At 32.7% G+C, this 72,089-nt stretch overlaps 2 protein-coding genes across 3 annotated transcripts; both read right to left on the reverse strand.

Moving 5' to 3' along the window:
• Nucleotides 1–5,295: 5,295 nt before the first annotated feature.
• LOC112720152 (uncharacterized) lies at nt 5,296–8,413 on the reverse strand. 2 transcript variants are annotated; one of them, XM_025770992.3, is made up of 3 exons: nt 7,778–8,413; nt 6,885–7,256; nt 5,296–6,269 (listed from the first exon to the last, which is right to left on the reverse strand). In XM_025770992.3, the coding sequence occupies exons 2-3, from the start codon at nt 7,208–7,210 to the stop codon at nt 5,417–5,419; spliced, it is 1,179 nt and encodes a 392-aa protein (XP_025626777.1). In that variant the 5' UTR covers nt 7,211–7,256; nt 7,778–8,413; the 3' UTR covers nt 5,296–5,416. The 2 variants fall into 2 exon arrangements, with proteins under 2 accessions (XP_025626777.1, XP_025626778.1); XM_025770993.3 differs by having other exon boundaries at nt 6,885–7,252; nt 7,778–8,361.
• A 40,298-nt stretch (nt 8,414–48,711) lies between these two features.
• LOC112720153 (uncharacterized) lies at nt 48,712–51,484 on the reverse strand. The gene is made up of 2 exons (XM_025770995.3): nt 51,065–51,484; nt 48,712–49,708 (listed from the first exon to the last, which is right to left on the reverse strand). The coding sequence occupies exons 1-2, from the start codon at nt 51,355–51,357 to the stop codon at nt 48,859–48,861; spliced, it is 1,143 nt and encodes a 380-aa protein (XP_025626780.1). The 5' UTR covers nt 51,358–51,484; the 3' UTR covers nt 48,712–48,858.
• Between the last annotated feature and the right edge of the window lie 20,605 nt (nt 51,485–72,089).

Genomic DNA, 72,089 nt, shown 5'->3' on the forward strand with positions numbered 1-72,089 from the left:
AATTGGTAGGCAATCATAGAAGACATGATGTAATTGAGAGAAGAAAATTGAATTAAAGCTATCTAATCCACACAATCATCAACAATCAAGCAATTGAATGAAGCTACACAATTCATTAATCCAAAATCAAGGTAACAAAGTCAAACAAATCTAGATCTAAGAGATTGAATCAAAAGAGCATCAATTAAGAGTAGAGGAGGAGTAGATCTACAACTTGTATCAAAGCAAAAGTGAATTAGCAATGGATCTCACCAAGAAATCAAAGAAGAATTGCAATGGAGGAAGTGAAATCCTAGAGAGAAGTGGGAGTTTCTCTCTCTAAAAACAAAATGTAACTAACTCCCTAAAATATCTAGAATTATGACTAATTGTCCTAACACACCTAACTTTTGGTCTTCTTAAGCTTTTCCCTCCAAAATTATGCTCCAAAATAGGGCCCAGGACTCCTTGAAATCGCTGGTCACGTATTTTGATTAAAAAAATCACGTGCGTCCATTGACGCGTACGCGCACAGCACGCGTACGCGCCCCTAGGGTCTTTTGCGATCTGTGCGCAGACGCACGGTGCGCGCGAGCGTCACAGGAGATATGGCCCAGCCATATAAGCACGCTGGCTCCTCGCTCGGCTCCACTGCGCTGGATCTGGGTGTACGAATCCACACGTACGCGTAAGGTGCGCGTGCGCGTGCATGTCCAAACTTCAAATCTTTAATTTATTTCATGCTCCCTCCATTCATGCATGCTTCCTTCACTCCTCTTAGCCATTTTTGCCCTGTAACTTCTGAAATCACTTAACAAACGGATCAAGGCATCGAATGGTAATAGAGGGGGATTACAATATATCAATTTTGATGCAAAAGAAGCATATTTTCATCTATGAGGCAAAATGGGAAAGGGAACACAAAATCACGCAGTTTTATATGAATAAGTGTAGAGGATCAATGATAAAATTCTTAAATCTATACATGATAAACCCTAAAAATGGAGTTTATCAACACCCCGACGTCCAAATTAAAATGGATCTAAGAGATATAAGTGAGAGTTAGAATGTGTGTCATACTTGAACGAGCCCTTAACTCCTTTTTATAGTAGGAGTTTGTTTATTATATTTTATCTTATAAGATAAGAGGGATATTTGACTTTAAATATTGGTTAAGGATTTGATTGTCGGGCTGATTTAGATCGAAAAAAAGACCCAAATCCAAACAACCGGATCAGAGACTGCTCTGATGAAAAATCCGAAAATCAGGTCCGGAATAATTGGAAACTTCCAAATGGGATAAAAATTAAGGAGGTTCGACATGATTGAAGAATTTGGAGTGACTAGCTACAAAAGGAAATGATGTATACTTGATTCCCATCACTTATCGTTTTTCATGTTAAGATATATATATATATATATATATATTGGTAGTTATTTGTATAAAAATATCTTTATTTAATTGAATACGTTTGATTGAGCTTTTGAAATGGACACTTGCCATAAAAGTACTTTCGGATTGTTTCGTGGTGACCACTCAAATAAAGTCGCCTATTTCATCTTTTGCTAAAGATGTTTTTATATTGTGTTTTAATTGGTTTCTGTATAAATTATCCGGTGTTTCTCATCACATATTATTAAATTTCTCAAAAGATTTTCTTTCCAAAAACAATAAAAAATATTTAATTTGGACTAAAACCAAAAAGATAATAGATTAACTATTAGATTTTTTTTAAATTATTTATATAAAAAAATATATCACATTCATCAAAATATATATATATATATATATATATATATATATATATATATATATATATATATATATATATATATATATATAACAAGCTCAAGCCTCTTAAAATTTTTACAAATAAAAAAACAATTAATTTATATTCGTACAATACATAAACCAATTACTATATATTATTATTATATTATAGATTAAGATCACTAATTTAAATTTTTTTTTCATTTTTAATATAAGCATTAGAAATAAATAAAATTTTTATAACTAAATGTAGTGTAACAAAATATATAATATTAATTAGTTCTTAAAAAATTTTAAAAAAATAGTTTCTTTCATTTTAGTAAAATTACTATTTATTAAAGTAGACAAATTAATTATTTTCTTCTCATATACAGTTTTTTTAAGACATAAAAGTAATTAATTAGGTCATTATTTAAGATAATTAAAGTCACTATTTCATTAAATTTTTAATTTTAAAAAAAAATCCTAGCAAATTTTGGTATAGAAATTTCGAATTTGAAAACATTGATAAAAATTATGTTGAATTTTGATTTATTTGATTCTCATTTAAATTAATCACTATATAAGTTAAAGTTCTGTTTTGAAGTTATATTCGAGCTTTAATCTGATTTTTAAAGTTTCAATTTACTTAATTTGATTTTTTAACTTAGGTATTCGTGACTCATATTGGGGTTTTAAGTGTTTAGTTAAAAAAAAAGTTAAGGTAAAAAAAAATTCAATTGTCACATCAAATAGTCGCTAGAATGTATAATGTAGCAGTCGTTAGTCTATCTCAGCATGTTGTTAACGATTTTGTGAAACAGTGACAAAAATAAGATCAGGAACCAATGTGAGTCATAACTATTAAGTTGGGAGACTAAATTGAATAAATCAAAATTTTTGAAATTAGATTGAAATACGAACATAATTTCAGAGACCAATAAGTATTATCTCTTTATTGACAATTATGTTGTTTTAATGGTAATTAAGATCTAATAATGGTTTATAATAAAAGAAGCCTTCTTTTGCAACAATGAACCTATAGTAGTAGTTAGAGGTGTTCTTAGATTATATCATATTCATAAATCCACAGTATTTATCTGTATCTGATCTGTAATTTATGGATATGATCTGATCTGTAAGATGATCAGATTTGATCGAATCGGATCCACACTCTAATCAGATAGAAGTAAATATGTTTAAAAAAGTAAATAAAAAAATTATTGACTTTTTTTATAAAAATAAAATTTTTTAATATTTTTTATTTTATGGATATATTTGATATTTGATCCAAACATATAAAGTGCGAATATCAAATTTGATCTAATGAGTTTAGTGCGGATTGGATCGAAATTTCAGCCATATCCCATCTGTAAATACCCCTAACAATAATAACTAAAAAATTATAATGATTATATTTTTAACTAAGAGGAAGTGCCAAAAAAAAAGTACTAAATACAAGAACATTTAATCAAATATTAAAAAAAAATTTTACTTTAAAACAGTTGGACTTTTTTTGCTCTTATATATATATATATATATATAATAATAATAATAATAATAATAATTGTTTTATATATCACACAAATATAAACGTTTTTTCTATGATCTTAAGAAAGGTTTTGTAAGTTCCTAACCTTGTTATTGATTTTTGTATTGTTAGTCCTCATATTATCGATCTTATTCATATATAATTCGGATGATAAATTATTATACTTGTTTATTATTATTATTATTATTATTATTATTTTGTACATTAAAAAGTAACAGGCCAAATTATTGCCATAACATAATAGAAGTATGAAAGTTTATCATTCTTCTCTAATGGAGGAAACAAAATTCTTTTCAATAGTTTATTTAACGTTTAATAGAATAAAAAATAAATTTTATTAGAATAAATTTTAGTACGAGTTTAATATTTTTATTCATCATAAAATATTTATAGAACTACTCGTAGATAAATTTTAGAAAAAAGAAAAAAAAAGCATAATTTTTAATTTTATTTTTAAATAAACTTTATTTTTAATTTAAAAATAAATTTTATTTTTATTTTTTAATAATATTAATTTTTTACCGTATATAATTATTCAATTTTTTTAATCATATAAAAATAAATTACTCTTAATAAGACTTTTTTGTGTTATTCAATTATCTTTTTTAAAAAATAATTAATTATTAAAATAATTAAACTTTTCACAACAAAAATAATAAAAAAGTTATGAACGAAAAAAATTAACCATCATGATAATTTTTTGTATTTGTATTCATATTTAAATTATAAACATAAATATAATTTGATTATATTATTTATGAAATGTGACTATAGATGATAAAATTTAGTTATATTACTTATATATAGTTTTATTGTATTGTATTGCTTATAAAGTTAGATTATAATTATGACAATAAAATTGTTCTAGTACTTTTATATGTGTGACTAATTAGTGGTGTTAAAACATTACTCTTAATTATAAATAAGGTTTATGTTACGGATCCGGCCCACAAATTCTACACCCAGAACGGTCCCCGAACCCGGTTACTAGAGTCCGACCCCCTTCGCCCTTCCAGAAGGCCCGGAACCAGCCCACTAGAGTTCCTAACCAACTTTCGAATTCAAACGTCTCCCTTATCTTAGCCAAATAAGATAAGATAAAGATAAGATAATTCAAACGTCTCTTATCTTAGCCAAATAAGATAAGATAAGATATTCACCATCACCTATAAATAGAGGACCCAAGTCCCTCCAGGTATTCATTCATTCCTCACACCTTCTACCTCTTAGATCCATTCTGACTTGAACGTCGGAGTGTCTTTGCAGGTACCACCCCATTGCTCCAGGCAAGTGATCCGGCATCTGCCTCAACCCGCAAGTTCTCGATCCATCTCTCAACCCGTACCAGAGACATCTTGTACAGTTTATAATTTAAAAAATTAAAGACTCAATTAAAAAGATACAAAAAAATAATGTTAAAATATTCTAACTCTTTAAAAAAAATATTCGAAATTCAATAAAAAATTATTTAAAATTTAAACTCAATAAAAATTTATATTCAATGTGTTTTGTATTAAATATATTTAATAACCTATTATATTATATTGGTTGAAATTAGCTTTTATAATGTTAATTTTCTAATAACACTTTATTATAAAAAAAAAAACATTTTTTCAAAATTTTTTAAAAACTAATTAATATTATATATATTTTGTTACACTATATCTTGTTATAAAAAATTTATTTATTTTTAATGCTTATATTAAAAATAAAAACAAAATTTAAATTAATAAATTTTAATCTATAATATAATAATAATATAATAATTATTTTATATATTATACGAATATAAATTAATTATTTTTTTATTTCTAAAAATTTTAAGAGCTTGTTTTATATATATATATATTTTGATGAATGTAATACATTTTTTTATATAAATAATTTAAAAAAAATCTAATAGTTAATCTATTACATTTTTTATTTTAGTCCAAATTAAATATTTTTATTATTTTTGGAAAGAACATCTTTAGCAAAAAATAAAATAGGAGTCTTTATCTCAGTGGTCACCTTATTTCATAGCACTAAAAGCATATATCTTTCAGTTCTTTTTTTTTTCTTTTGTTTTCTTGAATTTTATATCCAAATAGTTTCCAAACTAGTATGTACATAAGAAACGAATAACAACGTGGTCATCACTCCCATTTACACATAATTTGATTGGTGTGTCTGAAACCACAAGTTAACACAAAGCTTCCATCCATTCTCTTCAAAACAAAGCTTTCCACAAGCACATAACACCCAAAATTTTCCCATTTAATTCCCCCTTCAAATTTCTCATCTCTAATTATCCTCTCTTGCCTCTTATTCCTACCCAACCAACCACCTCTTTCTTGCTCCCATTTCATTCTCTCGACAATAACCAAATTCAATCCAACACTGACCTCTCTTCCCACACTAAACCAAACCACTCCATCATCACCATTTCCTTCACCCCAATCAGCTTCCTTTCCACCACCCACCATAGCAAATTCTGTTTCAACAACAACATCCACTAACACCCCATCATTACCTTTACTACCATAAACACTATTATTCTTCATTGACAAAATCTTCTCCCATCTTTGCTCAAGTGTCAATGTGTAAAACACAGATCTTTTCATTTGGTCCTTGAGTTCCATTCCTTCCTTTACAAACATAAATGGACAGTACCAATTCCCAATGACCACAGAACCAGAACTATCATTAGACAATGGGAAATCGAATGCCGGTAATTGACCGCGCAACAATTGATTTAGGCCAAGAGCTTCTTCCAACTTGTAATTCTTGGGTGTAGAAGCTTCAACAGTCCAACCTTTCCTCCTTAAGAATAAAGGAGGGAACCCATCAGGAGCAACAGACTTTGCATGGAATCCAGAACTCTTCTTGATTATCTCGAATTGTTGCTGTTCGTTAAAGGGGTCCAAAGGTCTTGGTTTAACATCTTTCACAAAATTGAAGCATAAACAAGTTCTCATATCCTCTTCCTTTGAACTTGTACATGCCTTCCTGCTCGTCAACATAACAAAACAGTTTGTAGAATAATAATAGTACTATAGAAGGGTAAACTAAAAAAATAATGATAAAAAAAATCCATTTTAAAAATTGATAAAAGTAACTCATTGCCAAATAGCTTTCTTATTGTTGGAAAAAAAAAAACACTAATGTGCCAAAAGCAAATATTTATGTGGAAATCTTAGATAGTAGTATAGTACCGCGTCAACTTTTTTTTATCAACAGAAATTGAACTACTTGATTATTCGTTATTTTTTGTCAATTTTTTAAAATCTTTTGAACTTAATGCTAATACATTTTAGAGAAAATAAGACATCTTTGGAATTTTTTTTTCTTTTTGGTAGGTGCTTCAATCTTTAAAAATATAGTTTTTGTGGTTTAAAAAGATTTATGACACCATAAATCACATATGCATATACGACAGTATGAACACTTTTCTCTAATTCAAAATTCGTATATTCTTATGTGCTTCTATTGAGTAGAGAACATGATAGCCAGTTTCAAATTGACAAGATAAATTCATGGATATCCATAAAACATATCAATTCCAAAGCAAGATTAATTATTTTGTGGATTCAAGCATGGAGGGAGAAAGATTAGCATACATACCCTTGATGCTTTCCTTTCCTCCATATAACATAGTAGCGGTTGGAAGACAAGGGCTGATTAAGAACTGGAATGAACATAACGTCGTCGTAATCCGTTGTGGACCCATTTCCTCCTCTATTAACAGTATAACTGACGGTCAGATTCTCGCTCTGAGGAAAAGGGAAATGGCTGATGTTTCTGTTTTTCAACAAACCAAAGAACCAATAGCTTTGTGCTGCTTCATCTTGGAGAACAAGAAAACCTGAATTTGGACCCTCTGAAGAAGGTGCCTCAGAAAGGGCATTAACGTCTTTCTTTAACAATGAACGAGGCCATGTTGAATACATTCTTGATTCTTCTTAATTTCTTTCTCTTCTTATTCTTTACGCCTAGCTTTGGCAAAACAATAAAAAAAATACTCAATAACAAACAAATTAAAATAAAAACAATCAAAATAAAAAATCAAGCACCATAATCAGACCGCTAACGATTTCAATTGCATAAGCCACCCCTTTTGATCTAGGGCACCTTATTGGATAACCGCATTCATATCAGACTTTATTTTTCATGTCCCCATGTTATTTATAAAAGAATAAAAGTTCACATCTCTTTTCATGCTTTCCATATAGCAGAGCAAAATTTAATCAGTCACAAACAAGATATACAAGACCAAAATTCAACTAAATTAATTCAGATTCAATAATCATTTTAGATTTTAATAATTCAACATTCAGCAGAATCATCAATCTTACTTTCATAAATCATAAGAACAGAATAAATAAAAAACAACATAACAGAAGTACAAATACAAGTGTACCTCAAATTCATTGAACAATATTGAAGTACTTACTAGAGAAAATAGAGGAAGGAGGAGACTGAAGTCACACAACAGAAGGAGAAGGAGGAGGTCTTACCTGAACTGGACAGTCACGTTGAAAATTTTAGATTGAAAGAATAGGATTTGGGGGATTTATTGCTAGGTTTTCATGGCCTTGAACTCAGATTGGGCCTTTGGATTGGATTGGGTTTCAATCAGGGCCAAGGAAACGTCTTTTTCAATCTGGAATGCAGCATCGTGGCAAAAGAGCGATTTCATCGGCGATTCTGCGGGTAGCAGTTTCCGCAACTCGAACTGCATAAACGGCACGAAGGGGAGTGGCAGTAAATTCACGAAGCTACAAGTTAGTTACATGTGGTCCTGAATTCTAAAATGAATTGTTTGATTTGCTTATTTGCTGTTTTCTTTTTCTTGGAATTAAAGCTGAAACTACTGGGATGCTGGATGCTGGATGCTCTAATTGATATTTTAGAAGGAATAAAGAGAGCAGGGGACTTCATGATGAGCTTGGAAGTTGGAATATATAAATTTTAAAAACTAGTGCCCATCAAGCTGCATTTTTTCTATAGAGATGTATGTATATTATAGCGAATGCTACGGTGATGAACGCCGATGAAATGACGTGGAAGGCACAATTAAGTCACACGTGTCCCTTATTCCCTGAGAAGAAAAGATAACTTCTGAAGTGGTGCAGGAGTTTGTCTTATGTCATGTCTCTCTTTTGTGGGATTAGATGAAGTTAATGACATTAATTTTTTTTTAAGTTAATGACGACATTGTTATTATTTTAGTTAATCTTTTGGGTCTTTTTGGTGGATTGGCCAATATTTTTGTTGTGATTTGGATATTGGGTATTATGGTTAATATTTTTAATCACTAGAAAAATTATGATTTTGGTGTCACAAATTTAAGATTGGAACCCATTATGACCAAAAAGAAAGAGATTGAATTCTTGGACCAACTGAAATCATAAAAATAACAACAATGATAATAAAATAGAAGAGAATGCTTACTATGATGGTTTTGAATTTAAAAAATTGAAATAAATAAATTAATAAAAACAAAAAATATAAATTAAATGATAAAAACTAATTTTAAAGTTTTGTAATTCTACCATTTGTATATTATTTATATTATTTTATTTTTCAACTTATGTTGATCCATTATTGTTATTATTCTTTAATATCTATCTATCATTTATGATTTTTTTATTAAAATCAATATTCTAAAAAAAATTAATTTGTTTAATTTTTGGTTAATAAAAATTTGATTGGTATTTAAAAATGATCATTATTATTTTATATTTTCATTAAATAATAGAGGAATCCATACTAATATTTTGTAATTAAAATTAATATTTTAATATAAATTTTTTAATATTATAAATTTTATATTTTACTTCTTCTCGAAATTTTTTGGTCACACTTATTTCTATAGATCGATGCTCAAACTCTTCACATTACACAAGGTACACCCTAATGATTATAAGTATATATATATATATATATATATATATATATATATATATATATATATATATATATATATATATATATATATATATTTTATGATTGTTATTATTCTCACACCAAAATCTTAATTTTTTATGATTGTTATTATTTTCACACCAAAATTCTTGCTTTTTTATTTTTTTATTTTTTGGACATGGATAAAATTCAAAACCCAAATCTACTCTTATACTTTCCGTCTTAAACTCATTCATTCTTCACTTTCTATTACACATGCAGCATCCTTCCTCTACTGTTTTCATTAGCAAAATCAAATTAGGTTGTATTGGAACCGGTGTTTTGTGCAACCTCGCCGTCGTTTAGAAAGCTTGCTGACTTTAGATGCCTCTTTATTGCCGATGTTTTCTTTTTCCATGAGAGGTTAATTTTGGGTGAAAGAGGATGCTGCATGTGTAGTAGAGAGGGAGGAATGAATGAGTTTAGGATGAAAAGTTTAAGAGGAGATTTGAATTTTGGATTTTATTCATGTCCAAAAAAAATTAAAAAAAAAAAATAAGAATTTTGGTGTGAGAATAATAACAATCCTAAAAAAACTAAGATTTTGGTGTGAAAATAATAACAATCATATAAAATTAAAAAAATATACTTGTGATTATCAGGGTGTGCTTTGTGTAATGTGAAGAGTTCTAGGGCATCAATCTGTAAATAGGTGGAGTTAAGTCTCAAAGTAGTCCTTGAACTTACACTCAAGCCTCAAAGTAATTCCTGAAGTTAATAATTACTCAAATTCATTCGTAAACTTGTATTTCAGGACTCATAGTAGTCCCTGAAATATTTTCTATTTATCAAAACCTTAAAACGACGTCGTTTTGAGGAAAAAAACAAAAAAAGAAAAAGACAAAATAAAGTAGCGTAGAATCCCCCAATTTTATAAAAGAAAAAAGAAAGAAGCACAGCGTAGAACCCAACCCCTCCCAATTTCCAAGCTGTTTCCTTCTCTATCCCCATCTTCAACCCCTTTTCCTCCCTCAACCTTTACCTTTTCCTTCTCCATCCCCAATCCGACCTCTTTTTCTCCTCCAACCCTTCCCCTTCTACTTCCCCAACTTGATATCATTCCTCTTTCTCTTCTTCTTTTTAATTTGATGCCCTCCTTCTCCTCCTTTCCAACTATAATCTCACACTCACAAGAGCTCTCCTCAACCTTTGCTGTTGCCGCCTTTCGTGGGCCTCCGTTTCGCTGCTGCCGTGTTCGCCTGCCTCCATTTTCGCTCAGTTTTTCTCTTCTCTCCTCTGGCACGGTTCTCTCTCTCAACCATGGTATTTTTTTCTTTAATTTTTTTAGTTATTCAATCATTGTTCTTTAATGTTTTGGGTGATTATTACTGCTGATCCTGTTTTAATATAACAACAATGGTTAATTTTAGGGCAAAACACTATAATAAGCCAACATCAATCCAAATTTACCTATATGAGCCAAAATGAAAATCGATACAGCAATGAGCCAGATCATATTTTTATGTAATTCGAACCAGGGTAGTTCGAACTTCATCCTCAAATAATTCGAACCAGACCAGTTCGAATTTCGACGAAAAAATTGAATGTAAATCGAACCAGACTGGTTCGAACTACCTATGCAAGTAATTCGAACCACTCCAGTTCGAATTAGGGGGAAATGTGTTCTTCATGTAATTCGAACCACCCTGGTTCGAATTACGCTTAAGCAAGGTTGTTAGTAATTCGAACCACCCTGGTTCGAATTACTAGGGAATGGGCTATATAAGGAGTTCGAATCAGCCTCATTCGAACCATTCTCACCTTCCCCTGCCCCACCAAATCTCAGAGAAAACGACCCAGATTCTCTCCGCGAAAGACCTGAACGCAATATTCTGCTCATGGGAGACAATCCGGCGCGGTTATATCGCTTGGACGGAGTCGCCCATATAGCTGGGGTCATCAACGAAGAGGTTAGTACGGAAATAACTTTGTTTTACCGGTACATGTGAGTTTGTGGTTTGGCATGCGAGTAAGATATTGGTTTAGTTGGTGGTTTATTTTAGTGGTTTATGTTAGTGATTTCTGTAAATGGTTTATGTTAGTGGTTTTTGTAAGTGATTTATGTTGGAGGTTTATGTTAGTGGTTTATCTTAGTGGTTTATGTTAGTGGTTTATCTTAGTGGTTTAGGTATGTGGTTTATATAAGCGGTTTACGTTAACGGTTTACGTTTGTGGTTTTTGTTAGTGGTTTATGTTGGTGGTTTATGTTAGTGGTTTATGTTAGTGGTTTATGTTAGTGGTTTATGTTAGTGGTTTATGTATGTGGTTTATTTATGTGGTTTATGTAAGCGGTTTACGTTAACGGTTTACGTTAGTGGTTTTTGTTAGTGGTTTATGTTGGTGGTTTATCTTAGTGGTTTATGTTAGTGGATTATGTTACTGGTTTATGTATGTGGTTTATGTAAGCGGTTTACGTTAACGGTTTACGTTAGTGGTTTCTAGTAGTGGTTTATGTAGGCGGTTTAGTTGTGGTTTTATAATGTTAGATCTTTCATGTCAGTAGCCTATGGGGGTTTCTAATTTAAGTTTCTTATGCAAATGGTTCTCGTTCTTGGTATTTTTAAGCGGCTATACATAGTAAGATTTTTTGGTTTATCAATTATCGTGTTGATTATGTTTGTCACCGGTAATTAAGCTGGTTCTAAGAATGCGGTTCATTTCTTCCACAGCCTCAGCGATGCATCAGGAGCATGCGGCGGCAGCAGGGCATGGTCCTGGATGACAGATACGTTCCGTACCTGCAGATGGCTGGTCTTTACCATCTTGCAAGGTTGAACGATAGATGGTTCCGGTTGGACGAGGCCCTTGTGAGTGCTTTTGTTGAGCGATGGCGTCCGGAGACTCACACGTTTCATATGCCGTTCGGAGAGTGCACTATCACACTGCAGGACGTGGCATACCAGCTGGGTTTGCCAGTGGACGGGCGTTACGTCAGCGGCTGCCTATCAGAGTTCCATATATACATCGAGGGTGGCCGTCCAGCCTGGGTTTGGTTTGAGGAGTTGTTTGGAGTGGTACCTCCTCCTAGCCAGGTTCAGAAGTACGCGGTCAACTGCAGCTGGTTTCAGGAGACGTTTGGTGAGTGCCCGGAGGGAGCTGATGAGGATACTGTGCGTCGTTATGCCCGTGCGTACATCATGATGTTGTTGGGCACGCAGCTTTTTGCGGACAAGTCGGGTAACCGCGTTCACATCAGATGGCTTCCGTTTGTAGCTAGGCTGGAGGAGATGGGGACCTACAGCTGGGGTTCTGCAGCACTGGCATGGTTGTACCGGTGCATGTGCCGTGTGGCGAACAGAAATGTTATCAAGCTAGCGGGCCCACTTCAGCTACTTCAGTCATGGATTTTCTGACGATTTCCTCGGTTTAGGCCTGCAGGATTTGAGACGTTCAGCTGGCCACTGGCCTCGAGGTACTTCCCTAATCTTTGTCTATTTCAATTTACTATTGGATACCCTAAGCACACATATAAGTAGCGGTAACACATGTGCATGTTGCAGGTGGTCAGGTTACATCTCTTCCAGTAGCGAGAAGGGTCCTAGAGTTCAGACGTGGAGGCTATGGATAGACCGGTTGCAGGATAGAGAGGTCAGTATGTAACTTAATAAGTTTTTTTATTTAACCACAATTTACGAGTTGGCATCACGAGTTGCCCTGACATTGTATCGTTCTGCGTGCAGTTTATCTGGATGCCGTACAGTAGCCCTGACGTACTTCAGGTCGTGCATCCCGAGGTTTTGGAGCCTCGGCATATGGTGCTGTGGCGGTCTGTTACATCGCTTATCTACTTTGCCGTCATAGAGTGGCATCAGGTAGACAGAGTTCTTCCGCAGTTTGGAGGGGTGCAGCCCCGTCCACAGGCCGCCCTGAACATCGACTTTCTGATGTCGAAGGACGGCAGAGGCGGCGATCGATGGTTCCCGTCCCATTTGCAGAAGTGGCATCAGTATTGGGAGGACCGTACGGAGAGCGTGCTGAGATTCGATGTTGTTGCTGACCCCGGTCCGTCGCATCTGTTCTTGGATTGGTGGAGTCAGCACGGGAAGAGGTTTTTGTCTCCGGATCCGCAGTTGGGCGATCCGAGAGCCACTGCTATTCCTGTTGAGGCCTCACAGCGGGGAGCTGGGCAAGTACCTGAGATGGATCGGCCTGACGACGTGCCGGATAGGAGGCGGGTTGATAGGAGAGCTCGCGTGGGCACACGTCGTAGCCAGCGTGACTGGGGTTGGCTTGAGCGTACTATGGAGGCTGGCGACGAGGCCGGACCCGCTAGGGGTCGACGACGACATCATCCTGGCAGAGGTAGAGGGCGTGCTGCGGTTCATGCCGCTGCACCTGACCCTCAGGACGATGACGATGATCAGCATGGGCCTGAGGGCGGGGATGGTGCAGGGGCGGCCTCAGTTGCTGGTGGTAGTACCCAAGATGGGGTTCACGGAGGTGAGTGGTATGGCTCCGGGATGGGTGACGGGGCTGAGCCTAGTGACGCTGGACTTGGGTCCGGTCCTTTTGGACATTACTTTGTTGGAGTACCCACCGACGACCAGCCTCGGCAGGACGGTACTCCATGGGTTATTCCCGGATCACAGTGGCAGGACTTCCTTGGGGCAGATACGCTCGATCCGGACTTCGGCAGTCCACGGTTTCTGGCGGAGATTTCGGCTATCATGCAGGAGGACGAGCCGGGCAGGAGGCGTCCTCAGACCCCTGCCACGCAGGCACCCTTAGATGTTGATCTGAACGAGCCTGCTACGACTCCTGTTGGTGACCAGTTTGCTTTGGGAGGTACCCCACATTCCGCTTACACCGCTGCATCACAGTCTGTCGCCGGGCCGTCTGCCGCACCATTCCATTTTACGCCACCCGCACAGCCTACCCCACATGAGGACGCAGATGAGATAGAGGATGAGGAGCCGTTCATCCGCAGAGGTCAGAGGCCACGGGTTCCCCGTCGTTGTGGGACAGGCTCCCACTTGTTTAGATGATTTACATTTCATGTATTTTGGACGTTAGGGTTCACTCATGTATTTTAGATGATTTACTTTAGAGCTATTTTTCCTTGTTGTATGCTCATTTTATTGTACTTAAAAATCTGTTATTTACCTAGTGGATTAGTGACTATGTATTATCATTGAATCATATGACACTGTAGTTATCAACTTTTGCAGTCATGGGATTTCTAAACAAATTCAAATTCAGATGCAACTTTTTCATTACTAGAAGGTAAAAGGATAAACAGATAACACAAATCATCTTCAATAACAAGTTACAGGAAAAATAAAATCAATGAACACTAACAATAACAAGATCGCTACTACTGGCCCCCCGTGTGAGACGGTCCTCCAAGCTGTGGGCAACTCCTGCAGGTGTGTCCGGGTTGGCGACAAAGACCACACCTCTTTGGCCGATTCGGATCTGCCTCGTCCATGTTCGTCTGTATCCTAGTGGATCTCGGACGACCCTCTCTTGCCCGCCTCTTGGCAGGGTCCGGGATCACGGTTGGCCCGTCGTAAGGTGGCCAGAATCCCTCCGGTATCGGCGGTGTGAATCCCATCTGGTACACACGGAACACTGAACTAATCTGATACACGCTGTGAACATAAGAGGACCAGGTAACCCGTGAGTAGGCGCAGCATGCAAGTGCGTGCTGGCACGGGAAATGAAGTGCCTGGAAGTACCCGCAGTCACAGGTCCTGGATGCAAGCGATACTCTGTAGGTACCTAATGAGAAAGAGCCCGTCGGGGTGGTCTCGGCTACGGTGAACTCGGAGTTATCCCGGTCATACAAAGTCACCGTGAAGCACCTCGAATTCTTCAAGTTGGCCTCTATACATTTCACCAAGTACTGACTGAATTGCTGTCCGGTTCCCATCTGGGCCTCAGCCTCTCTACCCTTGCGAACAAAGAGTTCCGCAAGCCTTCCATATGTTGCCTTCACCAAAGAGCAAACAGGGAGGTTTCTGACACCCTTTAGGATTGAGTTCACACACTCCGAGATATTCGTCGTCATGTGACCGAATCTCCGTCCCTCGTCACGATGCTGAGTCCATAAGGAATAATCAATCCGGTTCGCCCACTCACACATCGCCGGGTCTTCAGACCGAAGAATATCAAACCAGTAATCAAACTCAACCTCGGTCTTGGCATATGCGGCATTCACTAGAAGCCTACGTGCATCCTTGCCCTTGAAGGTAAGGGCAAAATTAGCCGCTACGTGTCGAATGCAGAATGCACGGTATGCAGATGGAGGTAACCAACCCCTGTCCGGAGCCTCAAGCGCAGCCTTTATGCCGTTATGCCTGTCCGATATAACCAGAAGACCGGGCTGCGGTGTCACGTGCTGTCTAAGGTGGGAGAGAAAGAATGACCAAGACTCTGCATTCTCACCTTCTACTAGTGCGAATGCAACGGGTAGAATGTTGGAGTTCCCGTCCTGTGCAATCGCGATGAGCAAAGTACCCCCGTACTTCCCATACAGATGGGTCCCATCAATGCTAACTAAAGGCTTGCAATGGTGAAATGCCTGGATGAGCGGTGGAAACGTCCAGAAAAGTCTGTGAAAAAAGGCTTGAGACTCGTCTACTTGTCCACTAACTCGAACGGGGCTCGTCCGTAGGATTGCAACAGTACCCGGCATCGTCAATTGGACTCCCAAAACCCACCTGGGGAGCTCGTTGTATGACTCATCCCAGTCACCATATACGAGGGCAATTGCCTTCTGCTTCGCCATCCAGACCCTCCTGTAAGTCGGCCTAAACCCGAAGTGTGCTGCCGTGGCATTTAGGAGCACCTTGATGCTGACGGATGCATCGGCCCTAACCATTGGCATAACGAACGCGGAAATCACATGATAATCCAAGCTCCTGTGGTCACTCGAGATGGAGGTCGCAAGACAAGTGTGAGGTCCATTGTACCGCTTGACCTCCCAAATGCCCTTGCGCTTCCGCAGACTCAGTCGAATCAACCATGTGCACCCATTCCCAAACTCAGAACACTTGCCCACATAACGGCGATGATCAGACTCCACAACCTTGTACTGTACCCCTCGCCGGATGCTGTAAGTCTTCACACTTAACAGGGCCTCGTCTTTATCCTGAAATTGCTGACCAACCTGAAACTCTGTCAAACCAGCAGTCCCTTCAGCATCTCTAGCTCCGAATCCAACAGAGTGCCCTGAAACACCCTCTTGCCTCATGGCATCTAGGTCCAAAGAGGAAAAAAGTGGTGGATACTGCTGTGTGCCAGAACTAGAACCACCGACTACCAAAGCAGGCTCAGTCGCTCCAACCTCGTCGCCGCTGTCATCCTCAATCATATCCGGCTCGACGTCGTCCTCCTCTACATCACCCAACACTCCGTCACCGACGCCAACCGGTGGAACTCCCTGTAAAGCGTTCGGCAGAATATCAACTGATCCTACCACGTCGCCTACTCCATCATTCAGATCAACAGCAAAAGACGGGGAGGCGACTGGTTCGACCGCTGGCTCGTACACAGGGACGGACGAAGAAGCAACGGCAGGCCTTGAACTCGAACCGGCTGCCGCTGCTTCAGTGGTGGCATTCCGGTTCGAACCCCCTGAGCTGGATACCACATCAACCAACTTTGCCAACAACTCTGGTGTCCTAACCTCGGGAAACTGCCTCCGACATAGAAACATGACTTGCAGGTCCTCATCACTACCAATCGTGAAGCAATCATACTTCACCGTATCCTGCAAGACAGTGATTGGAATGCGATAGAAAAACTTCTTCACTCGCTTCGCACCTTCCAGACCGAGTTTCATCAGCACAGATCTAACAAGATCATCATAGCTCGTCGTTGGTTTCACGACGATACAGAGAGGATCCTTATCTGTGAACTTCACACCGGAGCGAGTTTTTCTCTTAATGGATCCTCTATGGTGAACCAAAACCCCAAAACTTTCCTCACTAGCCATATTACACCCTCTATGAGAGCAACTCACGTTTAGAACCATATATATACTGCACTGTCTACCACTAATTCGAACCGGACTGGTTCGAATTCAATTTGTGTAATTCGAACCAGCCTGGTTCGAATTACTTGATGCAGCTTCTCCCTATATAATTCGAACCAGTGTGGTTCGAATTATGTGATACGTTTTCCTCCCAAATAATTCGAACCACCCTGGTTCGATTTACTTGAATGAATTTTCCTCTTCATAATTCGAACCACTCTGGTTCGAATTACTAACGAATTGAGTTCGAACCACACTGGTTCGAATTATATAAATATAGGATTTGGCTCATTGCAGAAACGAATTTCAGTTTGGCTTATTTAAGTAATTTTCAACTTCCCTTGGTTTATTCTGGTTTTTTGCCCTTAATTTTAGTTATTTTCTATTTTGTAATTATTTATTTTTTTGTGGTTGCTGTTTAGATTGATTGATGCTTGCTATTTAAGTTGATTGATCTTTTCTAATTAATGGTAATTTTTTGTGATATTTTGTGTTGTTGGTTTTTATTTTTGTGATCTGTTGAAGAAGAAGAGAAGAACAGAGTTGAAGAAGAAGAAGAAGAAGAAGGGGGTTGTTGTGTTTTTTTTAATATAAAACGACGAACGTTTTTCTATGCTTCTTTTTTTTTTGTTCAAAACGACGTTGTTTCAAATTTCTGATGAACGGAAAATATTTCAGAGCGGAGTACAAGTTCAGGGACGAATTTGAGTAATTATTAACTTCAGGGATTACTTTTAGACTCGAAGGTAAGTTCAGGGATTACTTTGAGACTTAACTTGAAATAGGCGTGATCGAAAACTTTTGAAAAGAAACAAAATATAAAATTTATAATATTAAAAAATTTATATTAAAATATTAATTTTAATTACAAAATATTAGTATGCACTCCTCTATCTTTTAATGAAAATATAAAATAATAATGATAATTTTTAAATACCAATCAAATTCTTTTTCTTTTTTTTTAATCAAAAATAAGGAAACTCAAACCTACAACCTCTTAGCTGAGTATGGAGAGACTATGTCATTTGAGGTATAGCTCATTACTAATTAAATTCTTATTAACCAAAAATTTAACTAATTAAATTTTTTTAGAATATTTATTTTAATAAAAAAATCATAAATGATAGATAGATATTAAAGAATGATAACAATAATGGACCAACACAAGTTGAAAAATAAAATAATATAAATAATTAATAATATACGAATGGTAGAATTACAAAATTTTAAAATTAGTTTTTATCATTTAATTTATATTTTTTGTTTTTATTAATTTATTAATTTTAATTTTTTAAATTCAAAACCATCATAGTTAGTGACAGACACAGAAAATTTTAATAATGGGGACAAAAATATCTATACTAAAATAAATGTTATTGAGCATTATTAATTATACTAAAAATATAATGAAAATATAAAAATTAAAGTGTTAATAAATATTTTCATTCTTAAAATACTATTCATTATATATAATTTATAAAAAAAAAATATTTTTTTTTTATTTTTAAAACCTGAACTTAAAACATCTTAATTAAATTATAAATAACTTGTCATCCTAACTAATTTTACTTTTATTTACTTTATACACATTTAATAATAAAAAGAGTAAATTAATTGGCACGTTAGCGCTTATTGATCCAGTAATATTTTTAAATTGAAACTAGAATTATATATAAATATAAAAAAAAAACTGAACCTGTATATAAAAAGTATGTTTATATAAAATAATAGAAATTTAATTTATAATTATTTTTATCTCTTTCTTTTTAAAGTAATTAAATTTTTATATATTTTTTAATTTAATTTTAATACACTATCAGATTAAAAATTTTATACATCTATTTAATTATGTATTATAATTAAAAAATAACTTTTTACATTTATCACATAAATAGTTATCTAAAAGAAAAAATATAATTGAATAACTATGTAAAAAAATATACATATTTTAACATATCAAAATTAACTCCTATACTTTTAAATAATTATTCTACTACTCATGATAATTTTCAAATATTAATTAGCATCCATTGAATTAGAAAGTTTATTTGTTATAATATTTATGACATAAAATACTTTTTAATCCAAAATAGTTATTACAAACAAAATTATTTAAGAGATAAAGCTAAAAAGTATTATATAACGTAAAATAAAAAATATTAATTAATAGATAAATACGATTTTTTCTTATTTCAACTAATTTTTAAAGACAAAAAAAGATATTAATAATTTTACTTATATTTAAAAAATTGAGATTTAGTTTGATAATTAACTAATTAATTAATTTTAAAAATTATATTAATACTGTTCATTAATTTTTTATTGAGTTAATTTATTTACTTATTTTAATTTTTATATTAAATCAAATTTAATAAAATAAATATTGTTACATATTAAATTTAATAAAAAATATTTTTAACATAAATCTCAAGACAAAATTTTATAAATTTTTGTAAAGATAAAAATATAATTATATTAGGATATATATATATATATATATATATATATATATATATGTAGAATTTTTTTTTTAAAAATTTAGTGGGGACAAGTGCCCCTTCTAATACACCTGGGTCCGTCCCTGATCATAGTAAGCATTGTCTTCTATTTTATTATCATTGTTATTATTTTTATGATTTCAGTTGGTCCAAGAATTCAATCTCTTTCTTTTTGGTCATAATGGGTTCCAATCTTAAATTTGTGACACCAAAATCCTAATTTTTCTAGTGATTAAAATTATTAGCCATAATATCCAATGTCCAAATCACAACAAAAAAACTGGCCAATCCACTAAAAAGACCCAAAAGATTAACTAAAATAATAACAATGTCGTCATTAACTTAAAAAAAATTAATGTCATTAACTTCATCTAATCCCACAAATGGGAGACATGACATAAGACAGACTCTTATAAATTTTTTAAGTTTAACTCCAACTTGTTTATATTTATTCTTATTTCTATTCTTTTTATTATAAGGTCATCGATTTCGATCTGAAGATTATTTAATTCCCTTTTATACTCCTTTATTTTACTTTTTAATTTTTTGCCCTTTTTCTTTTTATTTTATTTTTTGGTCTTTCAATCTTCGTATGCTTCATTATTTATTTTAGAATTTCTGCAAATTCTATCATCGCTTCATCACTATTTTCTAGAGATTCTATTAATTTTTCTAGCTCTTCAACTTCTCTTTTTAACTTGTCATAAATTATTTTTAGAGCTGCAAATGCTCTTTGATTTATTTCAGAAAACTGCAAATAATTCAAACGATTTTCTCTTTCAAAGAGCTCTTGTTTCTTATCTTGATAAGTTACATATATTTCTTCTTTATTTATTGTCATAATTTAGTATTTAGGGTTTCATTTAATTTTTCGACCTTTTTTGTTAATTCTTTTATTTCAGAATTTTCTTCTTTATTCTTTAACGTAGATAAACTTAAAGGGCTATTAATTTTAGATTCTCTTATTTAAAAATTTGATGAAACCAATTTTCCTGATGGTTCTTTTAATAATAGAACTGAGTTTTCAATAGCTTTATATTTTGGTATTTCTGTTTTTATAATTTTCTGAAATAATTCATCGACATAAATTCTTTCTCTGTTTTTAAATATTATACTATGATGGCTATTTGTTAAAGCATAATTTATTGCATATGTAATTGAAAATGGTTCATCATCTTGTTCCATTAGATTCTTTCTATGAAATTTATAAGCCAAACTTATAGATCTTCCAAGATTTTCAGTTGATAAAGGTATAGCATATCCAAGATGGGCATTAAATTTAACATTTACGTTTGCCAAATTTCCATGAACAATTCCAATTATTTGATCTATCGGGTCATCAGTAATTCTTTTGTCACAGATTGCTAAACTTATTGGTGAATTAATTCCTTTCATATATGTAGATTTGATTAAGACTTGTATAGTACTAATATGAATCCATCCAATTTTAGATCTTTTTTGTTGATCCTTAATTTTCTCAATCTGTTTACTCAATTCTTCATTATTTATCAAAGCTATTTCAAGTTCTCCATTGGCAGATTTTATCTTTATAGGAGCTTCAAGTTGAATTTTTCCATAGTATATTATATTTTTTCTATTAAAAACTTCTTTTAAAAGATTTTGTTTATTAAAATTTTCATTTGATTTGAGATTTAATTCTGTTTTTAGAACAGCCTGTTTTTCATTATCTAATAAAGCAGTTAATCTATAATAATCAGATTCTTCTGTTAATTCTAAACTTTCTAAATAATTCATAATTAAAAGACTAGAATGAAGATGTACCTTTCTAAATATTTTACATAAGGTGTTTTTATCTCCAGAGGGGAGATTGTAGATACTAACTCCAGAGGAGAGTTTAGAACTATTTTTCCCTAAGGGAATTCTTCTTCAGACTATAGAATCGCCTTGGCAGCTTCCTCCTTGCTCTCCTAGCATATGAGTACTCTTAGCCTCCTGCTTTCTATTGTCTGATGCCTTCTACAATTGCCTAAGCAACCTATTTATAATAGTTGGGTTTGATGGACAATTCCCATCTTTACCCTTCTTATGACGTCATTGCTTACGTCATTGTTTTGTTATCTTGCACCAGCTACATTGTTGGTGCTTTATTACCTAAATGCTTACGTCACTATGCAATAATGTTGAGAGATGCTTCAGATGTACCGTCCTCCTCTTTTATCATGTGACCCTCAGATGCATTGTCTCCTTCCTTCATCATGTGAGTTGATTCCGTTTTATTATTGCTTTCTTCAGATATTTCTGAGGCACATAGCTGGCACTTGTGGTCTTCTCTGTCTTTTATCAAATAGCAGAGATTCCTCTTTATCCCTTCGGGGAGCTTTTCTAAAAGTCCAGATAAGTTGTAGAATGCTGATTCAAATTCCACCAAGAGTCTCATCTCTCTTTCTTCAATTTCATTTCTTTTACTGGACACAAGTAGAGTATTTCTACTTTTATAATTAATCCTTGTGTGAGATTCCTTTGTTATTTTTTGAGTTCTTTCAAAGATCCTTGCTAATGTGCTGGCTAACCTTCCTTCATGACTGTAAATCGTTAAATCTTGAATCTGATCAATTGGTTGAAAATTTCCTGAGAAGACGGACATGAATATTACTTGGTGTGCTGGAACCAAGCATTCTTCTTCTTCATTAAAAATAGGTTGACTGTTTGTAAATTTTAGGGATATATCCCTTGGATTTACATTGTCAATCATATTTTTAAATCTCTTTACTGTATCAATGAATCCTGCAGAAAACTCACTAATAATTTTTAGATCATTAAAAATTAAAATTGTATCAATTAATCCATATTGGAAAAACTGATAGGTGTCAGATGGGGAAGCATCTGGGAATATAACAAGCTTTGTTAGCTGTTCTTTGGCAATAGGATAATATCCCAAAATTGCCCTTTTTTCTTCAGTCCAATTTAGGACTATGTTAAGGGTTTCTCTGAGATTTGATCTACAGACCCTTTTCTTTTCCTTGATTTCAGCCCTTGTAGGAATGTTTCTTATTATCCCTGTTCTCTGGGTTTGAATTGGAGCTTTATCTGCTCTCTTTAAGGTTTGCTCTGGATGGAGAGCTTCATATTCCCTGAAGGATTCCTTTGCCTCTTCCAGTGTTAGAAACCCTCCTTTATGAATTATCCTTGATTGATGTGTGAATGGTGCTGCTTTTTCCCAGGCATCATATACTCCTTTCATGGGGCCATTATAAATTACATAATATTTTTTTATCTTGGGTGGATTTTTTAATGATTTCAGCAATTGTTTTATTTTCTGAAATTTTTCCTTCACCTGATTTGTCCACCACGCTTAGCTGGCTGAACTCTGATGGTTTTGCTTGTTGTGTTGATTTCATTGCTTCGATGGCCTTCTTGAGAGATTGGATTTGTGTCCTTATTTGCTGACAGTACTTGCATTTTTCGAGTTCTTGCTCATATTTTTGAATTTCTTGATCTAATGCGTTGTAGACAAACTCCATTCTCTTGTTAATGTATCTGCAATAATATTTTTGTCACCCTTAATATATTCAATTTTTATTGGATATTGTAACAAAAATAATTGCCATCTTACCAATCGTCCATGATTATAATCAACTTTTAAATTATATCGTATGAAACCTGTTAGGTAACTTGAATCTGTCCTTAATGTAAATTCTCTGGGTAGTAAATCAATTTTCCATTTCTTAAGAGATTTAATTGCTGCTAGAGTTTCCTTTTCATGGGTGGTATATCTCTGTTCTGTTGGAGTAAAAGTCCCTGAAATATACCTGCAAAGTAATTCCATTGGGGAATCTTTAGAATCTAGTGATTCTTTTTCTTGTTCCAAACTTTTTATAGCTTTCTTAGCTTTTAGACATCCTGACCAGGTTATGTTTGAAGCATCTGTTTCTACTATTAAGTAGTCGTTTTCTTCTGGAATATAAAGTTCTGGAAGTTTTTCACATAATTCTTTAATCCTTTGAATTTGCATACTATCTTTTTCATCCCATTTCCATTCTTTTTTAGTACTTATTTTTGGAAATAAGCTTTTAGTGTATTCTGTTATATTCTTTAAAAATCCTTGATCAGAAATATAATTTATACACCCTAAAAATCTTTGTAATTGTTTTTTATCTTCTATTTTATTAGGAAATAAATTTACCTTTTCTAGGACATTTGGCTGAAGTTTTAGCTTTCCTTGAGTGGATAGAATTAATCCAAGAAACTCCATTTCTTGTTTTGCTATTCTTGCTTTCTTTTTGCTAAGAACTAATCATTTTTCTTTACATCTTTCTAAAACTATTAATAATTTTTGAAGATGATCTTCTCTATCCTGTTTTGTAAAAATTAGTATATCATCAATGTACACTAAAATAAATTCATTTAACTCTTTTAGATTTTCTTCCATAAATCTTTGATAAATAACTGGGGCTTGTTTTAATCCGAATGGTAATACATTCCATTCATAGAGCAACACACTTGTTGATTCTTTTGTTGGGCAAGTAAAAGCAGTTAATTTCTTTGTTTCTTCGTCTAAACGAAGTTGCCAATATCCTGATTTTACATCAAGAGATGAAAACTAAGTTGCTCCTTTGATTTTTTCTAAAATAGAATCTTTTCTTGGAAATTTATGAGCATCACCAATAGTTGCTTCATTCATCTTCTTATAGTTAATAACCATTCTTCGTTTTCCCCTTTTAATTTCATTATTGTTTTTGACATAAAAGGCTGGAGCCGCATGAGGACTTTTACTTAATCTTATAATTTCTTTTTCCAAAAGATCTCTACATTCTAGTGAAAACTCTTCTCTATCTCTTGCGGAATAAGAAATTTTATTTGGAACATTTATCTCTTTTGTAGGATCTTTTAATTTAATACTTACTAATTCGTTATTTGTATTTTTAATATCTAAAGGATTTTCAGCACAAATTTCATTCAAAAGTTCTTCTATCTTTATTTCAAGATTATTTTTTGGGATATTTATCTGAAAATATAAATTTAAATAACATGTCTCTAATATAAAAAATATTTTAAATTTTAAGATCTTATCTATAGTAGTAGTCGGTATTTTTATACGTTTTGATTTTTGATTTATTGAAGAATCGTGTGGAGCTTTTAAAACTACATATGTTAATTCTTGAATGAATGGATGATATAGCTTTAAAAAATTATTTCCTATGATAAAATCCATTTCAGAATCTAACATATATATAGATGGAACAATGAACCTATAATTTTGAATAAAAATTTCAACCATCTCTGCTTTTTGGTCAATTTTATGTATTGATTTGTCAGCTATTCTAACTCTTAATGGTTTCTTTAATTTTTTCCAATCAAGTTTTATATTTGAACTAGCAAAGCATTGTGTTGCTCCAGAATCTATGAAAGCATTTATAAACTTTTCTGTTATTTTTATAGTAATAAATGTAGCATTATTACTCAGTCTCTGAGTCTGTTTCCGAGACATATTAAAAAATATAGTCTAAGTTATCATCAGATTCCTCTAAAGGTTCCATGAAACAAGACTTAGCAATTTCTATTTGTTTAGTAAGATCCTTTTTATCCTTCTTTTTCGGACATTCATTTGCATAGTGTCCTTCTTCTTGGCAATACCAACATTTACAATCTTCTTTTTTATTTGGGCAATAGTTATTTCTTTGTCTTTTGTTTTTATTATTATTTTCCTTTCTAAAATATCTCTTTTTTCTCTAGTTTGGATAGTATTTTCTTTTTCTAAATTGATATTTTCTTTTTCTTTGAAAATTTTTATTAAGACCATATTTTTGAGGTATCTCTTCATTATCTTGACAGCAAATTCTAATTATATTTGCAAATCTTTTTTGAGTTGCTTCTTGCATACAACGTTCTTTTATTTCCTCTCTTATTGCAGAGGTTGCTTCACCAAAGTTATTTTCAATTGTTCCTCTATTTATTTCTCTTATAAATCTTCCCATTATAAATTCATTAGCAGGATATGGAAGTTTTGTTATATACATACTAAGATAATGATTTTTATCTTCTTCTTTTAATTTGTAATAATGTATTCTATATTCACATATATAAGACTCAACATTACATAAATCATATATCTGAATATTAGCTAAATGATTTTTTGCTTCTTGATATTCTTTATTATAAACTTCTTGTCTATGATCTATAATATTTTTTCCAAAAAATTCTTTATATAGAATCATCATTATATATAATATCTTATCATAAGCTGTAGTTTTTGTTGCTAATTCTTCTATTATTTGGTTTTCTATTGATGTCATATAATCTCTTATAGTTCCTTTAGTATGAAACCCTATGTAATTCCAAATATCTCTTCCAGACAATTCACTAAGTTTTGGATTAGTAAAGGCTTCTAATAAAAAGGAATTCAACCAATTTTTGAAAATTTCTTTTTCGTTCTTTTTACAGTCTAAATCGAGCATTCTTTCTCCTTCCATTTCCTGAGTTTTAGGAACATATTTTGATGGTATTTTTGTATATTTTAAATCTTTATTTGTAAACCCTTTTTTAAAAAGCATAATTATCAAAACCTGTTTCCCATTTAAATTGAGATTGATTATCCTTAGATGTTCCAGCTTCATTTTTTACTTGTATTGGAATTGCTGGTTCCTCGTCACTTGAATAATCTAGGATGTGTTCTTCATTTTCTATATTTTCAGAATTTACTAATTCTTCTTCTATTTGAAATCCCTGTTCCATAATATTATTTTCTTGAGCCATTTTTAATTGTTTAAAAAGCATTGTAACTTCTTCTAATTTTTCTTCAATATTCATAATTTTAGTGGGGGTTTTACTTTTAAATCTGTTATTTTGATTATATTTTGAAAATTTTCTTCTTTGGGATTCTCTTTTTCCTTATTTCTTTGAAATTTTATGGATACTAATATTTCTTCAAGCATATCTACTATAGAATTTAATTGTGGGTTAAAAGTATGATAAAGATGTGGGGAATCATTTCCATGGTAACATTTTTTAGAAATTCCGTGTGAAAAATAAGCTTTTTCAGGTTTTTGAAGTCCTTCAATAAAACTTATAGTAAAATAAAGATTTTGAGAAAAATCATTTTGTATTGATTTTAAGAATTCGGTGTCATTATAGTTAACATTAGTTAAAATTATTAATTTTTGATCTATTAATTTTGATAACTTAATTATTTCTTCTCTTAAATCTTCTAATTTACTTTTTTCCATTAGGTGACGCTTTTCTTTGTGAAGAGCTACGGTTTTAAGTGAAAAGTGTAGCTTTAGAAAGTGTGGTTTAAGTAAGCAAATCTTTAAATCTATACAGATTTAAATCTGTACCATATAATTTTCTACTCTTGAAACACTTCAGAAACTATCTTTTCTTCTCAGGAAATAAAGGACATGCGTGACTTAATTGTGCCTTCCAAGTAATTTCATCAGCTGATGAAAAATATGTTCTTCATCACCGTAGGATTCCCTATTATAGGGTCCATCTAGTGTACAGATGTATTTTGGTACAGATTTACAGATTTTTGTTTTTATTTGGTTGTTTATTGATTTAAAAGCGTATCATTAAAAGTGTTGCTTAAAGAAAAAGTGTTACCCTTAATCGTTAACTTAACTCTTATACCAATTTTTAAAGTCGACTTTTCTTTTAATTTCTTTTTCGAAATTTCTATTAACTCTTCATATTTTACTTTGAATAAGTTTATAGTTTGTATGGATTCAATTGGTGAATTCATAATCAAAAGTGTTGACCATTTCTACTATTACTAGGTATTTATAATTCTGATTTCAATTTTATATTTTTTCAATCTTGTTTTAGTTTATAATATTCCTTTTTGCATAGATTATTGTATATAAAATCTTTTATCTGTTTGTCTTTTTCTTTAATATAATTTTTCAAATCTTCAAAAACTTCTTTTATTTCTACACTTTCTGTTGTTTCTAAATATCTTTTTAGTTTTTCAACTTCATTCTCCATTTTTTCTTTTAACAGCTTTAATTCTTTTAAGTCATAATATGATTTTCCAGGCATTTATAAATTTTTTAAGTTTAACTCCAACTTGTTTATATTTATTCTTATTTCTATCCTTTTTATTATAAGGTCATCAATTTCGATCTGAAGATTATTTAATTCCCTTTTATACTCCTTTATTTTTCTTTTTAATTTTTTCGTCCTTTCTCTTTTTATTTTATTTTTTAGTCTTTCAATCTTTGTATGCTTCATTATTTATTTTAGAATTTCTGCAAATTCTATCATCGATTCATCACTATTTTCTAGAGATTCTATTAATTTTTCTAGCTCTTCAACTTCTCTTTTCAACTTGTCATAGATTATTTTTAGAGGTTCAAATGCTCTTTGATTTATTTCAGAAAACTGTAAATAATTCAACCGATTTTCTCTTTCAAATAGCTCTTGTTTCTTGTCTTGATAAGTTACATATATTTTTTCTTTATTTATTGTCATAATTTAGTGTTTAGGGTTTCATTTAATTTTTCGACCTTTTTTGTTAATTCTTTTATTTCAGAATTTTCTTCTTTAATCTTTAACTTAGATAAACTTAAAGGGCTATTAATTTTAGATTCTCTTATTTGAAAATTCGATGAAACTAATTTTTCTGATGGTTCTTTTAATAATAGAACTGGTTTTCAATAATTTTATATTTTGGTATTTCTGTTTTTACAATTTTCTGAAATAATTCATCGACATAAATTCTTTCTCTGTTTTTAAATATTATACTATGATGGCTATTTGTTAAAGCATAATTTATTGCATATGTAATTGAAAATGGTTCATCGTCTTGTTCCATTAGATTCTTTCTGTGGAATTTATAAGCCAAACTTATAGATCTTCCAAGATTTTCAGTTGATAAAGGTATAGCATATCCAAGATGGACATTAAATTTAACATTTACGTTTGCCAAGTTTCCATGAACAATTCCAATTATTTGATCTATTGGGTCATCAATAATTCTTTTGTCACAGATTGCTAAGCTTATTGGTGAATTAATTCCTTTCATATATGTAGATTTGATTAAGACTTGTATAGTACTAATATGAATCCATCCAATTTTAGATCTTTTTTGTTGATCCTTAATTTTCTCAATCTGTTTATTCAATTCTTCATCATTTATCAAAGCTATTTCAAGTTCTCCATTGGCGGATTTTATCTTTATAGGGGCTTCTAGTTGAATTTTTTCATAGTATATTATATTTTTTCTATTAAAAACTTCTTTTAAAATATTTTGTTTATTAAAATTTTTATTTGATTTGAGATTTAATTCTGTTTTTAGAACAGCCTGTTTTTCATTATCTAATAAAGCAGTTAATCTATAATAATCAGATTCTTCTGTTAATTTTAAACTTTCTAAATAATTCATAATTGAAAGACTAGAATGAAGATGTACCTTTCTGGAGAAAAACTTCCTTTATTTAGTATATTTTACATAAAATGTTTTTATCTCCAGAGGGGAGATTGTAGATACTAACTCCAGAGGGGAGTTTAGAATTATTTTTCCCTAAGGGAATTCTTTCTCAGACTATAGAATCGCCTCAGCAGCTTCCTCCTTGCTCTCCTAGCATATGAGTACTCTTAGCCTCCTGCTTTCTATTGTCTGATGCCTCTTACAATTGCCTAAGCAATCTATTTATAATGGTTGGGTCTGATGGACAATTCCCATCCTTACCCTTCTTATGACGTCATTGCTTACGTTATTGTTTATTACCTTGCACCAGCTACATTGTTGGTGCCTTATGACCTAAGCGCTTACGTCATTATACAATAATATTGAGGGATGCTTCAGATGCACTGTCCTCTTCTTTTATCATGTGGGCTTCAGATGCATTGTCATCTTCTTTTATCATGTGGGTTGATTCCGTTTCATTATTGCTTTCTTCAGATATTTCTGAGGCACATAGCTGGCACTTGTGGTCTTCTCTGTCTTTTATCAAATAGCAGAGATTCCTCTTTATCCCTTCAGGGAGATTTTCTAAAAGTCCAGATAAGTTGTAGAATGCTGATTCAAATTCCACCAAGAGTCTCATCTCTCTTTCTTCAATTTCATTTTTTTTATTGGACACAAGCAGAGTATTTCTACTTTTATAATTAATCCTTGTGTGAGATTCCTTCGTTATTTTTTGAGTTCTTTCAAAGACCCTTGCTAATGTGCTGGCTAGCCTTCCTTCATGACTGTAAATTGTTAAATCTTGAATCTGATCAATTGGTTGAAAATTTTCTGGGAAGACAGACATGAATATTACTTGGTGTGCTGGAACCAAGCATTCTTCTTCTTCATTAAAAATAGGTTGACTGTTTGTAAATTTTAGGGATATATCCCTTGGATTTACATTGTCAATCATATTTTTAAATCTCTTTACTGCATCAACGAATCCTGCAGGAAACTCACTAATAATTTTTAGATCATTAAAAATTAAAATTGTATCAATTAATCCATACTGAAAAAACTGATAGGTGTCAGATGGAGAAGCATCTTAAAATATAACCAGCTTTGTTAGCTGTTCTTTGGCAATAGGATAATATCTCAAAATTGCCCTTTTTTCTTCAGTCCAATTCAGGACTATGTTAAGGGTTTCTCTGAGATTAGATCTACAGACCCTTTTCTTTTCCTTGATTTCAGCCCTTGTAGGAATGTTTCTTATTATCCCTGTTCTCTGGGTTTGAATTGGAGCTTTATCTGCTCTTTTTAGGGTTTGCTCTGGATGGAGAGCTTCATATTCCCTGAAGGATTCCTTTGCCTCTTCCAGTGTTAGAAACCCTCCTTTATGAATTATCCTTGATTGATGTGTGAATGGTGCTGCTTTTTCCCAGGCATCATATACTCCTTTCATGGGGCCATTATAAATTACATAATATTTTTTATCTTGGGTGGATTTTTTAATGATTTCAGCAATTGTTTTATTTTCTGAAATTTTTTCTTCACCTGATTTGTCCACCATGCTTAGCTGACTGAACTCTGATGGTTTTGCTTGTTGTGTTGATTTCATTGCTTCAATGGCCTTCTTGAGGGATTGGATCTGTGTCCTTATTTGATGATAATGCTTGCATTTTTCGAGTTCTTGCTCATATTTTTGAATTTCTTGATCTAATGCGTTGTAGGCGAACTCCATTCTCTTGTTAATGTATCTGCAATAACATTTTTGTCACCCTTAATATATTCAATTTTTATTGGATATTGTAACAAAAATAATTGCCATCTTACCAATCGTCCATGATTATAATCAACTTTTAAATTATATCGTATGAAACCTGTTAGGTAACTTGAATCTGTCCTTAATGTAAATTCTCTGGGTAGTAAATCAATTTTCCATTTCTTAAGAGATTTAATTGCTGCTAGAGTTTCCTTTTCATGGGTGGTATATCTCTGTTCTGTTGGAGTAAAAGTCCCTGAAATATACCTGCAAAGTAATTCCATTGGGGAATCTTTAGAATCTAGTGATTCTTTTTCTTGTTCCAAACTTTTTATAGCTTTCTTAGCTTTTAGACATCCTGACCAGGTTATGTTTGAAGCATCTGTTTCTACTATTAAGTAGTCGTTTTCTTCTGGAATATAAAGTTCTGGAAGTTTTTCACATAATTCTTTAATCCTTTGAATTTGCATACTATCTTTTTCATCCCATTTCCATTCTTTTTTAGTACTTATTTTTGGAAATAAGCTTTTAGTGTATTCTGTTATATTCTTTAAAAATCCTTGATCAGAAATATAATTTATACACCCTAAAAATCTTTGTAATTGTTTTCTATCTTCTATTTTATTAGGAAATACATTTACCTTTTCTAAAACATTTGGTTGAAGTTTTAGCTTTCCTTGAGTAGATAGAATTAATCCAAGAAACTCTATTTCTTGTTTTGCTATTCTTGCTTTCTTTTTGCTAAGAACTAATCCTTTTTCTTTACATCTTTCTAAAACTATTAATAATTTTTGAAGATGATCTTCTTTATCTTGTTTTGTAAAAATTAGTATATCATCAATGTACACTAAAACAAATTCATTTAACTCTTTTAGATTTTCTTCCATAAATCTTTGATAAATACCTGGGGCTTGTTTTAATCCGAATGGTAATACATTCCATTCATAGAGCAACACACTTGTTGATTCTTTTGTTGGGCAAGTAAAAGCAGTTAATTTCTTTGTTTCTTCGTCTAAACGAAGTTGCCAATATCCTGATTTTGCATCAAGAGATGAAAACCAAGTTGCTCCTTTGATTTTTTCTAAAATAGAATCTTTTCTTGGAAGTTTATGAGCATCACCAATAGTTGCTTCATTCATCTTCTTATAGTTAATAACCATTCTTCGCTTTCCCCTTTTAATTTCATTATTGTTTTCGACATAAAAAGCTGGAGCTGCATGAGGACTTTTACTTAATCTTATAATTCCTTTTTCCAAAAGATCTTTACATTCTAATGAGAACTCTTCTCTATCTCTTGCGGAATAAGGAATTTTATTTGGAACATTTATCTCTTTTGTAGAATCTTTTAATTTAATGCTTACTAATTGGTTATTTGTATTTTTAATATCTAAAGGATTTTCAGCACAAATTTCATCCAAAAGTTCTCCTATCTTTATTTCAAGATTATTTTTTGGAATATTTATCTGAAAGTATAAATTTAAATAACATGTTTCTAATATAGAAAATATTTTAAATTTTAAGATCTTATTTATAGTAGTAGTTAGTATTTTTATACCTTTTGATTTTTGATTTATTGAAGAATCGTGTGGAGCTTTTAAAACTATATATGTTAATTCTTGAATGAATGGATGATATAGATTTAAAAAGTTATTGCCTATGATAAAATTCATTCCAGAATCTAACATATATATAGATGGAACAATGAACCTATAATTTTGAATAAAATCTTCAGCCATCTCTGCTTTTTGGTCAATTTTATGTATTGATTTGTCAGCTATTCTAACTCTTAATGGTTTCTTTAATTTTTTCCAATCAAGTTTTATATTTGTACTAGCAAAGTATTGTGTTGCTCCAGTATCTATGAAAGCATTTATGAACTTTTCTGATATTTTTATGGCAATAAATGTGGCATTATTACTCAGTCTCTGAGTCTGTTTCTGAGACATATTCAAAAATATAGTCAAAGTTATCATCAGATTCTTCTAATGGTTCCATGAAACAAGACTTAGCAATTTCTATTTATTTGGTAAGATCCTTTTTATCCTTCTTTTTTGGACATTCATTTGCATATTGTCCTTCTTCTTGGCAATACCAACACTTACAATTTTCTTTTTTATTTGTGCAATAGTCATTTTTTTGTCTTTTATTTTTATTGTTATTTTTCTTTCTAAAATACCTCTTTTTTCTCCAATTTGGATAGTATTTTCTTTTTCTAAATTGATATTTTCTTTTTCTTTGAAAATTTTTATTAAGACCATATTTTTGAGGTATCTCTTCATTATCCTGACAGCAAATTCTAATTATATTTGCAAATCTTTTTTGAGTTGCTTCTTGCATACAACGTTCTTTTATTTCCTCTCTTATTGCAGAGGTTGCTCCACCAAAATTATTTTCAATTGTCCCTCTATTTATTTCTCTTATAAATCTTCCCATTATAAATTCATTAGCAGGATATGGAAGTTTTGTTATATACATACTAAGATAATGATTTTTATCTTCTTCTTTTAATTTGTAATAATGTATTCTATATTCACATATATAAGACTCCACATTACATAAATCATATATCTGAATGTTAGCTAAATGGTTTTTTGCTTCTTGATATTCTTTATTATAGACTTCTTGTTTATGATCTATAATATTTTTTCCAAAAAATTCTTTATATAGAATCATCATTATATATAATATCTTATCATAAGCTGTTGTTTTTGTTGCTAATTCTTCTATTATTTGGTTTTCTATTGATGTCATATAATCTCTTATAGCTCCTTTAGTATGAAACCCTATGTAATTCCAAATGTCTCTTCCAGACAATTCACTAAGTTTTGGATTATTAAAGGCTTCTAATAAGAAGGAATTCAACAAGTTTTCGAAAATTTCTTTTTCATTCTTTTTACAGTCTAAATCGAGCATTCTTTCTCCTTCCATTTCCTGGATTTTAGGAACGTATTTTGATGGTATTTTTGTATATTTTGAATCTTTATTTATAAACCCTTTTTTAAAAGCATAATTATCAAAACCTGTTTCCCATTTAAATTGAGATTGCCTATCCTTAGATGTTCCAGCTTCATTTTTTACTTGTATTGGAATTGCTGGTTCTTCGTCACTTGAATAATCTAGGATGTGTTCTTTATTTTCTATATTTTCAGAATTTACTAATTCTTCTTCTATTTGAAATCCTTGTTCCATAATATTATTTTCTTGAGCCATTTTTAATTGTTTAAAAAGCATTGTAACTTCTTCTAATTTTTCTTCAATATTCATAATTTTAGTGGTGGTTTTTCTTTTAAATCTGTTATGTTGATTATATTTTGAAATTTTTCTTCTTTGGATTCTCTTTTTCCTTATTTCTTTGAAATTTTATGGATACTAATATTTCTTCAAGCATATCTACTATAGAATTTAATTGTGGGTTAAAAGTATGATAAAGATGTGGGGAATCATTTTCATGGTAACATTTCTTAGAAATTCCGTGTGAAAAATAAGTTTTTTCAGGTTTTTGAAGTCCTTCAATAAAACTTATAGTAAAATAAAGATTTTGAGAAAAATTATTTTGTATTGATTTTAAGAATTCGTTGTCATTACAGTTAACATTAGTTAAAATCATTAATTTTTGATCTATTAATTTTGATAATTTAATTATTTCTTCTCTTAAATCTTCTAATTTACTTTTTTCCATTAGGTGACACTTTTCTTTGTGAAGAGTTATGGTTTAAAGTGAAAAGTGTGGCTTTTAGAAAGTGTGGTGTAAGCAAATCTTTAAATCTGTATGACTTTTTGATCTGTATACTAAAATTCACCAAATTATAGTTATCTATGTCAGTATTTATTTTTTAAAAAATATTATATTATTATAGTATGAAACACATAAATAAAAGGATAATTTACTTAAATAAAATAAATAAAAAATATTTATGAAGAGGAGATATATGGGTTAATATTCAAATTCGTCCCTGAAAGATCACGCGATCTTCATTTTCGTCCCTGAATGATTTTTTTAATCAAATTAGTCCCTGAAAGATAAACTGTTAGTCAAATTAGTCCTTCCGTCAATTGGATAATGATGTGTCACGTTAAGTGCCACGTGGCATGCCACGTGTCACTTGACATATAAAAATTTTTTTTATTAGTCAAAATAGTTCTTGAAAGTTCAGACATAAGTCATTTTCATCCCTCAAATTTTAAAAATTAGTCAAACTAGTCCTTATATAATTTTTTATAATATTAAATTTATAATATTTTTTATACTACTAATTTTAATATTATTTTTTAAACCTTAATAAACAAAATTTTCTTTACATAAAATAATAAAAATAATTAAATTTTTATAAAGTTATTTTGTCATTTGTATTTTAAAATTTTACATTTTCAAATTGTAATTTTTTATGTGAATTTTTTTTATTTAAATGAGTTTATCACATTATTGTTGATTATATATTTAAAAATTTAATATTTTAAATTTTACTAAATAATATAGTAATTATTTTAAATTTTAAATCTTTTAATTTTTTTAAAATTATAACTTTTATTATTATTTAATTTATATAGTAAAATTCAATAATTGAAAAACTGGTTTATAGAATTACTTTTTGAATCTTAATATTCTAATATAATTTTTTAAATATTTCATTTAAAACAAAAGAAATTTTATTTTAATACGAAGCATATCTATTTATATAATGTACTAGTGCAGAGTAGCCTGTGTTATGCATAGGTATAATATTTTCTATTTTATTTTATCTCATTGATTTGTGAAATTAAAAAAAAAATTATATAATCTATCTCAAACATATGAAACACACAAAAATTTATTATGATGTTTGCACGTATTACGCTTAAGAAGCAATTCGTTTATAATAATAATAATAATAATAATAATAATAATAATAATAATAATAATAATTAACCAACAAATTTTCAATATTTTGTAAAGTTTGGAATTGAAGCAAAATTTGTGAATCTTCTTGAATTTTGACTCTAAGTATCACTACCATTACATCCTATATATAAGTAATATCGTAATGAAAAAAAAAAGATGTAGTAGAAAAAAATAGTGGAATAACTTTGTTTAGGTTAACATACATAAATTTTGATTTTGAGCATATAACTTTGTTTAGGTTAATAAATACATACATTTCAATTTTGAGTATATATATATATTCTAGCAAAATGTAGTAATGTAAGAAAAATGTTTTAGAATAGAAAAGAATAAGAGAGATTTTGAGAAGAATTAAAGGAGAGAGATAATTTTATGAAGAAAAATAAAAAAAAATTATATAAGGACTAGTTTGACTAATTTTTAAAATTTGAGGGATGAAAAATGACTTACGTCTGGACTTTCAAGGACTATTTTGACTAATAAAAAACTTTTTTATATGTCAAGTGACACGTGGCATGCCACGTGTCACTGACCTGTCACGTGGCACTTAACGTGACACGTCATTATCCAATTGACGGAAGGACTAATTTGACTAACAGTTTATCTTTCATGGACTAATTTGATTAAAAAAATCATTCGGGGACAAAAATAAAGATCGCGTGATCTTTCAGGGACGAATTTGAACATTAACCTAAAGATATATATACATAAATCGTAGTGTATAATTGAATTAATGTTATATTTGTTTGATTTTTATTTTTTTATTTCATTCAATTTAATTTAAATAATTTTAAATTTTAAATTATAAAAATATTTAATTTAAAATTTAAATAATTATAATTTAAATTAATAATTTAATTTAATTCAATAAAAATAAATATACTTGTATTATTACACTAATTGTTTATGAGTACTTTAAAAATTATTGACTCTATTATATGTATAATATTAAAAATTATTAGAACCTAAATACCCACAAGTTCTCTCTCTTTCTCTTTTGATGCTCCAAAAATTTTTGTTTTTAATGGATATAATTTCTCAACTATAAGAACAAGTTAAACAAATAATGTCATCTTTCTAAAATGAATTTTGCAATACTCATAAATAATTAGTACAACAATATAAATATATTTATTTTTATTGAATTAAATTAAATTAATAATTTAAATTATAATCATCTAAATTTTAATAAATATTTTTATAATTTTAAAATTTAAAATTATTTGAATTAAATTGAATGAAATAAAAAAATAAAAATCAAATAAACATAGTATCAATTCAATTATACACACATCAGTGAAACTTCAATTGAAATTTTGTGCAGGTCTTGGATACCACGGTTTATGTATGCATATCTCCTCTTTATAAATCGTGGAAGGATTTCACTGCTCTCTTCATAAACCGTAGAAGAGTGTCACGGTTTATGTGTATAATACTAAAACGTGGAAGGATTCCACTGATTACATAAAATAGTAATAGAACATGAAGGTAAATAATTCTCAATTGTTGTAACAATTTTCTCTATTTATTTCATTTAAGTAAATTATCCTAAATAAAACAAATGAAATAAATAACGTTTCATAGTTGTGCTGTCTGTATTTATATGTAAATCAAATCTATTAATTTCAATTTACAACTTTTCAAGATAGATAGAATCAATATGATTCGAATTAGTATAGAAAGTTATAAAACAAAATAACCAACTTCGAAAAGTTTTTACTTTTCAAAAGTAGCTTATAAAAGTTAAATTAAAAAAAAATAACTTTTTAAAATTATAATATTTGTGTTTGGTAAATCAAATTAAAAATAACTTTAAATAAACACAACAACAACAATTGCATTTAGTAAAATAACTTTTAAAATTTAAAAATACTATAATAGACATAAATACAAACATTAAATTTGAAAATTAATTAATATATGAGGTTATATTAGACTTTTAAATTTTAAAAAGTACAAGCCAACTTTAAAAAGCTCTATCTTACGTGCTTTTAAAAGTATCCCGATCTTTTAAAAGCTACAAGGAGAAGCACATGGTCTTTTTTATTTATCAAACACAAAATGAAGAGTTTGAGCTTTTAAAAAGTATAAACACCTCTTCAAAAAGTTTTACCAAACCAAGCTTTAGTAGGGTTAAGATGTTGAATGTGGCTGGTCCATAATAAATCAAAACAAGCAACTTCAATTTAGGCCCACAGAAAATCAAAACAATGGGCTTCGATTTATAAGAAACGTGCACCCAAGGTAAATCGAATGAAGTAGATTTGATTTACAATATATATAAATTCGAATTCATTCATTTTGAATTACATTTCACTATTTCTTCCATCCCCAAAATGTAACCTAGAGAAAAAAGTTAGGCAATAATACCACAAGATTCAAAACTGCAAACATAGAGGACGACCCAAATCGTATCTATTGATTGAATGAAGTTGTCTATATTGTGAAAGAAAAGAGTTTAGAAAACAAATAATTATGGCAACCCTGCACTGTATCTTGAAATTTTTTTTTAAGATAGATCAGAAATGTTAGTAATATTAAATCGCTTAGAGTATTTGTTTATAAGCGTTAGTTAGAAATTAGAATTTCTAAATTATAAATGATAGTTAGAGTAGTGATTTAGTAGTTTGTTAGAATTTTGAAATTATAAATGCTGCTTAGAGTTGTGATTGTACAAATTGAAGAGACGCACGCACTGGTGGGATATTCTCGAAAAGGAGACACAAAAGAAAAGAGAGCTAAAGCAAAAGCCGAGGCTAGAATAGGGCTTGGAAAACTATATGACCCTACTCATTCATCAGAACTAGTTCAGTCAGGAGAGAGCGGCGGGGACATATATCCCTTGTCAGGCTGAGCTACGTCCTGAATTTAGACTAACCTTGCCCGGGGATCTTTCACCTTCTTATTAGATGTAATTTTATCCACCCTGGACTTGACTTTGGCCAGGGTGAAAATTACCCCACTTCCTCAGATGTGGATATAAAAACCGTTTCAGTGACTCATAAGGCTTCCGCTCAGTTCTTGAGAATGGTCGCCACCTCTCCCAGGACCGGAATGATTATCCCTGCCCGATGGGTCTACATCCATCCCTGAATGTCGTCGGGTACTGTTCACTTCTATAATTACTGTAACTGTAATAGAATTATTACAAATTCGAAATGATAATAAATAAAAGAAATGAAATATATATTTTTTTTTCTAATTTTATTTTAATATTCTATTTGTAAAAATTGAATTATGACATATTCATTACGTTCGGAATAGCAAATTCCAAACTGTTAATAACTAAGATCCTATTAGTTTTCCAGACAGAAAGATTCCCCTTAGTCATACGGGGTGAGTTTTCCCTAAGGAATGAAAGGCTGATCGCTTGAGTCTATAGGCTACCTCTCCTATCCGCTTCTCTACAAGGTCTAAAAATATCAAGGTCTGAGATGACCCAGAAAGCACTATCAATTTAAGAAAGCCTACTTGGGTATTGAGCATTTACAAATAAGAAATGAGTTTTTCACAATAGATAGTTGTGTAACTCCGTAAAACAGAATCGAGTCCATTTTCTTACATATAAACTTTTCTATAGGTATACTCGGTTCGTTTGATTGATGCTCGAGCCGGATGAAACTATTAGTGAGAGTAGTGATTAAAGGTTCTGTTAGAGTTTGTAAGTTTTAAATATTAGATTAACTAATGACTAAAAGTTTAGTTAGAATTTAATTTAAATTAAAAGTGTCAGTGATAATAGTGATTTATAATTTTACATTAAAGTTTTTTTTTAAAAATTAGAATGCTCAAGTGAATTTAGATCTAGATTATATTTGATTTTTTTTAATTTGTTGGGGATATGGGTATTGTAAAATTATTTGTTTGGGGTTTAGAGTATTTTTTCAAAAGGGCATGCATTATTTAATGGTTGTTTAGTGAATTATTTTGTTAATTGTTATAATTCTTAGAAAATATTTTTTTTATCATCATGCAGCCCACTCAATATATCACTAGTATGAGGAGGCAACATGGTATGTCTCTAGACGATAGGATCATATCGTACTTGCAAATAGTCGGCTTATACCATTTTGTGAGACTCAACGACCATTAGTTTTGATTGGATGAGCCGTTAGTCAGTGTATTTATCGAAAGGTAACGTTCGGAGACGCATACCTTTCATATGCCATTTGAGGGAGTGCACGACTACCCTATAGGATGTGGTTTACTAGTTAGTCCTCTTGATCGACAGTAAGTGCGTTAGTGGATGTCTGACGGACTTTGAGAGGTACGTTGAGGGTGACCGACCTCCATAGACTTGGTTCAAAATGTGCCTCTGTCAACTTTTGCATTACCTTTATCGACACAGCAGCATTGGTTCTTATCATAGGTAGTATAAAAGCAGATATAACATGATAATCAAGTATCCTGTGATCATTAGATATTGATGTAGCCAGACATATATGAGATCCATTATACCGTCTTACCTCCCAAGTACTCTTCTGCTGGCAACGACTGATCCGAATCAACCATGTGCAACCATTGCCAAACTCCTTACACTTTTCATAGTACTTGACATGATCAAATTCTAGCACTCTGTACTCAATCTCACGGTGGATACTATAAGTCTTCACGCTTAAGACGGCTTCCTCTTAATTTGAAACTGATCACCAACTTGAAACTCAGCTAGACCTCCGATATCCTGTGTATCTTTGGCCTCAAATTCAGATGCTACATCTGATAACCCATGTTGTCTTATGGCTTCCAAGTCTAAAGTCAAAAAGTACGAGGGGTATTGCTGAGTTCACGAGCTAGATGCTCCCCCACCCCCAACTAGAATACTCCTCCCTAGATCATTATCAATATCCTCATCAATTATGGCGGACTTCATATCATCATCATCCTACAATACATCTTTGAAACCATCTGGTTCTCCACCCTACCTAGAAACCGAAATCATAACACGAGTACCAGCTATCGCAATAGCAAACTAACCGAAAGGTCGATTATCACCTATTTCTCTATCACCGATGCGATTTAGATCAGTTACGAATGACGGAGATGCCACCAAAACTCCTCAGGTGCAATGACAGGCATAGATGAAAGGCACCAACAGGTATTGAACTAGAGGCTCTTGGTATTGCTAAAGATTGAAGATTTCGGTTCGATCCTTCAGAACTACAAACAATATCTCCAAACTTGGCCAATAGCTCATAGGTTCTCGCCTTGGGAAACTAACGACAACAATGAAACAAAACTTGTAAATCTGCGTCACTGTCTATCACAAAGGAATCATACTTCACACCATCTCGTACAACAGAAGTAGAAATTCTTTAAATTCATACCATGTAGTCCCAGTTTTTGGATTATAGTATTCTGAAACTCAACAAAATTTATAGAAGGTTTGATAAAGACACTCAACAGATCCTTATCAGTAACTTTTATTCCCTCTCACGTTTTTTTCTTAATCGTTCCTCATAGTACACAAGAACTAAAAAATAATTTTCACTAGCCATTGTGAGTCACATTTTAATGAGGATTTAATTTTCTACTCATATTTATAAAGACAAACCTCATAGATATTTGAATTTATTTAATTCGATTTATAGCATTGACCCATATATATAAATCGAATTTATTAGTTTCGATTTACTACCATTGCCCCGCGCGCGCGTGTGTATATATATTGAATTCATTAACTTCGATTTATATCATGTTGTGTCTTATATAGTAAATCAAACCCATTTACTTCGATTTATATAATGCAACATACACTCCTATTAAATTGAATCTATCTATTTTGATTTACCACTGGTATGGCTAAATCGAATCCATTTCATTCAATTTATATATAAGAAGGGTAAATCGAGTTTATTAGATTCTATTTATATAGTTTCATTGACAAAACCGGACATGCATATAATGTTTCTTTTAGGACAATAATGTAAATTTGAATGTTATTTCATGTCATTTACCCTATTATTATATATACAAAAATACACTCATAAATCATTATAAAAAATAAATATATTTTTATAATTATTTTTGTTAAATGACTACATAATTATTTTTATTTATGTAATAAAAATATCCTTTTTCAATAACAATTAAAAATATCCCTTTTCAATGACGGGACGAAATTTTTGGAGAGGTGGGGGTGGTACCTGCAAAGACATCCTGACGTCCAAGTCAAAATAGATCTAAGAGGTATATGTGAGAGTTAGAAATGTGTGTCGTACTTGAGCGAGGCCTTGACTCCTTTTTATAGTAGAAGTTTGTTTATTGTATTTTATCTTATAAGATAAGAGGAATATTCGATTTTGAATATTGGTTAGGAGTTTGATTGCCGGGTTGATTTGAACCAAGAAGAAGGCCTAAATCCAAACACCGGTTCAGATGATAAAGAATCCGAGAATCAAGTCCGGAATAATTGAAAACTGTCAAATGGGATAAAAATTAAGGGGATTGGACATGATTAAAGAATTTGGAGTGACTAGCTACAAAAAGAAATGATGTATACTTAATTCCCGTCACTTATCATTTTTCATGTTAAGATCACTATGATATATATATATATATATATATATATATATATATATATATATATATATATATATATATATTTTGATAGTTACTTCTATAAAAATATCTTTATTTGATTGAATATGTTAGATTGAATTATTTAACGATTCATAATATTATTTCATGTCTTTATATAATAACCATATTATATATTAGATAATAAAGCGATGAGAGAGCGAGAAAGAGCGTAGGTGGGAAACACGGGAGGGAATAGGGCTAGGGAACATGGTAAGGATCCAAGGCTTTGGAACCGAGAAGAGTATCGGCGGCTGGAGCATGAATCTTTCTCCATTTTCGTCAGTAATCTACCTGAAGACACATCGAAGAAAGAATTGTTCCAATTATTCAACTGGACGGGACGCATCAATGATATATATTTATCCCGGAAACAAAAACGGGGGACCATATACATGTTTGTCATTATTCGGTACACAACCAAAGGAGGGGCGTTGAAAGCTATTGCAGAAATGAATCGACTGAGGCTGAGAGGAAAAGTGGTATTTGTGGGAGAAGCTAAGTACAGAAGAATGTCAGGGGCAACGAACATTACCGGACGACATGGAGATACGGTCACACAAAAACTCAATACTCGAGAACCACGTATGGAAGCAGTGCAACATGATCTGGTGTCATCTGGACACGAACTAAGACTCAAGGAGGTTGTAAAGGACCTGCATGGAAAAGGATGGACAAAGAAGGTTGAGGTAGCGGTGGCCACAGAAAATTTGGTATGGCTGCAGTGAAGTCTTGTAGGAGGCACGACGAAGGCTATTAATTTTGATTCTTTGAAGGAATTGGTTGCAAGGAATATCCCAAATGTCGTACAGGTTCGGGAAATGGGAGCATACAAAGCGCTTTTAACATTTGATAGCATCATACATGCTGAGAAAACATACATGTTTAATATGAATAGTCTTTTACAGTTGTTCCACAGTGTATGGAGGTGGGAGGAATCGGACCATAGTGAAACTCGTAGAGTGTGGCTGGAATGTTATGGGATTCCACTGCATGTATGGTCAGTCAACACGTTCAAAACAATAGGGGGCCAATGGGGTGAAGTGGTTGGATGTAATCGAGAGACAGAATTATATAATTCTTTCACGGTAGGACGTGTGCAGATTGATACTTGTGTAATGGATGTTATTCAAGAATGGATCCATATTACAATTGGCTCAGAAGGTTTTGATATTCTGGTGAAGGAAGTTGGTCATGAGACGTGTAATCTACAATGCATAGGGAACAGTAGAGGTGAAGGAAAGGGAGTAGCAGGGAATCACGACACCACTAATAAGATTTCAGAACTGGTCATAAGGCAGAGGCAGGGGACGAATTCTTTGCAAGGAGGAAGCCAGGACGAAGCGGTGGTAACGAAGGTAGCACGGGAGGGGGAAGAAGACAGGGGCAGAGTCGTAATTTCAGAGGCAATTTTGAATGAGTGGATTAATGGGAGTAATTATCTAAAGCGCGGAGAATCCGTACCAAATCAATCAGTTAGCGACGAGAATCAAGGAATGCATGATTTGGGGGGAGAGAACGTTACAAGCTATGAGGTAGATTCTGAAAAAACTTTGACATGTGAGGCTATTGGGCTGGGCAGGGGGTCCAGTACAGAGAAACAAAAAAATGTTGGCCAAAATAAACATTGGGCCTTAGGAAACCAGCAGATGAAGGAGGGAAAGGGAGCACGGTTGGGCCTAAAACAAAGAGGTCCTGAGGAGACAGCCATAAGGCCCATCCTGATGGAACCAGGTAGGGCGCTGATGCAACCGGATTGGGTACCCAGCCATCTTTCTGGGCGCAGGTCTAGTGGAAGGAAGGAGCGTGGATCGGAGGGTGGAGTCCTGGTCCAAGGAGAGAACGACCTGCACGATCGGGGCACCAACAGCGGGACTTGGCCGGTTGTTGACCCACACCGCCGGCTGGCTCGCGGAGGAGAGGAAGAACCCAGAACCGGTGAGGGAGAGAGCGCCGCGCACGATCGGGACAGCCACAGCGGGACTCGGCCGGTTGTTGACCCACACCGCCGGCTGACTCGCGGAGGAGAGGAAGTACCCAGAACCGGTGAAGGAGAGAACGACGAGCACGACCGGGACAGCCACAGCGGGTCTCGGCCGGTTATTGACCCACACCGCCGGCTGACTCGCAGAGGGGAGGCAGAGCCCAGAACCCTTGAAGAGGCGGCTTTGGACGACGTTGGGATGCATGGCGGAGGAGAGTTTGCAGCAAACAGGGATGCGGTTGGCGGTGATACCATAGCGGAGCAGCAGCGGGTGAAAGTGGCGGGTAATGGAGGGGAAGCTGTGTTCCTTGAGGATAGAGGTGTGACATTGAATGATGGTTACAAGGACCAGCATCTGGTTCAACATGAAAGAAGGGTGGTGGTCAGCCATGGTCATGATGACAATGTGGAGGATGAAGCTGGGGATGAAGAAACTAAAGTTGAAGCGAAAAATAGCGGTAGTCAGAGTTCAATACTGAAGGAACAATTACTGGAGAACGAGAGGACCTGGGAGCTGGCCAGAGAGTCGGGTGCTATGCTATACAATGAGGAGGACGATATTATGGCGATTCTCCAGGCACAGAATGAAGAAATAGCACGAAAACGGAAGGTGACTAAGCAGAAGGAGAAAATGAGACGATGCAGGCCCAAACATAAAAACCAGGTGTGTAAGAGAATATTTTAATGATTATTAGTGCTTGGAATGTTAGGGGGCTAAGGGGGGACGGAAAGTTTAGAATGGTGAAAGATTTGAAGAAAAAATATAGTTTGAATCTATTAAGATTGATTGAGACTAAACGCCAGGTTGTGACAAAATTTGATGTTACACGAATTTGGAGGCATGATGGTTCAGGTTGGGAATTTGTAGGCTCTGATGGCGCTTCTGGTGGACTGTTGGTAATATGGGATGAATGTGTTTTTAAAATGAATAATTGCTATAAGGGGGAGAGATGGTTGTGTGTTGAAGGAGTAATGTTGAAGAATAGTTTCAATTGTGCTTTTGTCTTGGTATATGGTGCACATAGTAGGGATGAGAAGACTCATGTTTGGGAAGAGCTGAGCTATATAGCCGGACTTTGTCAGGTCCCTTGTTGTTTTCTGGGGGACTTTAATGAAATTTTACAGGTGGAGGAAAGGAAAGATGCAACTAGCTTACCGCGGTCTGCGGAGGAATTCAAAGTGTGGGTACAAGATATGCACTTAGTGGATCTATCGCTCACTGATCATAAGTTTACATGGTTTTGAGGACGATCTTGCAGTCGTATAGATAGAGCTCTAGTAAATGTGGAGTGGTTAGAAGAGTTCCCAGAGACTCGGCTACGAGGTGGGCCTAGGGGATTGTCAGACCATTGCCCTATAATAGTGGAGGACAAAAAGATGAGGGGTGGGCCAAGGCCGTTCCGGAGCCTTGATTCGTGGTTTACACATGACGGGTTCCTTAGTATGGTCAAGGAGGAGTGGAGAGGATTGGGGGACGTACAGTTCACAGATAAACTGAAGGCGCTGACAATTCCGTTAGGAAGGTGGCATAAGGCTAACTTTAGTGAGATGGATAACAAAATTACAAGATTTGAGGAAGAAATCAAGAAGGTTGACGATCTGGTGAGCAATGGAGTATATGATGAAATGATGGAGGCTAGAAGAAAGGCATTGGTTACTTGTTGTGAGAGATGGTATGTAAGGAAGGAAGTACATTGGAAACAGATGTCTCGGTCTCGGCATGCGAAGGAGATGGACAAAAATACTAGGTACTTCCACAATATAGCTTCAGCAAGGAGGCGGAATAATAGGATTGATGTTCTGATAGTAAATGGCAGACAAGTCAGGAATCAAGCGAGAATCAAGATAGCTATAAGAGACTTCTACAAGAATTTATATCATCAAGAAGCTTCTCTTTTGATGGGGTTTAGAGATGGCTTGGTACGCAAGATAGAGGACGAAGATGCTATGAATTTAGAAAGGATGCCGACAACAGACGAGATCAGAGAGGCTGTGTGGGATTGCGAGTCGTCCAAAGCGCCGGGGTGTGATGGTTACAACATGAATTTCATCAAGAAGTGATGGGGTGAGATTGGGGCTGAATTCACGGCAACAGTGATGGGATTCTTTCAAACTTGCAACTTACCAGTGGATACCAACATCACCTGGGTGGCGCTAGCACCAAAGTTTGTAGGTGCGAAGGAGATCAAAGATCTACGACCCATTAGTATGGTGGGATGTGTTTATAAGGTTATCTCGAAGGTGCTAGTTAGGAGGATGAGGGCAGTGATGCCGGGGTTAGTGGGGGAGACTCAGAGTGCGTTTGTTAAGGGAAGAAAAATACATGATGGAGCACTTATTGCGTCTGAAACAGTAAACTGGCTGAAATTGAGGAAAAAGGAGGCAGCAATAATAAAGCTAGATTTTCAGAAGGCATACGATATGGTCAAATGGAGTTTTGTGGACACTGTACTACAAAAGATGGGTTTTGGGCATAAATGGAGAGCATGGGTTATGGAGTGCGTGACAACTGCATTTATGTCGGTTCTGATAAATGGGTCGCCATCTAAGCCATTTAAGATTGAAAGAGGTTTGAGGCAAGGTGACCCGCTTTCTCCCTTCTTATTTGTTCTGGTTGTTGATGTGCTACATCGTATGATTGGAGAGGCAATCAGAAATGGACGTATATTACCGCTATTGGTCGGAAGAGATGGTATAGAACTGTCGCACCTGCAGTTTGCGGATGATACTATCCTATTCTGTCCACCTGTGGAGGAGACTATTAAGAACTACAAGCGACTTTTGCGATGTTTTGAGTTGATGTCAGGGCTCAGGATTAATTTTGATAAGTCCAGTTTGATTCCTATTAATTGTGATGAGCAGTGGGTACAGCGTATGTGCAACTTACTGGGTTGTAAGGGAGGCACCCTTCCAGTAAAATACCTGGGGATCTCGTTAGGAGCAAACCCGAGATTAGTGAAGACCTGGAAGCCTATACTAGACAAAGTGGAGGAGAAACTCAACCTATGGAAAGCTAAGGTGCTGAACAAAGCTGGGAAGGTAGTACTCATTAAATCAGTCTTAAATAGTCTGCCAATATATTATTTGAGCTTGTTCAAAATGCCTAAGGCTGTTGCGGAGAAATTGATCTCATTGCAACGAAGATTCCTATGGAGCAAGGAGGATGGTAGAAATGGTATAGCATTAGTAAGATGGGAAGTAGTGCAGGCCCCTAAGAAATTAGGAGGGTTGGGAGATGCTGTAATCCGTAACACAGCACTTTTGTTCAAGTGGTGGTGGCGGTTTGCGAAGGAAGATTTCCCTTTGTGGAAGAAGGTTGTATGCTCGTGTAATAGTCTGAACCCAAATGAGCTCCTGTCAACTCAAGTGTTGCCTATTAGAGGAGGCCCATGGAAGGATATTTGTCAGCTACAAATCTCGGATCAACGTATAAGGAACAAGATGGTTACAGGATTGAGTATGGAGATTGGTGATGGGCGACGGACACGGTTTTGGGAGGATGTCTGGTTGCTTTATGGATCTCTGAAGGATCAGTTCCCGAGGCTTTTCTCTGTTTCAAACCAATGTGGATCTGTTATTGGGGATTGCAGGTTTTGGGATGGGCTAGAGTGGATCTGGAACTTCCAATGGAGGCGAGAGCTTTTCCACTGGGAGTTGGAACTACTGGATCAATTACATGAGGCATTGAGACCTGTGAAACTAGTACATAACAGGGAGGATAGAGTGATATGGAAATATGATAGGCAAGGTGTTTTTTTAGCTAACTCATTTGTGCATGTGCTACAGGAAGAAACGCTCCCAGAGGAAGTGACCAGTTACAGCTTCACGAAGACAATTTGGAAAGAATTGGTTCCACCAAGAGTTGAGATGCTCGTTTGGTTTGTTGTGATCGGCAGGGTGAATACAAAGGAAAGGCTAAGCCGGTTTGGGATTGTCAGCCCGGATGATAGTGTCTGTGTTTTCTGTAATAACAACACGGAATTTGTACATCACCTGTTTCTAGGCTGTGCTTTTGTGTGGCAGGTATGGAGTGCTTGGATAGCAGGGCTTTGCCGTCAATGGTCTTATCCGGGGTCCATGAAAGAGCATTTTCTAAGTTGGACAGAGGAACCAAGGAGTCCAGAGGATCGAAAGCAGCGGCTAAGATGTTTTTGTGCCATTGTGTGGAACATTTGGTTGGAAAGGAACATGAGAATCTTCCAGAATAAAAGCAAAGGTGTTGATGAGGTAATCCACATGACCATGACTAGCGTTAATGAGTGGACAGGTGTTGATCCCCTATGTTGTTGATGGCAATGCTGAAGATGACGTGGGGACTTATCTTTATTTATAGTATTTTTATTTATTTACGTAAGGTGTAGTGTTTATTTAGTACTGTTGTTCCACAATTGAGCTTTTGGTTTCAAAAAAAAAAAATAACCATATTATATATTTTGAGGGTTGAGCTTTTGAAATGGACACTTGCAATAAAAGTACTTTCGGACTGTTTCATAGCACTAAAAGCATATATCTTCCATTTCTTTTTTTTTTTCTTTTGTTTTCTTGAATTTTATATCCAAATAGTTTCCAAACTAGTATGTACATAAGAAACGAATGACAACGTGGTCATCACTCCCATTTACACATAATTTGATTAGTGTGTCTGAAACCATAAGTTAACACACAGCTTCCATCCATTCTCTTCAAAACAAAGCTTTCCACAAGCACATAACACCCAAAATTTTCCCATTTAATTGCCCCTCCAAATTTCTCCTCTCTAATTATCCTCTCCTGCCTCTTATTCCTACCCAACCAACCACCTCTTTCTTGCTCCCATTTCATTCTCTCCACAATAACCAAATTCAATCCAACACTAACCTCTCTTCCCACACTAAACCAAACCACTCCATCAACACCATTTCCTTCACCCCAATCAGCTTCCTTTCCACCCACCATAGCAAATTCTGTTTCAACAACAACATCCACTAACACCACATCATTACCTTTACTACCAATAACACTACTATTCTTCATTGACAAAATCTTCTCCCATCTTTGCTCAAGCGTCAATGTGTAAAACACAGATCTTTTCATTTGGTCCTTGAGTTCCATTCCTTCCTTCACAAACATAAATGGACAGTACCAATTCCCAATAACCACAGAACCAGAACTATCATTAGACAATGGGAAATCGAATGCCGGTAATTGATCGCGCAACAATTGATTGAGGCCAAGAGCTTCTTCCAACTTGTAATTCTTGGGTGTAGAAGCTGCAACTTTCCAACCTTTCCTCCTTAAGAATAAAGGAGGGAACCCATCAGGAGCAACAGACTTTGCATGGAATCCAGAACTCTTCTTGATTATCTCGAATTGTTGATATTCGTTAAAGGGGTCCAAAGGTCTTGGTTTAACATCTTTCACAAAATTGAAGCATAAACAAGTTCTCATATCCTCTTCATTTGAACTTGTACATGCCTCCCTGCTCGTCGACATAACAAAACAGTTTGTTAGAATAATAATATAATCCTTATGAATACATAATAAAAGTAGGGCAAAAAACTCAAATAAGCCAGAGAAAATTTTTACACAAATTCGTCACACAAAAATCTGTTTCATGAATCCACCAATGCACATTTATATGTAATTCGAACCAGCTAAATTTGAATTTCATTTCTACATAATTCAAACCAGCTGGGTCGAATTTTACACAAACACACGCACACACTAATTCGAATCTACCTTATTCGAATTACACACAGTAATTCGAATCAAGGTGATTCGAACTACACCCACGCACGCGTTTCCAAGTAATTCAAACTTGATTCGAATTATTCATGGGATAATTCGAATTATGCTGTTAAAAAATTAATAATTTATTAAAAAAATTTTATTAAAAAATTTATTAAAAAAATTAATAATTTAAAAATTAAAAAAATATATATTTTATTTCATACATTTAAAAAAAAGCTAACAAAATATTTAATTACGAGAATTCTTTAAAATATTAATGATCTATTGATTCGAATTCCATACAATACTCTTTTGTCTATTTTTAATAGCTCATGAATATTTTTTAATAAATATTTTTAATAAATTTATTTAAATTATACTACAAAAAATATTTTATCCTATGCAAAATAATTTTAAAAAAATGGCTTAAAAAATGTTAGGAGTACTATAAAAATTTGTAATGTTCTAATAACTTAAGTAAATACATGCATGTACTCAAATTTTAAATAAAGTACTCTACATAGTCAATAATAATTTAGAAATGAAAGAAAATATTTTATTCCATACAAAATAATTAAAAAATATATTTTATTCTAATACAAAATAATTTTTAAAAAATGACTTAAAAGATGTTATGAATACTATAAAAGTTTGTAATATTCTAGTGATTTAGGTAAATACATGATAAAAATATTTTTCTTTAATTTCTAGATTATTATTGACTATGCAGAGTATTTCTTTAATGTCCTAAGTTATTAGGATATTACAAATTTTTATAGTACTCCTAACATCTTTTAAGCCTTTTTTTAAATAGTCACAAAAAAAACCTTTTTTTTTAATTATTTTACATAAAATAAAATATTTTTTTGTGGTATAATTTAAATAAATTTATTAAAAAATATTCATATAATTTTTTAATAAAATTATTTAAATTATATAGTGAGATATTACATAATTCGAATTACGCAGGGAAAATTCGAATCACTCTTATTCAAATTATATGGTATATTCTTCTTCAGTCCATTCTTGATAGTTCATGAATATTTTTTATGGATTAATTATTTTGTGAATTCAAGCATGGAGGGAGAAAGATTAGCATACATACCCTTGATGCTTTCCTTTCCTCCATATAACATAGTAGCGGTTGGAAGACAAGGGCTGATTAAGAACTGGAATGAACATAACTTTGTCGTAATACGTTATGGACCCATTTCCACTACTAACAGTCAAACTGACGGTCAGATTCTTGCTATGAGGAAAAGGGAAATGGCTGATGTAGCTTTGTGCTTCTTCATCTTGGAGAACAAGATAGCCTGAATTTGGACCCTCTGAAGAAGGTGCCTTAGAAAGGGCATTAACGTCTTTCTTTAACAATGAACGAGGCCTTGTTGAATACATTCTTGATTCTTATTAACTTCTTTCTCTTCTTATTCTTCAAGCTTCTCTCATATAGTTGTGTGTGTATTTATTAAGGGAAGTTCTATGGTAGCATGAGTTTTGGTGGCTAAAGGTGGCATAAGGTTGACCAACAAGTAAAATATTGACACATGACAAAAAAATTAAATCTAAAATCAAAATGATTCTCTCTCTTATAATTTTTTATAATTATTTTTATCAAAATAATTTCTTATAATTATTTTCATAATTATAAAAAATAATTTCAAAAAATAATACCAAAATAATTTTATAATTATGTTTATAATTATTATTTTATTATTATTTTTATTTTTAAAAATAATTTTTATAATTATTTTTCTAAAATAATTTTTTATAATTATTTTTATTTTTTAATTATTTTTATTATTATTATTTTTAATAATTTCTAAAAATAACACCAAAATTATTTTTTTTAATTATTTTTATTATTATTTTTATTTCTAAAAAATAATTTTTTATAATTTTTTTTTTGTAATTTCAAAAAACTAACACCAAAATGATATTCTTCCTCTTGGTGTTACTTTAAAAATAATCATAAAAAATTATAAGAGAGATATTATTTTGGTTTTAGTTTTCCAAAATTACAAAAAGAAAAAATAATTATAAAAAAATTTATTTTGATAAAAAATAATAATAAAAATAATTAAAAAATAAAAATAATTATAAAAAATCATTTTAATAAAAATAATTATAAAAATAATTATAAGAAATTATTTTTAAAAAATAAAAATAATAATAAAATAATAATTATAAATATAATTAAAAAATTATTTTAATATTTTTTAAATTATTTTTATAATTATAAAAAAATTATAAAAAATTATTTTGATAAAAATAATTATAAGAAATTATAAAAACGAAAGAATCATTTTAGTTTTAGATTTAATTTTTTTTATCATGTGTCAATATTTTATTTGTTGGTCAAACTTATGCCACTCTTAGCCATTAAAACTAATGCCACCATAGAAGTTCCCATTTATTAAAGCCTTGTATGGAATATATAATAGATGCCTACGTGTGATTTATGATTGAGAGTGAATCAAACCAATTCATAAATCAGTTGGATTAATAATTTGTTAAGTTAAGTTTGTGAGTTTGTGAATCGAATTTAAACTTAAAATTAAATTTATAAATTAAATTAGTCAATTTTGAGCTTTAATAAATTTAACTCATTAGCTTTTGAGTTAGTTTAATTATATATATATATATATATATATATATATATATATATTAAATTATTAATATATATATTTTTATATGTATTTATTTATATTTTTAATATTATATATACATATATATATATATATATATATTTTGTGCCTTAGTCAATAGAAAATTGAACATTTTTAAGGTGAATTCTTGTCAAGTTTTAATTTTTATTTTTATTTTTTAATTAGGCAGTAGAAAATATAATTAATTGATGTTGTTTACTCATTTAGATCTTTAATAAAAATGGATCTTTTTAATATTTTTTAGTATATATAAGTTATAATTTATTAATATAGAACTATAGCTTTTTAATATTTTTTCAGTTCACTTCCAACTCTGTCTGTCGCTTAATAACATACGGTAAATTTTAAAGAGTAATACGACATAATTAACAAATATTATTATTTTTTTAATATTTAATTAATAATAATTTACACACATATTTATAAAATTTTACGTACAAAAAGTATATATATATATATATATATATATATTAGAATTTACATACATGAATCAATATAGTTTATATTCGTATTTTTTAAAATTTATACACATAAATTAATAAAATTTATTTATTAAAGATAATTTAATTTTTATATTGATCAAATAATGATAAAAAATATTAAAAATTATTGATTTCTAAAAAAATTTTTAATTTTAAATTCACATTAAATTAAAGAATATTCCTGAATAAAAAATCAAATGTGACAGTGATTATCAACAATTTATTGTTGAACTATAAGGATTAAAATGTATAGAATTTTTTTATTGTTGATAATAATATCAAAAATAATAATGGAATAGATTTATTGTCTTTTTTGTTTTTTCTATTTTTTTATTTATTTGTCCTTTATTGTTATATTTTATCGTGTTGAGTTTTCTTTTTAAAATAAATAAATAAATAATAATATGGACGGCCAGAAAACTTTCAGACTATTCAACTAGTTTTAACAAATCTGAAAGCCAAAATGTAAAATATCCTAATAAATTCAAAGTTGGGAAATTTCTTATTGTTTGAGTAGTTGTCTTGACAAGTTGACATCCTGTTGTTATTATCCCTTACAATAGTGGTAGTAAATTAACGAAGCTACAAGTTAGTTACATGGGGTCCTGAATGCTAAAATGAATTGTTTGATGGAAAAGTCTAGGGGCCAGCAGTTTTGTTGAATTTTAGCCAGCATGTAACCAGCAGAGAAATGTGAGTCATTGGATGAAATTTCACACCAATCTCACACCATTAGATCATCATTGATGGCTATTTGATGTCTACCAATCACAAAAGTTGCTGGCCCCCTAGCATTGCTCTTGTTTGATTTGCTTATTTATTGTCATTTATCTTTCTTGGAATTAAAGCGGAAACGACTAGGGGTGTGTTTGGCAAACGCGTTGAGGAGGAAAGAAGCACGTTTGAGTCTCTTGAAAGTTTCACTTTTGTGTTTGGCAACTTTTATTCTTCTGAACGCAGAAGTGATTCTGCCTTTAAACGTACGTTCAGGAGAAGCTAAAATTTGTAGCTTCTGCGTTTCACGTTCATGGTGGCTGATTATCTTAGAAAATTAGGTAGAAATTTTATTTCTTTTTTACCAATCCTATCCTTCATTTTCTTCTATACAAAGGATACTAGTAACTATTACCATCACAGTTCTCTATAGTTCTTCCTACTTGTTCTTAGTTCCAATTTTTTTTCATCAAAATGGTTCAAATTTGTTTAATCACTAGCAAAGTAAATATTTTAATTTTTTTTTATTATTTTTAGTACTAACTTTCATATTTTAATTTTTATATTTTTTATTGTATTTTATATTTATAAGATAAATATTTTTATATTATTTGTGTAGTATTCTAATTTCTCATGTTATATTTTTATATGAGTTTTTTTTATCATTTACTATATTATTTTTTATATGTATATTTTTTATGAAATTTTTTTATTTTTGTTTGACTTTGTTCATGTGATTTTTATTTATTTTATTGTATTTTTTTTATTCATTGACAAATGTTGTTGATTTTTTTATTATGCTCTAATTTTTAGATATTTTGTTAATTTTATGATATTTTTATTATTATTTGTTCATATGAATTCTTTTTTTTTCTATCCTCCTTCACTGCATTGTATTTATGTTGTGTATGAAATTTTTTTATTTTTTTATTTAATTTTATTCATATGAATTTTATTTACCTTTTATTGTATTTTTTTTATTCATATGATATATGTTGTTGGTTTTATGATATTTTTATTATTTCTTATCTGTATCAATTTTTTTTTATTCTTTGATGTATTCTATTTTTGTTTTGTATTAATTTTTTTATTTTTTATTCTGATTTTATAAAATTTGTAATTGTAATTATTATATACTACATTTATTATCAAAATTTTATAATATAAATTATGATCTTATAAAAAAAAGACAAAATAAATAAAAACTAATTATAAGTAACAATAGAGTCATAGATAATGAAAAATAGTTGATACAATAAAGGAAATAGATTATAGTCCAAAATAATACTAAATTAAAGAGTACTGACCGTACTAAAAAAAATTATAGAATATTTTCTTTTTGTTTAATATTATAAAATTTATAGTACTCTTTTCCATATTTTTATTTTTTATTGTATTTATTTTATTTATATGATAAATATTTTTTATATTATTTTTGTTAGCGTTTTGATTTTGCATGTATATAAAAAAAATTATTTAAATTGATGTCTCTTTTGGTAATTTTTCATCTAAAAGTGATTTTGAGTAGTATAATCCAAACAACATTTATTTTACTATAATCAATTTTGATATAAAGATTGCCAAACATAAATCACGTTAACACAAACTTACTTTTCATCAAAATCAATTTTGCAAAATCACTTTTATGCAAACTCTCGTTTGCAAACTGTAATCCAAACACACACTAGGAAGTTGGGTGCTTTGCTTGACATTTTAGAAGAAAAGATTAAAGAGAGAAGGGGCAAGACTTAATGATGAGGTTGGAAGTTGGAAATATAAATTTTGAAAACAAGTGTCCATCAAGCTGTATTTTTATATAGATATGTATATATTTTATAATGATACAAAAATATAAAATCAATCATGGTCCAGTAATTGAGTCGTGTGTAAACAACCTTCATATCCTAAAGGTACAAGATTCAATTCACTAATAATAAAACGATTTTAGAATTATTTTTGAAGACTTACATTGCACAGACGCAATTCAGCAAATTAAATCGAACTAGTTTGTAGCTCAATTTGGTCGGATTTAATAACTATGATTATTAGTTGGGTAGTATATAGGTATAGATATGAAACATACAAAAGAGTTCCACAAAATTGTAGTTATAGAAGTGTATCTGTGGTGGCTGTGTTTTCCATGGCTAATGGTGTCTAAGATTTAAAAAATGCAGTGGGAATAGATTTTTTTTAATTGTTAAAAAATTGAAGGAATAAATACGATTTTTAATTTTTTATTATTTTTACTCTTATATTTTTTTTTAGTTTTACTTATAAAATTAATTGTGAGAAATCACATTTTATTCTCTTAATGGTTAAAAAATTAAGAGAATTCATTTCCAAATATAGCAAATGTGGCAGTCAATAATAGGTGGGTTATTGTTTTAACTATCAGTGGCCGAGTTTGAAATTTTTTTTAGGAAAGCCAAAATTTTTTTTATCACAAAATATATAATATTAGCAAAATTAAATTAAAATTAGGTTAAATATTTGTTAACTTTACCAATCATATCATTAAATTCATTAAAAAGCCAATTTTTAATTCTTTAGTAAATGTTTTTTCTTAAAATATTTTATAAGCATAATACTTATTATTCAAATCCGTTAAGTTATCTATATATTATAAAATAAAATTTAAAGAATAAAATTAACGTGATAAATTAATTTTATGGTTAAATCATATATAAGATGTCTCAATATTATTTTAGTTAATTTAAAAGGAATGTACATTATATATTATCACACGACAAGTACTTTTAAAAGAATAACTTTTTAATTTTTTTTAAAAAAATATGAAAACTAAAAAAAGAGAATGATATAAAATTATATTGTTCGAGAATTGTTGGAAATGAAATTTGAATCCACAAATTCATAAAAAAAAATTTAAGAAGCTAAGTTAATCAAATTAACTATAAATTTTTTTTATATTATTATATATATAACTAATAATTTTTATAAATTTTGGAGAGGTCATGACTGAGTTAAGACTTGAAGTGGTCCATTAAGTTACACTTAAGGTTCATAGTAGTTCCTAAAGTTAATAGTTACTCGTACATATCCTGAAGTTGTATTCCAGAATTCAAAATCGTCCTTCAAGCAAGCATTTTTATGTCAACTAGACTTCACCGGAAAGCTGAGATGGACTCTTTTTTGATAGGTTGGCAAGCCCAAAATGACACAGTGTTGGTTTGGCACCTAATTTGGGTCAAACGACGTCGTTTTCATGGGCAGAAATATAACTCAACGTGTTCTCTCCTTTCCAAAATAGAAACACAAACGTCTTCCTTCAAAACCTTATCTTCAATGGCGCTGCTTTGAGTGACATTGCTACAATGTCTTCTTTTAAAACTCGACTGGTCTCTACAGTTGGCTTTCTTGTCGTCGTTTGTGAGAGTATTTTTAAAGAAGGATTTCTCTAACAGAGGTCAGCAAAAAGGATCTCTCTAACAAATATGATTCTTATGTGAACTTATTATGATGGTTGCAAAACAGATATCCTAATTCTCTTCTTGAATCAGGATCCTAATCTATTGCGATCCTATGTTGTTCGGCAGGAAGGAATAACACTTTTTGGACTTCTGATATGCTTTGTATGCGAATGAGATCACATTTTTCTTATGATATGAATGTATAAAATTACTCATAAGGTATGTATTAGACATATTATCCTGTACAGGTTAAGGAGATGATAACAGAGTTTGGGAACAACATGCATTGTCAGTTTCTTGAGATTCTTCACAGTCTATTAGATTCATGTACATTATCTGGACCACAAGTACCTGTTACTGATATTTTCTTCAATTTAAATTGTTTAACCGTATTTGTTACTACTATAGATATGATAATAATTGTTATATATGACATATATTTATTTTAAGGTTTTCTTTGGTACCCTTGTTTATATAGGGTATTGTTACCTTTTCAATAATCAATATTTAAGGGTTGTGAATGTTTTTAGGTGAACTTTCTATTTCTTTTTAAATTTACTTATAAATAAATAGTGAGGTGAACTTTTTTATTTGATTACAAGTTTTTTAGATATGGAAACATAGTGATTTGAGTTAACATATGATTGATTCTTAGCCTTCAGTCACAAATAACTAAAGTGAATTGGTACAAGAAAGTTATTTATATTTGTAGTAGTTTGAGATTTTAATTTCTTTTTGTGTGTATCAAAAATCTTGTGTTGGATTAGCAAATTGTTTATTTATTCATTATCTTGATATAACATGACTATTCTTGATTTTTAAGTTTAAAATGGAGGGGTTGAGAGAGAAGCTCCATGCATTCTTTATAGTACGAATGTATTCAGTTTTAGATTGTAATTCTCTTTGCTAAAATAAAATTTTGATCTTCTTAGTTGGTAATGTAGTTTGTCCAAGGTTGATGTTGCTATCATATACAAAAAAAAAAAAAAATCACTATCTGAAACTGATGCAATTGAATATATTCTTGCTAGTTCGGATTTTGAATTGTGTATCTTCTAATTAATGGAGGAGATGTCGGTTAGTAGTCTTATTTTGTATTTGAAGTCGACTTGTAAAAAAGATAAATTTGGATGTTGAGTAGTAATTTATTACACATTCTCTGAATTGTTGAAAAAAATTTCTCTTTCACATAAGATGGAAGTATTTTTCTAGGTTAATAAGATATGTATTCCTGGACTTGTTTTATTGATTGTTTCAGTTTTATTTGGCAGAGAGACACAGTTATTGATATTTTCTTTTAGAAGTATTTGGATCAACTTGTTGAAGTTATTGCTTCCAGAATGGCAGCAATAATAGCATCAATATTGAGGGTGAGAAACAAGACGACACAGTGACGCAGAGAGATCAGCAAGCGGCGCGGCGACAAGATGGAGGCCAGGAGAGGCAACAACAGAGAAGATTGAGGTTTTGAGCTCACGCTGGCCATAAATATATAACTTTGAAGATGGAGAGGAGAACGTCTGCGAGGTTAGAGAAGAGAAGCAAAAGGGATGTAAATAGGGTCTTCAATTTTGGGGATTAAGGTTTTTTAAAATTGATTTAGGGACCAAATTGCTCACAAAATATTTTCTCGTCCACATCATTTATCTGTTACTTTGCCAATGTGTCAAAAGAGAGTCCACTTCAGCTTTCCGGTGGAGCCTAGTTGACGAAAAATGCTGGAAGGACGACTTTGAGTCCCGAAGTGCAACTTTAGGGATGCATATGAGTAACTATTAATTTCAGGGACTACTATGAGGCTCGAGTGTAACTTGAAGGACCACTTTGACTCTTAACTCGTCATGACTCCCGGTTGTCAATATGAAGATCCACCCGACTTAATTATGTGCATGACAGCCATTAGAAAGACGACACTTGGAAGGAATACATTTGCAACTAATGGCAGTAATTTAGATTAAGAGTGTACATGCGTGGAGTAAAATTAGGTTTGTCATAATTTAAATTCAGTGTTAAATATGTATCAGACATATTTTATACTTTAACTCAATCTTAAACCTAATAAAATCTAAATACTTTCGGATCACAATTATATTGGGTGAAAACCGGATCTTTAACTTGTGTAACAGTTGTTATCGCATCATCAATTGAAAGAGCAGCAACATTGTCAGATTCTATATTCATTAGTTTGTTTTTTCCGCTATTTTGTGTTGGAATACAATTAAGTCATTCTCCTCTCATTATAGTTTTTATCTAATCAAACAAAACTAAAGAAAAACCAAATGGTATTTAATAACAAATCATGAATAATTAAGGATCCGGTTGAAGTATTCTTTCGGGGGACTTTTTTTTCTTGGATTAGTTTCGATACACTTTGGAATTGGGCCAAAATGTTCAAAAATACTTCAGATTCGGATCGGTTCTTCAGACCGGACCAGTGTAACACCCTATCACACGGAGCTTTACGCTTAAGTCGTAAAACAAAGGTGGTGAGGTATTACGACCTCTAAAATAAAATATACATACATAATATAATTGAAGGAATATAATATTCGAGGATCCTTTAATGGTGGTTAAACAGAAAATCGCGAAAAAAAGCGCATTACACTCAAAAACGTAAAACCAGAGTAAAGATAAGGATAAGACATGAGTATATACAAAGAGTCGAGTACCAAAATATAGAATATCAGGCTCCAGACGCAACCTGCAAAGCTAAGATTGGCCAAAGTATAAATACATACATAAGCATAAGTATATATCCCAAAATAACCCAACATGCATAAAGAAAGCACCTAGTTCTCGAAAAACCTTCAAGAGGATTAAACATCATATATATATATATAAGGAGAATCTATGAACAGAAAATACATAATAGACAACCCTAAAATATAACTTCCCAGCTTGCCAGAGAAACCTCCAGATGATCACTGAGGCACATCTCAACCTGCATATGAAAACAATAACATAGATATGTCCAGTTCTCAACATGGTAATGGTGCCCACATACATAATATATAAAGTCCCAGAAAAGTCAGAGACAATCCTTGAACTCCAACACTCAAATTTAAATCTTAAAGTTTATAAATGGAAAACCATAAATAGGGTAGGTTATTTAAGGTTCTTATTTCTAATTCTTTTCTAACTTAAGTCCTAATTTCTGCCTTCCTCCAATCCTCCAAAATTCCGATACACAGACAAGCAATACAGACAAAGCAGACACAAGTAAGATACAGATACAGCAAATAGCAAATATAACAGGTAAGCATAATATTCACATAGGCAAGCCCAATTAATGCATAATCAAACAAAACACACATATGCATATGATGTATGTCTGCCCTATGGCTGATGAGTCTCATCTGTCGGTTACAAAATTAACCCGACATGTCCGGTAGCTAACCTGGGCATCGTCCTCTTGAAAACTGGTGAATGGTACAGTACTACGATCCTCACCTGGTGGGCGATAAGCCACCTCGATCTCCACAGACGTTTTCAATTGGAAAACAGCACACACGTAGGTGGTAAATAACCACGATCCCCACAAAATAATTCCATATCAAATTCATTATCATTATCATTCAATTCATTCAACAATTATCATCATCACACCTCTCATTCCGTTCATCAATAATTCACACTCAACATAATTCTCTTCTTAACTAAATAAAACTCAAAACATAAATGCATTTCTTTTCTTTATAAATCGAAGTCAAATAATATAATTCTTTTATCCATATTTGTCTAAATAATACTTCAAACCAAATCTCCAATTTTTATAAAAATTTCACCAGCATCTCCTTTAAAATTCGGACTTTGCCACCCTTCTCGGGTCCCAACCAAACCACCTTTCGACCCTTTTCAAATCATTTCCAATAAGCCAAACCAATTTCAATATCAAAATCATTTTCGACTCTCAATTCATTCATTATTCAACACACACACAACTCAACTCAACCAATCATCAATCTTTCATCATCAATAATCATTCATCAACTCCCATCAACAACTTTAATTAACACAATTCCTACAACCAACTCAACAAAATCATTATTCATCAACTCATTCGCAATATAATTTTACATTTCCATCAAGGTTTCTAGTATTAATATATTTCCACATTTTCAACCTATCATATGGTCATCTAGCCTATGTATTCACAAAAAATTATATATTATCTACGAGAAACCAAAACCATACATTGGCCAATTCCTCCCAAAGTTCGGAACACCTCAAAAACCTCTCCTTTGTCAAACTCCAAGCTTCCAAACATCAATTCCTCAAGTTTAATCACCCAGATTTCGTTCCAAACCACATAATTGAACTCCAAATTAACAAGAATACAATCTAATTCACGCAATATCACTATAATTATCATAGGGTTCACTAATTCAATAATTTACAAGGGTTTAACAGTTCCTTACCTTATCCATGGATGAAATGTACAAAGCCCAACATTATTCACAACCTAATTCAACCCTAGAACATCAAAACCACGTAATCTCTCAAAATCAAAACTTTAAATTTCGAAATTAGGAAAGAGTGGCTGAGTAAAAAATTGATAGATACTTACCAAATTGATTTGTGAATTTTGTAAAGAATTTCGAGACGAACACGTGACCACTGACGGCTCGTCAATCGAAACTCCGAATTGAAAATTACGTGGAATTGAATTTTTTAACAAGGGTTTCATTTTTTTCCTGTGTGTTTTGCGTGTTTCATGTATGGAAAACGGAAAGAAGAGATGAAGCTTAACAAGGGAGGATGAAATAAGTTGGGCCTTGAGTCCGGTCCAATTGATTCAGTTTATTGGCCCGATTTTAAGCCAAAATCTTTAAAAATTAGTATCAAAATTCGTATTTTAATTATTTCTTCTATTTTAAATTATAAAATTTGATTTTCTAATTTCTTTAAATAATAGTTAACTTATTTTATTAATTTCGCAAATTTTACGACCGCACTATGTACACTCCTAATTTATATAGAGGAATGCTAGGGGCAGCAATTTTGGTGTTTTATAACCATTAATTGGCCATCAATAATATTTTTAATGGTGTGAGATTATACCTAATGGTGGAAGATCATTCACTTTTGTTTTGATGATTAAGTGTTGGCCAGAAAACACAAAATTGCTGGCCCTAGGCTTTTTCATTTATATATTAAGCATGCTTCAATAATAATCAAAGCTAGATAACCATTGTGCAGTAAAGAATATTTTCGAAGAGAATCTCAAAATTGGAAACAAATAGGTCGTCCGGTGATCGGATTCTACTTTTTCGGTGGCGGTTCATCCATAAGTAAATGTTTCTCTCTCTACCTTTATCTCTCTTCTCACGACCCCCTCTTGCTCCATCTCGAGTTTTCAACGGAGAACCTTCCCTTGCAACAAGTGGAATGCAAAGAAAGCCATTTCTTTGGTTAATCTTCTCCGACCTTTCATCCACAAGATCTGAAAAAACTAATCGAGTCTTTTGGATTCGGCTACGTTTACATTTTAAAATTCCACTTGACCTTCCAGAAGCTTTTTTTTTATTGGAAGATGCTGCACATGAAGGTGCAGGTTGATGATGTTGATGGAGTAGGATCGGGTCACCACACATTTTGGGTTTTGCCAAGATCAATAGTCATTGCTTTGGATGTTTTCTTTTTGGATTTATTTTATTATTTTATAAAATAATTTCAATACAAAATTACGATAACAACCTTGGTGTAATTACAAAGAGGGATATATTATTGAGCATTTGAGCTTATATTCCAGGTCAAACATTGAAATAATAATCCACATGTCAGTGACTACATTCCTTGAATCTTAGGCACCAATAGCCATGGAAAACACAGCCATACAGATGAGACTTATGTATATGTATATATAGATATAGGTTTAGTCATTGTTGATATCCTGCTCCATAATTTAATCAGACTCATAATAATTTAAAGTTTAATAATCTACATAACAAGAGTTCAGACCACACTTTAAGATTTATCTCTTATTCATTTAGAATCTAATAAAAAAAAACGATTATCCACTTTTAAAGGTAGAACTACTCTAAAAGATAATTATTTATTCTAATATAAATACACTGATATCTTCAAGTATATTCAAAATTCAATCTATTAAAAAAGTCAGTATAAAATTCTTACTAATTTAAATATTGAAGTTTACAGGTACTACCCCCACCTCTTCACAAAAAATTCAGACAATAACACTTCGATACCAGAAGAAATCAGACACTACCTTAAAAAAAATCTAAACTTCACATTCAAATTTAAAAACAACCTAATTTTAAGTAACCCTCAAAACCGTCGTTATATAACTTTTATTAATTTTCAATTTTGTATACACTAAATTTAGTCCATACACAACAAAATATTCTTAAGTTAATCTCTAAGCATACTAATACTAATATATAGTTGAATGGTAACTACATTTTCTTTTTCTTTTTTACTTTTGAATTTAAGTTTAAGAAGGAAGTGAAAAAAAAAAAATAGGGCGACATCATAGATTTTTCCGAAAATAAATTTCAGTTTATTTGTTAAATAATTTGTGTCGTTGATAGAGTATATCTTTTGACATATAACGAAGTGCGCGAATTTTGTATGAATTTTGAGGATTTACGTCCATATTTAATCTTTATTCTTGCTAGTAAATAGTAAAAAATTTACATATTTCTGTTAGTTATATTCCTTAGAGCTAATATATGTATGAACTATTCCTATTAATTCATATTAATTCATTATTCTATTCTTTGTCATTTGTATGTGTTGCAGTAATGGATATCGAAATATGTATTACCTGATATTTGATGTAAGTTTAAGTTCAGACACACCAAGATACTGTGATCCTTTTTTTTTATCCATTGTTATTAGTACTTTCAACCACCAAAATAATGAAAAATAAATCCAATCTAATTACATTATTAAAAATTAATTAAAATATTACTATCACACGTACTTAAATACTTAAATACATTTAAATAAGCCATTTTTGTTGGTGTTAGAGAATCATTAAAATCAATTTAGATCAATTAGTATCGTCTAGTATATCTGTATATTAATTGTAGGATTCTATGTCTTTATTACTCTGATTCATTTATCACCTATAAATACCCCTTGTATATTATACCTTTGAAGACAACTCAATAATACACTTTTCAGATTACTCTCTCAGTCTTTTATTTCTAACATGGTATCAAGAGCTTAGGTCTTTTTTTTTCCAATGAATATTAGTTCATAGCCCCATTATTTTTTTCCTTTCCGGCAGTGTTTTTTGGCCTCTTTTTTCGTTCCCTTTTCGACGCTTTGGTTCGTCACCCCCATAACCATCTTGTTCGTCTTGTCGCCGTGATTCCAACGCAACCAGAACCGCCGCCAGACGCGCCTCCACGCGCCACCGAAAGACGCTGCCATGACCAGGTTGATCTTCCTTCCAGATTTCACCCGTGCCTCTTTGCTCCCATTTTTTGATCTGTTTCCGACGCTTTGGCTCGTCACCTCCGGCATCATTGTGATCTTCTCTTCATCAGCTTTCCAACGCCGTCGACATCACCACCAGACGCCTCCGGACGCGCCGTCACGCACCGCCAGAACCTCGCTGGCCACCTCTATTGTTTTGCCTTCCAGAAGCTTCAGCAGCCGTTGGATCTTGGACGCGATCAGACGCTCCTGGCGCTTCCACGTGTCGCCGCGCAAGGCATCCTTGGTATCCACTGACCCGCGACCGACCCGACCTGGCCCGCCGTCGACCCGCGTGCCACCTCGTCGCCACGCTGTCTTCTTGCTCCTCTCAGGTGACACCACGTGTCATCAATTGCTGACGTGGCAGACAAGTGGGACCCTCCCTAAGGTTTTTTTGGTGAGCTCTTTCCGATTCTGCACTCCGATTTCTCATTTTTCTGCTCCGAAATTGCCGTTTTCTCTCCTCTCTTTGATCTCTGTGACTACTATCATGGAAAAGCCAGGTGATTTTGCTGCCACCGACAGAAAGGGTAAATTCTGTCAAAACTGTAACCGTTCTGGGCACCTCTTCCCCGACTGTCCTTCTGTTGAATGTCGCACATGCCACCAGAAAGGTCATATTAGCTACCATTGTTCACAGCTGTTCTGCCGTTACTGCAAGCTCTCGGGACATTTAATTACTGCCTGTCCTACTCGCCCACCACGTCCTAGTCCACTAAACTCGTCTCCTGTCTCTCTTTCTGATATTGCATCTCTTCTTCAGCGTCTTCTCTCTGTTTCTGGTAATACCCCTACTGCTTTTTCCACCCCTCCAGGTAATTCTAAATGGTATTTTGACTCGGGTTGCTTTAATCACATGTCTCCGTTGCGTAATATTTTCTCGTCCATGTCTACCACTACAAATGGACCTTCTGTCAATACTTCAAATGGCTCCCTCTTGCACGCAACACACAAGGGTTCTATATCCCAGTCAACTCTTAATCTTCCTGATACTTATTATATTCCCAAATTAAACTTCAATCTTATTTCTGTTGGTCAACTTGTTGATCTGGGTTTTGAAGTCACTTTTTCCGTTTCTAGTTGTCGTGTACAGGATCCTCGAACAGGACAAATCATTGGGACTAGACGTAAGGTCAGAAGGTTGTTTGAACTCGAGAATCTTCATATTCCTCCTGTACCAAATCTCTGTGCTACTTCTTCTCCCTCTACCCTCTACTTATGGCATCAGCGTCTTGCCCACACCTCCTTAGGAAAACTGCGTCCTCTTGTGTCTCAGGGTGTTTTAGGTCAGGTTCCTAATGAATCTTTTGATTGCATTTCTTGCCAAACTGCCAAACAACCTGCTTTATCTTTTCACAATACTTCATCTCTTGCTTGCTCTCCTTTTGATCTCATTCACTCTGATGTTTGGGGCCCCGCTCCCACTGCCTCTATGGGCGGAGCTCGATACTTTGTCATTTTCATTGATAATTATTCCCGTTTTACTTGGGTTTATTTGATGACTAATCACCATGAGTTACCTCAGATTTATATCAACTTTGCTACTATGATTAAAACTCAGTTTTCCAAGGTCATTAAGGTTTTCCGACGTGATAATGCTATGGAATACCGTGATTCCAAACTCTTAGCCTTTCTTGCAGAACAGGGTACTTTGTCTGAGTTTTCTTGTCTTGGTACATCTCAACAAAATGGTAGAGCTGAACGCAAACACCGTCACATTCTTGACTTCGTCCGTGCAATGCTCCTTTCTTCTTCATGTCCTGAGCATACTTGGGGTGAAGCTGTATGTTCTTACTGCTGTTCATGTTATCAATAGACTCCCTTCTTCTGTTCTTGGTAATGTTACTCCCTTTGAGCGTCTTTATCATACCTCTCCAGATTATAGTTCTCTTTGAGTTTTCGGTTGTGTATGTTTTGTTCTTCTTCAGCCTCATGAACATAGTAAACTTGAACCTCGGGCTCGTATGTGTTGTTTTCTTGGTTATGGCACTGAACACAAGGGTTATCGTTGTTGGGATCCTCTCTCTAAACGTATTCGTATATCTCGTCATATTGTCTTCTGGGAGCACCATATGTTTTCTTGATTCTCATCCTTTGAGTCCATTCCTACTACTCAGTCACCTTTGTTTACTAACCCCAATATTGATCTTTTTCCTAGTGATGATTCTACAGATTCTATCTCGAGTGACCCTCCACAGCCTCCTGTTCTTCCGCCTTCTCCATCTCCCAATAATTCCAGACCGAACAATGATCTTGCTCCTACCGTCATGCCTCCTCCTCCCGCTTGTTCTTCTAGGGTAAGGAATCCACCTCTTCGTCTTCTTGATTACCATTGATTTTCTACTATTCTTCATCAACATAAACCTAAGACATTCAGAGAAGCCTCCTCAAACCTAAATTGGCAACAAAAAATGCAAGAAGAAATACAGGCACTTGAAAAAGCACACACTTGGGATTTGGTTGATCCTCCTTCTGATCAGGAAGTTGTGGGCAGTAGATGGGTATACAAGATCAAGATTCGCTCTGATGGCTCTATTGACCATTATAAGGCCCGCTTGGTTGCTCAAGGTTGTACGCAAGAGTATGGTATTGATTATGAATATACTTTTGCCCCTGTCACTCGTCTTACGTCTGTTAGTGCTCTTCTTGCCATTGTCGCGATTAAAAAATAGTCTCTCAGTCAGATGGATGTGAAGAATGCATTTCTTAATGGGGATTTGAAAAAGAAAGTCTATATGAAACCACCTCCGGGATATCCTTGTCCTTCTAATAAGGTTTGTCTCCTTCGCAAGGCACTTTATGGACTTAAGCAAGCTCCTCGTGAATGGTTTGACAAGTTCAGCACTACCATATGCAATCTTGGTTTTACTTCTAGCCCTCATGAGAATGCTCTCTTCATTCGTAAAAGTGAACGTGGAGTTGTTCTTCTACTCTTGTATGTTGATAACATGATCATTACTGGGGATGATGTTGATGGTATCTCTGATCTCAAGGCCTCACTTCACCGTAATTTTGAGATGAAAGATCTTGGTTCTCTCAGCTATTTTCTTGGTCTCGAGGTCATCTCCACCGATGATGGCATCTATCTCTCTCAGGATAAGTATGCTTCAGATCTTCTTGCTCGCGCTGGGATTACAGATAGTCGCACTGAGTCTACTCCTCTTGAGCCTAATGTTCGATTTACCCCTATGGATGGCACTGTTTTGGATAATCCGACTCTCTATCAACAGTTAGTTGGCGATCTCGTCTACTTGACTGTCACCCGACCAGACATCGCCTATCCGGTTCATGTACTTAGCCAGTTCTTGTCAGCTCCTCGTACTACTCACTATGCGGCAGTTCTTCGCATTCTTCGCTACATCAAAGGCACTCTATTTCATGGCCTTTATTTTTCTGCCCATTCCTCTTTGTCTCTTCAGGCTTACTCCGATGCTGATTGGGCTGGTGATCCCACTGATCGTCATTCTACTACTGGTTACTGTTTGTTTCTTGGCGACGCTCTCATTCTTGGCGTGCTAAGAAGCAAACGTTCACTGCTCGCTCAAGCACAGAAGTTGAGTACCGTGCCCTCGCTGACACCACTGCTGAAGTTATCTTAGTTTGTTGGCTTCTCGAAGATTTGGGTGCTCCTCAGTCGTCCCCTACTGACGTTTTTTGTGATAACCGCAGTGCTATTCAGATCGCCCATAATGATATGTTTCATGAACGCACCAAACACATTGAGATTGATTGTCACTTTGTTCGGCAACGTATCCTTATTGATGTTGTTCGTCTCATTGCTATTGGAACACTAGATCAGACTGCTGATATCTTCACGAAAGCTCATCACCCGACTCGTTTCTGGACTTTGTTATCCAAACTCAAGTTGGTATCCTTAGCTCCCACTTGAGTTTGAGGGGGGATGTTAGAGAATCATTAGAATCAATTTAGATCAATTAGTATCGTCTAGTATATCTGTATATTAATTGTAGGATTCTATGTCTTTATTGCTCTGATTTATTTACCACCTATAAATACCCCTTATATATTGTACCTTTGAAGACAACTCAATAATACACTTTTCATATTACTCTCTTAGTCTCTTGTTTCTAACAGTTGGTATTGTCATTAAAAACTAATAAATTTACACACCTACACTTATTACATTATTATCAATTCACTAATATTATATTTAAATAATTTTATTACAATGCTCATTATTAATTATATTTTTCTAATTATTGATCACATTATTGTATAAAGTTTTAAAATTTATTTTTTTAAAAAAATTAACCTCGAATAACTATTACTATTATTGTATGTTCAGTTGACCAAACATAGTTCATTTGTGTTAAGGTTTATTTGTTCCAATGATACATTGTATTTATTTATATCCTAACTCGTTATTTAGTAAGGTCCAAAATGAATAAAGTCCAATATATAAATATCATAACAACATAAATACGACCCTACTTATCTAAATAAGTATTGACTCCTACTATCTCTTCCACTCTTCTAAAAATAAAATTTTAACAAACTCCCTATTAAAAAGGGAGTAACCAACCCACTGTTAAAGGTAGAATTATTCAAAATGTGATTATCGACTCTGCATCTACACATATAAATACATTGACACCCTCAAATATTTTTTAAACCCAATCTACTAAAAGACCTACTTAAATTCTTGCTAACTTAAGCATTGGAGTCCTTTACAGGTACCACCCCCCATCTCCTCACAAGGAACTCGGACGGCAATACCTCGCCATCAGAAGATGTCGAACGCTACCACAAAAAGGAGTCTGGACCTCACGTTCAGGTCCAAACTCATCCATTTCAAGTAACCCCTAGAACATTGACGTTGTTGTCGGAAACTTAAAAATCAAGATCGTACGATAGCGCACGACATCCTAGAAGATGGACACACAACTTTCGGTTTGAAAATACATCGAACTGAAACATCCGGGCCAATAGATCCCACAGAGATAATGGGACTTGTCCACAGACATCAAGGTCAGCTGGAACAATTCGAGCAGGAGTTAGAGCGACAATGAGAATCTGAAAGATCCCTGAAGAGGGAAGTTCGACGACGAAGAGAATTAGAAGAAAAGCTCTTGAAATTGGAGTTCGACTTCAAGGGTAGAAGAACCCGAGCTTACCGAGAAGAAACACCTCTAACAGGCAAAGATTCATTCATAGAAGAAATCATGCAGAATAAAGTACTTAGAAATTTTAAAAGTCCGGATATGGATCTTTATTATGGAACCACAATTCCAAGACATCATTTGAGTGATTTCAAAAGTCGCATGTACTTGGTAGACGCATCGGACGCAATTCATTGTAAAGCCTTCCTGACTACATTAACTATGGTGACTATGAAGTGATTTGATAGTTTACTTCCTAGATTGGTCACATGCTTTGATGATCGGGCAAAAAGTTTCTTTATCCGATTTTTAATGCAAAAGGATAAGGTCAAGCATGCGCCAAGTCTCTTAGGTGTAAAGCAAGAAGTCAGAGAATCTCTACGAGTTTATATAAAAAGATCCAACAAAGCATGCCTGGAGATTCAGAGCCTACCTACGAAAGTAGTCATCATGGAACTGGTTAACGACCTCAGTGAAGGACCCTTCTCTCAATCCATATCTAAGAGACACCCGACTTCTTTGTACAAGGTACAAAAGCGAGCTAAGAAGTACATCAATATGGAAGAAACAACCATTTAAGGAAACCTGCCTCAAGACAACACAGTCAATATATCCCCCTCGAGATAAAGAGAATGAACCAAAGAAAAAAAAGAATACAACTCGGACAAAACTCAAAAGTATCACAACTACACCCCCATTACAAGTATCCCTTGTTGATGTTTACACAAAAATCTGCCACATAGAAAAGATTTCACTTCCCAGGCCGATCAAAAATAAAAAAAGTGAAAATCGGTTAGAATACTGCGAGTACTACAAAATCTACGATTATTCTATTAATGATTGCTATGATTTAAAAAATGAGAAATTGGCTAGAAAGGTCGACAGGATAGGTATTTAGCGGACAGGTTGGACAATCAGAACAAGAAAAAAAAGAGATGAAGATGACACGGTTTGCTAAGACCAACTTTCACGAACTTTTGAGAGTCACATCCACACGATTGCTGAAGGATTCACAGGAGGAAGAGTAATAAAATCCTCCTACAAAAGACATTGAAAAAAGTCTACCAGGTCGGTGAAGAAATTGAGGTGTCTGACCTTTCAGTTATTGCCTTCACAAAAAATAAAACGCTCAAAGGGTAGTGTCTGGTAGGGGTGCACATGGCTCGGCCCAGTTCGAATATCCGGTCCGACTCTGAATATTTTGGGACTAATTTGGTATAATTTTACCGGGTCTAGGGTCGGGTAAGGGTCTCAGAAATAGACTCAGTTATTATTTCGAGTCGGGTTTGGGTCAATGCGAACCCGGCTTCATCCGACCCATGTATACGCTAAGGAACTAAAAAAAGTATATATGTTTTAGATTAATTTTAATATTATGATATATTAATTATAAGCTTATTGTTTTATTTTTAATCACACTTATTGAATTAGAAAATAGATAAAAAAAAAACATCAAATTAGAATTTATGGACAAATTAAGTTCAAATATTAGGAGTGTCTGCGGATCGGATCGGATCGAATATGGTCGAAAATTCGATCCGATCCGCACAATTTCCATCGGATCGGATCGGATATGATATCTGCACTTTTTAGTGCCAGATCCGATCCGCACATTTACGGATCAGATCGAATCGGATCGGATATCGGATATATCCGCATAATTAAACCTTATCTTTTTAATCATATTTCTATGTAAAAAAATTCGATAAAAATATTTCTTTCATACTTTTAAACTTATTTATTCCTAAAATATTTTTAATCAAACTCTCTCTAAATAACAAAAATAAAATAATACAATATATGAATAATAATTACTAACTAAAACATACAAACAAGTAAATATAATACCAAAAAAAAAAATATATATATATATATATATATATTTTAATTATCATAGATATAGAGCAGATATCCGCGATCCGATCCGCAAAGTGTGATCCACAATTTTCGGATTGGATGTGGATATTTACCGCAGATCTGCGGATACGATCCGATCCATGAACACCCCTATCAAATATGGATATCAATTTTTCAGTAACAAGTTTGTTCTTTATAAATAAGTGCATCATAAATAGGTTTCTTTATAAATAAGTTTTTTTATAAATTATTGTTAAAGTTTTAAAAATTCGATTTTTACTCGATTTGGACCCGATATAATTGTAGTGCGAAAATGTTTAGATTTTATCAAATTTAAAGTCAGATTAAGATCTAAAAAATAAACCCAATATATATTTAAAATCGAATCTAGATCAAAACAAATTCGATTTT

This window comes from Arachis hypogaea, chromosome 11 (genome assembly GCF_003086295.3).
Source record: "Arachis hypogaea cultivar Tifrunner chromosome 11, arahy.Tifrunner.gnm2.J5K5, whole genome shotgun sequence".
Taxonomy (NCBI): Eukaryota; Viridiplantae; Streptophyta; class Magnoliopsida; order Fabales; family Fabaceae; genus Arachis; species Arachis hypogaea.

Bases quoted from the DNA above. Each gene is read 5' to 3' on its own strand.
- LOC112720152 (XM_025770992.3), bottom strand. From the start codon at position 7,210: ATGTATTCAACATGGCCTCGTTCATTGTTAAAGAAAGACGTTAATGCC. The intron at 6,270-6,884 runs GTATGTATGCTA...GTTGACGAGCAG, and splicing joins AGGAAAGGAAAGCATCAAGG to GAAGGCATGTACAAGTTCAA.
- LOC112720153 (XM_025770995.3), bottom strand. From the start codon at position 51,357: ATGTATTCAACAAGGCCTCGTTCATTGTTAAAGAAAGACGTTAATGCC. The intron at 49,709-51,064 runs GTATGTATGCTA...GTCGACGAGCAG, and splicing joins AGGAAAGGAAAGCATCAAGG to GGAGGCATGTACAAGTTCAA.